Raw genomic sequence first — 72,089 nt, forward strand, 5'->3', positions numbered from 1 at the left:
TACCAGTTTTATATCACCTTTTCACTATAGAGTTTTTCAGGAACCTCAGCGCCACCACTCAGAGCTCAAACTCGTTCATTGCTCTAAGCTTTATGTTTTAGCTCCTCATCGGATCCTTTTTTATTTTAAACTCTTTTTTGCTTTTGTATTGTGTATTATATTTTTACCATTTAATCGGTTTAACCCTTAAGCTTAACATATTAAGTTTTACTTAGCTTTATTTCTTGTGGTCTTTGGCTAGGGGAAACATCTTGCCGACATGTTTCGCTTTGCAGCTTTATCAAGGCTTTTACCCCTTACTAGTTTACCGCCAATACTTGTGACCACTCTATCCACAAATATTTGTGGATATTTGTGGATAGAGTGGTCACAAGTATTGGCGGTAAACTAGTAAGGGGTAAAAGCCTTGATAAAGCTGCAAAGCGAAACATGTCGGCAAGATGTTTCCCCTAGCCAAAGACCACAAGAAATAAAGCTAAATAAAACTTAATATGTTAAGCTTAAGGGTTAAACCGATTAAATGGTAAAAATATAATACACAATACAAAAGCAAAAAAGAGTTTAAAATAAAAAAGGATCCAATGAGGAGCTAACACATAAAGCTTAGAGCAATGAACGAGTTTGAGCTCTGAGTGGTGGCGCTGAGGTTCCTGAAAAACTCTATAGTGAAAAGGTGATATAAAACTGGTAGTTAAGAACACATAAACCCATTATTATAACATAGCCAAAGAAAACTTTAAATCTAAACCTGCTTATCTGTTTCAAGAGAGCCTGCATTTCAGTGTTGAAAAGTTTATGTCCCTGTTAGCACAGAAAAGGAAGAGGAGGGGCTATCCCCCCTGCTCTGAAAAACTGGCAGTTTCAAGTTTCACTGACACACACACAGAAGACCCCAGTCCCCTTCCTATGCTGAAGACTGGTACAGCATTTCTGATTTTAACTATTTCCAGATGTTGCCTCAGGATTTCTCCTTAGAGTTTCGTCAGGTTTAAAATATATAAAATATTAGAAATTAAGTACACATCATTCTTTCACATATCTTTCATACATAATTCATTCGGGACCCCTTTCATCCATAGATCCACACCATATATTTCATTCATATTTAATGCAAGAAGCTTTCTCTATCATAACCCATTGGAATGTGAAATCAAGCTACCCAGATCAAGCTTATCTGGTATCAATTAAAACCACGAGGCTCAAGGCGGGAAATGAACAAAGACAGACAGAGAGAAAATCACTAACACGAAATGGAGTCACTACCTCAAGATGGAGTTCTTAATATCTTTCTATGTATCATTTATATCCTGATTTCCTCTATGGTCTGGCTTAATAGCGAAGTACATAAAAAGAATATTATTATGCTTTTCCTTAATATTAATCTATAGTGTGTTTTTCTGGCCTTGGCTACATCCATATTCAGATTTTTATTCACCAACTTTTAGTACACTTCTATTAGCATGGCCTTAACTAACACATATGCTTGTATCTAACTAGAGTTACCAAGAACCATGCGAAAAGCAGGCATTTGTGTAGAAAAACTCCACAAAATACTGCACAAACACATCTTATTCATTATTCATTCCATTAACGTACCATTAACTCCCTAGAGTGCCACCTCAAGCCCTTCTCACCTGGCCTAAACCAATTTGAGCCTGATTGAGAGTGGATGTATTCCAGCCCTGCTCTTTCCTTTCCCTGGCTCTATGCCTGCTGGGAGATGTAGTCTCTCCATCTGTTTTCCAATAACTGGCTTAGGGAAAGCTAATTCATTCAAATTGATTACCAGCTCCTTCAATTCATGCATGCAAAACTATGAATTTTACTTGTATATATAATCTCTTATTCTTTAAATCTGATATTAAATAAATAAATATTTAAATATGTGAATAAGTGCTCAGTGTCTTATCTCCTGCATAAGAGCCACAGCGAGATCATTCTGGGACCATCATCACACTTATGGGTCCCTTATTCCACATTGTGTCTGATTTCAAAACCCAAGATCATCCAGCATGTGCTTATACATTATCTCTTGCTTTAATCAACTGCAATATTGCACTTATCTTGTTCAGCTTTTATGGTCAAAACTCGTGGCTCTGCAGGCTTGCTCTTCCAATAAGATTTTGAATAAATATGAGCAATTTGTGTAAATGTGTAAACTGGTAGTTTTTCTCTACTCCCCAACTCAGTCCTGAGTTTCGCTGCGATGGCTTCTAGTGTTTACTAGAATAAATGAATAATTTGTGTAAAATCTAAAATCTAGAACACATAATCAACTTTAATCAAACCCTTATTCATTAAAAAAAACCCTCTGTATCTATAGATTTAACTCTTATTAGTTTATACTTCTGCTGTCTGTGTTATCTTTATTCTATAATGAATTCCTCCTATAGTTATCATATATTGTTTTAGCATACACTCAGATTACTTTGAGATAGTCCAGGGGAATCAGGAAGATTTTCTTATATACTCTAATACTACCTCATGTGCAGAAAGATCCTAACCTATTCAAGTAATCAACAAGACATAAATGCTTGCTGCGTTATGTTTCAGCTAATTTGTTCATCTATACTGTTTAACAAGTATTCCCAGGTCTAAGCTCAGAACCAGAATTCAAACACTCATACTTAAAGCTTTTCAGATTGTTATGAAATACCTCAAATGTATTATTCAATCCCAGACTGTTGAAAATCGCAAGCTTTTCTCTTCATTTAACCGGTAAAGATGGCGGATTATTAAACTGTGACGCGATTTATAGATTGCTCCGATTGTTTTCATTAGACCAACTTCAATGGCGGGAAATTTTGAAATCCCTAAGCTCATTGATTTGCTATGTATCGCTCTGGGTGCTTTCATTGGACCAAATCAATAGCGGGAAATTTTGAAATCCCTAAGCTCTTTGTTTAGCTATGTATCAAAAGAACAAATCATGTGTAGTAAGTTTTCTGTATACCCATTCAATATCTGTATTGAGGCCTCCTGGTTCCAGGGTGCCCCATTGGTATATAAATTGTTGTTCTTTGCGTAATAAACACCTGCTTATGTCACCCCCCTCCCCCCAGGGAGATTACTTTGTAAAATTACCACAACTTTCAAGTCATTTTCCTTGTGTCCCTTGGTGATCCAGTGTCCCGTAAGCGGTGCTTGTTGTTTACCAGTGCTGATGCAACTCAAATGTCTGCAATTCTAACTTTAATCTTACACTTGGTGTGCCCTATGTAGTATAGTTCACACGGACATGTGATGCAGTAAATAACTGCTTCTGTGTTGCAATTCGTGTGCCCTAAAAGAAATTGTTTTCCAGTTTGGGGTATCGTGAGATTTTGAGTTTGATATGCATGTTTGCAATATTTGCATTGGCCACATGTAAAATGGCTGCTTTCTGTCAGATCAGTATTCTGTCTTCTTCCTATAGTATTATTTCTACTTAACATTTCCCCTATATTCATACCCCTTGTGTATGCAAATTTCGGGTATTCATGAAATTGAGGGAATACTGTCAGAATTGGCCAATATTTTTGAATTATTTTGCTTATGTTTCTTGATTCATTAGAGTGTAGGATCACACATACTAGGGCATTTTCCTGAGTCTGTTTATTTCCTATTGTGATCCACTCTCGGTGATTATTGGCAGCTCTTTTGTATGCTGTTTTCACTACTGTATTGGGATATCCTCTTTGAAGGAATGTATTCTTCATTATCTGTGCTTGATTCTTAAATTCTTGTTGCATAGAACATAATCTCTTGATTCTCATGAATTGGCCCATCAGTATGCTATTACGTAGTGATTGTGGGTGATAACTAGAATAGTGTAGTAATGTATTTCTATCCGATGTTTTAAGGTATACTGTAGTTTCAATGGAGGTTTTGTGTTTTATTATATTAATATCTAAAAATAAAATTCTATAATTTTGTACTGTATATGTAAATTGAATATTTGCATCATAGGAGTCATTTCCAAGAGGAATATTTGTAGATCTTCCTGGGTCCAAAAAAAGATGGTAGTGGCTAGACATAAATATGATCCTCTTCAAATTGTGACATAAATAGACATGCTATAGTGGGCACCACCGTAGCGCCCATGGCTACTCCTTTTATTTGTAAGAATGTTTTGTTCTCATATGTGAAATAGTTGTTTTATATCCCTTGTTCTGCCATAAAGCTTAATAAACTTTTTTTCTCCTCCGATATAGTATTGTCCATTTGCATATGTTGATTTACTATTTCCAATGCTCTCACTTGGGGGATATTGGTATATAGTGATGCAACATCTGCTGGTACCATTATCAAATTTTCCATTTGTTCACACTTCATTTTTTATAGCTGTTGAATGAAGTGCATAGAATCCCATATGTAAGATTGAGTTTGGATTATCTTATGTTTCAAATGAAAGTCCACATATTGTGAAAGTGGTCCCATAAGGGATTGTCATTCCAATACAATAGGTCTTCCCAGTGGTTTCTCTTGGGATTTGTGTATCTTCTGAATGAAATATATGTGGGGCATAATCGGATGTTGTTGATATAATTGTTTATATTCACTATGTGTGATGGTGCCCTCATATTTCGCTTTAGAAAGCATTTCATTTATTTCAATTTGTAAGCTGTGTGTTGGATCGTATTGTATTTCTCTATAAAAGTCTACTGTAGCCAATTGACTCATCGCTTCTCGATGATAATCTTTTTGATTGAGAATCACTATCCCTCCTCCTTTATCAGCCCTTGTTATAACTATATTCTGATCATTTCGAAGCTGTTGCAAAATTTTATTTTGTTTATGAGTGATGTTATAATAGGTACACGATCTGTTTCCTTCCTGAATATCTAATTCTTTCCAAACTGCTCTTTCGAATGCCATTACCAAAGGATCTTGAGGGCCCGGTGGTGTCCATGTAGACTATGTTTATCATATCTAAATTTTGTCTGTTTATCATTTGTTCTTGAAAATATGTTTTCAACCTTAATTTTTGAAAAAAAAATCGATGTAGTTTCACCCTGGTGTCATATCCATCATATGCTATATTTGGAACAAAAGAAAATCCCAATTGTAATACTGCCTCCTCCTCACTAGTCAAATGCTTTTAGATAAGTTGAAAATACCAGTTATTTGCATGCTCTTTTTCTGGTCCGAGCATTCCTGGGCTCTTGTGGTTGTGTTTGCTCTACTTGCATTGTTGGTAAAGGTAGAGGTAGTCTTAAAAAGCTTAACCAGATCTGCCTGCAGGGCTTTCGGAGGTTTCATTGCTGGAAGGCTAGGCTTGTAAGTATTCCTAGGAGCTGCTTGGGGCTCTCTTTAGCAGGCTTAGGAATACTTTCAAGGGTGTTAACCCCATTTCCCTTTTCTGGCAAGGCTTCCTCCCTAGGAACAGGGGCAGCCCTGTGGCAATATATATATATAATATCGGATGTATCTGTGTGTATGTATGGAGAGATTTCAACCTAACTTGATATACATATCACTTGCTATCTGGGAAAAAATACTGTGGGGGTGGGAAGGGGTGACATGTAAATTCCTGTCTAATAGAAAATTGGGATAAATACATACCCGGGCAAAGCCAAAAGTCGACCACGAGTCGATGGTTTAGGAACTGGTATACCCAGAGGATACCATGCAGGAAGATAGTGGGGAAGACTTACCGGATCATAGGCAAGACAGAAATCCTGACGGATTGAAAGGGACACAAGAGGGAAAGAAATGCAAGAAAGTAACAGGCCGCAAACTCAAGAGTATATATACAAACGCAAGGAGCCTACAGAATAAGATGGGGGAATTGGAAGCTATGGCACAAAAAGATAACCTTGACATCATTGGCATCACGGAAATATGGTGGAATGAGGAAAATGTCTGGGACACTGTGCTATTGGGATACAAGCTATACCGCAGAGACAGAGTGGGTCAGAAAGGTGGAGGAATTGCCCTATACGACAAAGAGAGAATTGAGTCTACCGGAGAGAACACGCTGGAAATGAAAAATAAGTTAGAGTCTCTATGGGTCAATATTCCGGGAACAAATGGAACGGAAACGAAGATCGGCATCTACTACCGTCCCCCAGGGCAGTCCAAAGAAATTGATGGAGAAATGACATACAAGATTAAACGCAACTGCAAGAGAGGCAACACAGTTATCGTGGGTGACTTCAATTATACGGGGATAGACTGGAACCTAGGCACCTCCGGCTGTGGTAGGGAGACCAAGTTCCTGGATGCTTTAGGCGATTGCTTCCTGGAACAACTTGTCAAGGAAAATACGAGAGGAAATGTGATTCTGGACTTAATTGTTTTCTAAAAGGACTACGAGGACCGGCGCAAGGTGCAAAAGTAGAAGGGACGCTGGGAAGCACTGGTCACAATATGATCCACTTCAACCTGGACACGGGGGCAAAACATTGATCCAGAACGACGGCCACGGCACTGAACTTCCAAAAAGGAAATTACGAAGGGATGAGACTCATGGTGGGGAAGAAGGTTAAGAAGAGGATAAGCACTAGAGAATGACATGGGGATGGTTTACCGCAGTAAACTGTGGATCACCGCAGTAAATCTGCTGGAATGGAGACATTTGCAACTGGTTTACCGCAGGAATGGGGACAAGACCTTTCACCGCCCTGCGGGAGTGGTGAAAAGTCTTACTCCTGTGGTAAAAAAAATTGCGCCTGTGTCAGACTCGCCATCTTCTCCCCAGCTCCTCTTGCGTCTATTTTATCTTCAGGAGCCAGCCATGCCACGATGAAGACAGAAGGAACCTAAAACCAAAGCCTGAGACCAATGTGATTTGAAGAATAAAATTATCAGACAACAAAAAGAAAAGAAAAAAAATTTTATATTTTGTGATTAGAATATTTCAGATTTGAAATATGTATCCTGCTAGAGCTGGTGTTAGACATAACTGGGGACCACAAAATCCAGACTGTGCTTAGAGCTCTCTCTCTGACCAGGGGGCAGTTGCCCTAGTTGCACTGCCCTAACATTATTCTTGCCATGTGTGAGCTTGATTTTTCTATGTAGCATTCTGTAGTAATTTGGTTTGTTCAGTTTTCACAATAGTGAAGGGGATATTTGTGAAAGGGAGGGGAGATAGGTTTTGTTGAACCTTGCTCTGTTTTATTTGTGTTTATAAAATGACAACTGTCAAATGAGAAGCTTCCGCCCACACACACGCGACTGCAAGGTGGCACAGGCAGGCTTTGCCGGCATCAGTTTCTTTTCTAAAGCGCCGCAAAGGTAAGGGGGTAGGAGGGAAATAGATTTGGCCGGAGGGAGGGAGGGAAGGGGCCACACGCGTGATCGGTTTAACGTGGATAAGGTGATACATGTCAGTAACAAAAATCTTATAAATGAATACAGGATGTCCAGAGTGGTACTTGGAGAGATCACCCAGGAAAGAGACTTGGCAGTACTGATCAAGTCAATGAAGTCATCCGCGCAATGTGCGGAGGTGGCGAAAAGGGCAAACAGAATGCTAGGAATGATTAAGAAGGGGATCACGAACAGATCAGAGAGGTTTATCATGCTGCTGTAGTGGGCCATGGTACGCCCTCACCCGCAGTACTGCGTCCAGCACTGGTTGCCATACATGAAGAAGGACACAGTGCTACTCAAAACGGTCCAGAGAAGAGCTACCAAAATGGTTAAGGGGCTGGAGGAGTTGCTGTACAGTGAGAGGTTAGAGAAACTGGGCCTCTTCTCCCTTGAAAAGAGGAGACTGAGAGGGAATAGATTTAGTAGATAAAGACAGGTTGTTCACTCTCTCCAAGGTAGAGAGAATGAGAGGGCACTCTCTAAAGTTAAAAGGGGATAGATTCCGTACAAACATAAGGAAGTTCTTCTTCACTCAGAGGGTGGTAGAAAACTGGAACATTCTTCTGGAGGCTATTATAGGGGAAAACACCTTCCAGGGATTCATGACAAATTTAGACAAATTCCTGCTAAACCAGAACGTACGCAGATAAGGATAGTCTCAGTTAGAGCACTGGTCTTTGACCTAAGGGCCGCCGCGTGAGCAGATTGCTGGGCATGATGGACCACTGGTCTGACCCAGCAGCGGCAATTCTTATGTTCTTATGTAATCAGCTAGTGTGTGTGTATATGTGTGTGTGTGTATATATATACATATATACACACACACACATATATATACACATATATATATATATACAGTGTATGATAGCTTAGAGAGAAAGAGAGAGAGATACATTTCATTCATGTGTGGCTCTGAATTTAGTAGTTGTAACACATATTGATACTCTGATATGTGAATTTTTTGTTTTGATATTTGCAGTCTACTTTCCTGAGAGAGATAACCCAGTCTTATAACACTCGCTACACAATTTTGGGAAGACAGGGTAAATTCTGTAGCCCTCTGTTCTGAGTTATTCACTAATCTATCTATTGTCACATCCCACGAGCTCCTGATCACTTCAGCGAGCTGTGTTCCAAGTGACCTTGACTGTTCCAAGCGTGTACCCTTTAACCAGGGAATCCTTCAGGCCTTCTTAGGCAACCACCTAAGGTAAAACAGTAGGTTCAATGTTCTCAGGTAAATCAGGCAAAGCCACACACTTCCAAGAATGTCAGAAAAATAAAGTTGTATTTGATTTTTATACCTCTGGTTACTTTGTCCAATAGCAGTAGTTTCAATACAAGTTGTAGAAAACATAGAGCTCCCAGCCAATCTAGCCACTCTGGCTTTACACACACCAGCCTGGCTCTAATTCCAAAATAATAAATCAAACAAACATTTTTGACTGGACTCTAATCTTTATATCACAGTCCTCTTCACCAGCCTTCTATGGTTTAGGGTAGCCACAGCAAACTTCCCTCATCAGGAAAGTACAGAAGAGAGAAGCACACAACACTCCTGCAATGCCAAACAAACCTGATTGAATTTTTTTGATTAGGTGACCAGAGAGCTGGATCAAGGACATATGCTAGATGTAATTTTCTTAGATTTCTGCAAAGCTTTTGATACAGTTCCTCATAGGAGGCTCTTGAACAAACTTGAAGGATTGAAGTTAGGACCCAAAGTGGTGAACTGGGTTAGAAACTGGCTGTCGGACAGACGCCAGAGGGTGGTGGTTAATGAAAGTCGCTCAGAGGAAGAAAAGGTGAGTAGTGGAGTCCCTCAGGGATCAGTGCTGGGGCCGATCTTGTTCAATATGTTTGTGAGTGACATTGCTGAACGGTTAAAAGGAAAAGTTTGCCTTTTTGCGGATGATACCAAGATTTGTAACAGAGTAGACACCGAAGAGGGAGTGGAAAATATGAAAAAGGATCTGCAAAAGTTAGAGAAATGGTCTCATGCCAGGCAACTAAAATTCAATGCAAAGAAATGCAGAGTAATGCATTTGGGGATTAATAATCGGAAGGTACCGTATATGCTGGGAGGTGAGAAGCTGATATGCACGGACGGGGAGAGGGACCTTGGGGTGATAGTGTCCGAAGATCTAAAGGGAAAAAAACAGTGTGACAAGGCAGTGGCTGATGCTGGAAGGATGCTGGGCTCTATAAAGAGAGGCATAGCCAGTAGAAGGAAGAAGGTGTTGATGCCCCTGTACAAGTCATAGGTGAGGGCCCCACTTGGAGTATTATGTTCAGTTTTGGAAACTGTATCTGGCGAAGGATGTAAGAAGCTTGAAGCGGTCCAGAGGAGGGCAACAAAAATGTTAGGAACCTTGCACCAGAAGACGTATGAGGAGAACTGGAAGTCCTGAATATGTATACCCTAGAGGAAAGGAGGGACAAGGGAGATATGATTCAGACGTTCAAATACTTGAATGGTATTAACTTAGAACAAAATCTTTTCCAGAGAAAGGAAAATGGTAAAACCAGAGGACATAATTTGAGGTTGAGGGGTGGTAGATTCAAGAGCAATGTTAGGAAATTCTACTTTACGGAGAGGGTGGTGGATGCCTGGAATGCGCTCCCAAGAGAGGTGGTGGAGAGGAATATGGTGACGGAGTTCAAAGAAGCATGGGATGAACACAGAGGATCTAGAATCAGAAAATAATAGTAAATTTTAAACTAAGGCCAGTACTGGGCAGACTTGCATGGTCTGTGTCTGTATATGGCCGTTTGGAGGAGGATGGGCCGGGGAGGGCTTCAATGTCTGGGAAGGTGTAGATTGGCTGGAGTGAGTTTTGATGGAGATTTCAGCAGTTGGACCCAAGTACAGTACTGGGTAGAGCTTTGGATTCTTGGTTAGAAATAGCCAAGAAGAAAAAATTTAAAAAATTTAAATTGAATCAGGAAAGGCAGACTGGATGGACCATTTGGGTCTATATCTGCCATCATCTACTATGTTACTATGTAGCGTTGGCTGCTGCAGTAACAACTCCTATGCTCCTAAGAATTCTATGAGCATTGAAGATGTTACCGCCACGGCCGGCGCTAAAAGTCTCACTACGTTTTTGTAAAAAGGGGGGTGGAGAAGTTTTTCAATTACATAAAATGTGTTGTTTGTTGATTTTTTTTTTTTTTTTTTTTTGCAAAAGGGAATATTTTCTTCTTTATTTTGAGTCAGTTTTTAGCTCAAGTTACAGTGTTATAGGCTAGAATGAACTGTGTGCAACTATTCACTCACATCTTTCTATTTGAAGAAAAAAATCATTTATTCTTCCCATAGGATATAAAGGAAGATATTAGTTTGGGAGGGAAGGTGACTAGAGGCACTGCTGCCCTAGGCAGGAACAAATTTAATTGAAGAAGCAGTTTTAAAGAGGAAGGTGAAAGGTGTATATGTGGATGAATCAACATTTGTGAACAGCAACGAGAAAGTTCCTGAGCCCTGTAACGGAGAATATGTCAGCTCTGCCTCCTGTGCAGTGCAAATACCATTACTTGAGCCATTTTGAATATATTTTTTTATTACAGGATGTAGTTGGAAACCTTTCTTTATGACTATGTGATGACTGGAAATGAAAACTGCCCAGAGTGAATTGACACTATCATTGTATTGAAACGTTGAATTTGATGGACTGCAAATGACATTTTGATCACAGAATACTGCATTAGATCAGTCACACACAAGCAAAAAGAATAATCCAGATGATATGATGGCCCAGCATTTGACTCAAAATTCTGTCTCTTGACTTGGGAAATAAGATCCCACTAGTTAGTGGTATAGTTAGGGTATGTAACACCAGGGGTTGATCATTTTTTTTAGTACCCCTATAAAAAAATATTTCAAGTACCACCATCTCCTTCCCATTGGTACTCTACTGCCTGAGGAAGGGGATTTTGGTCTCCAAAAGTTAGTAAAAAAATGTATTAAAATTAGTCCAATAAAAAGATTAACTTATTTCTATTTTCTATTTATAAATGTTTATCAATACAGCTTATTCAAAAGTAAAGGTTCTAGACTTGAAAAAAAAACTAACTTTGTTTGGATGGAGGATTAAGTCAAGGAATTGTCTAGATGGGAACATCTGGAAGTAGTAGAAATGCAGTGGGCAAAACTGAAAGGAGTTATTATAAGGGCAACAAGCCTTTATGTGAGACAAGTAAGCAAAAATAAGAGGAAAAGAAGGCTGCTTTGGTTCTCAAAAGTAGTAGCTGAGAAGATAAGGAATAAGAGGTTAGTTTTCATAAACTACAAAAGATCACAGAAAGAGGAAGACAGGCAAAAATATCTGGAAAAGTTAAGACAGGCTGGTCATGTAGTCAGGAAAGCAAAGATGAAAATGGATGAAAAAATAGATGACATTTTTAGATATATCAGTGCAAGGAAGAAATGCATAAGTGGCATTGTGAGACTCAAAAGTGAAGGGGCTGATAAAGATAAGCCTGAATTGCTTAACAAATATTTCTGTTCTATGTTCATGGCTGAAGCACAGAACCACAGAAGACAAATGTGAATAGGGATGGAGGAGTGGTAGATCAATTTTCATAGGGGTTTCTGCATGAGGAGCTAGCTAAATTAAAGGTAGACAAAGCAATGGGGCTGGATGATGTACATATGAGGGTGCTGAAGGAACTTAGGGAAGTTCTGATGGCTCCGCTGACTAACCTCTTCAATGCTTCTCTAGAGTCAGGAGTGTTACCAGAGGACTGAAGAAGGGCAGATGTGGTCCCTCTACACAAAAGTGGAAGTAAGAAAGAAGTAGGGAATTGCAGGCCAGTAAGTGTGATTTCTGTGGTAAGCAAATTAATAGAAACACAAGATGATTAACAAGATGGTTAAAACAGAGAATGGTGAAGTTTCTGGAATCCTGTGGATTACAGGACCGGAGGCAACATGGATTCACTATAGGTAGGTCATGTCAGACAAATCTGACCAATTTCTTTGATTGGGTGTCCAGAGAATTTGGTAGAGGGAGTGCTTAGATGTGATGTATTTAGATCTTAGCAAAGCCATTGACAGTATTCCACACAGATGTCAAATAAACTGAGTGCTCTCAGGATGGGCACCAAAGTAAGGGGCTGGGTCAAGAACTCGTTGAGTGGAAGATGACAGAGGGTAGTGGTTAATGGAGATTGTTCTGAGGAAAGGGGTGTTACCAATGATGTGCCTCAAGGTTCTGTTTTGGGTCAGTTCTTTTTAACATTTTTAGATGCAATATTGCTGAAGGACTTTCAGGTAAGATTTGCCTCTTTGCGAATGATACAAAAATCTGCAATAGAGTAGATACCCCAGATGGTATGAATAACATGAAGAAAGACTTAGTGAAGCCTGAAGAATGGTCTCAAATTTGGCAGCTAAAATTTAATGCTAAGAAATGCAAGGTCATGTATTTGGGCTACAAAAACCTGAGAGTACGGTACAGTTTAAGGAGTGAAGAACTTATGTGCACAACAGAAGAGCTGGACTTGGGTGTAATTTTATGTGATAATCTTAAGGTGGCCAAACAGGTTAAAAAGGTGATGGTGAAAGCTAGAAAGATGCTAGGGTACATAGGGAGAGGTTTGGCCAATAGGAAAAAGGAGGTATTGATGCCCCTGTATAAGATTCTGGTAAGACTTAATTTAGAATATTGTGTACAATTCTAGAGACCGCACCTTCATAAAGATATAAAAAGGATGGAGTTGGTCCAGAGGAAGGCTACTAAAATGATGCACGGTTTTCATCATAAGGCAAATGGGGACAGCTTTAAAGATCTCAATATGTATACTTTAGAGGAAAGGTGGGAAAGGGGAGATATGGAAGAGACATTTAAATACCTATGTGTTGTAAATGTACATGAATCAAGTCTTTTATTTGAAAGGAAGTTCTAGAATGAGATGGCATAGGATGAAGTTAAGAGGTGATAGGTTCAGGAGTAATCTAATGAAATACTTTTTTAACTATACGGGTGGTAGACGCGTGGAACAGTCTCCTGGAAAAAGTGGTGGAGATGAAGACTGTGTCTAAATTCAAGAAGGCATGGGATAGGCATGTAGGATCTCTTAGAGAGAGAAAGAAATAACGGTTACTGTGGATGGGCAGACTAGATTGGCCTTTTCTCATCTCTGGTTTCTGCTTTCCTCATCTTCTCTTCACTCTCCATTCCAGCGCCTGGCCTCTTTTTCTTTCTCTACTCTCTCACCCATGCTCTGGCTTCTCTCTCTTCTCCTTTCCTTCCCTCCTTCCCACCCCAACTCATCCCATGGTCTGGCATCTACTTCCCTTCCCCATGCTCTGGGATCTATCTCTTCTCTTCTTCCATCTCTCCCTACATGCTCTGGCATCTCTTTTATTTTCTTTCCAAACCGATGGTCTGGCATCTCAGTCTCCTTCCCTTCCTTCCTCTCATGCCCTGGCATTTCTCTCCTCTCCTTCTCTTCCATCTTTCCCTCCCCCTCCAGGCTCTGGCATCTCCTTTCCTTCCATGTTCATCCCTCCACACATAACCTGGCATCTCTCTCCTTCCCTTCCATCTCCCCCTCCTCCTCCAAACTCTGGCATCTCCTTTCCTTCCCTGTCCATCCCTCCACACATAACCTGGCATCTCTCTCCTTCCGATGGTCTGGCATCTCTGTCTCCTTCCCTTCCCTCGTACACTGGAATCTCTCTCCCTCCCCCTCCATGCTATGTCATTTCCTCTCTTTCCTTTCCCTCCCTCACTTTCACATGGGCTGGCATCACTCTCTCCTCTTTTCTCCTTTCATCCCAATTGGATGGCTCTCTTCTTTAGCCCTTTTTCCCTCCAATCGGGTGCATGGTGCAGCATTTCTCTACTCCTACCCCCGAAGGATACCTCTTTTTCTCTCATTGTCAGCAGCCTTTACAACTTGCTGCTCTGTCAGGTACCGCCTACTTCCTGATTCCACAAAGGCAGGACCCAGCAGAAAGGAAGGCTCAACACCGGCAGAGCAGTGAGTTTTAAAGACTGACGCTGCCAAAATGGAATGTTCCCAGATCATGACATCAATACTGACCCTAGGAGCACCCCAATATGGTCTGCACCTGGGGTGGAAATCCCCCCCCATATGCCATTGCCACTAGTTCAAACAATAATTCATACTGGTCAGTTACTAGATCTGGAGTGAGAAGTTCAAGGGATGTTCAATAATTTATCTATCTCAGTAGGAAAGATAAGAGTTTTCAAAAATGTTTTTCTTATTTTTCAATATAGTCCACTGATAGCTCCATACACATCATCCATATTTCCTGAAATTACTTTAATCCCTTTGAAAATAATTCTTCTTTTTGACCTTCAAACCAGGACGTCACAGTTTCCTTGCTATCTTCATCACTTGAAAACTGCTGCCCACAGAGAGATTTCTTCAAAACTGTAAACAGGAAATAATCTGCAGGAGCTAGGTCAGGACTGTAGAAACATAGAATATGACGGCAGAAAAGGGCCACTGGCTCAAAAAGTCTGCCCACTCTAAGGACCCTCCCCCCTAAGCACTTCCTTGAAGTGAACCACATACTTATCCAATATTTTCTTAAAATCGAGCACGTTGCTTGCCTCAATTACCTGAAGTGGAAGATCATTCCAACGAACAACCACCCTTTCGGTGAAGAAATACTTCCTAGTGTTGCTATGAAATCTCTCACCCCTGAGTTTCAACAGATGCCCTCTTGTTGCCGTAGGTCCTGTAAGGAAAAAGATATCTTCTTCTACCTCAATAAGGCCAGTAACATATTTGAACGTCTCTATCATATCTCCCCTCTCTCTGCGTTCCTCGAGAGAGTATAGCTGCAACTTACCTAGACGTTCCTCATATGGGAGATCCTTGAGTCCTGAGACCATCCTGGTGGCTATTCGCTGAACCGACTCCGCTCTCAGCACATCCATCTGATAATGTGGCCTCCAAAATTTAACACAATATTACGTCTGACAAAACTTCTTTGAATGCATCCCAGCATTTGCCTAGCCTTGGATGAAGCTTTCTCTACTTGATTGGCAGTCTTCATATGTACACTAATGATTACTCCTAGGTCCCATTCTGCAGCAGTTCTTGTTAAGGTCTCACCATTCAGAGTGTAAGTACTGCATGGATTTCTGCTGCCAAGGTGCATAACTTTACATTTTTTGGCATTAAAACTCAGTTGCCAAGTTGCGGACCATTGTTCCAGTAAGAGTAGGTCCTGTGTCATACTGTCGGGCATTGCGCTTTTGCCCACTATGTTACACAGTTTAGCGTCGTAGGCAAATAATGCAATTTTACCTCGAAGTCCGTGAGGCAGGTCCTGTACAAAGATATTAAATAGGGAGGATGGTTCAGCTGATGAAACCCACATTTTTGGATGACAGCTTGTGATTGTCATGACATGTACACCAGCACAATGTCATGAAGAAGCAGCAGCACACCTGCTGTGAGTTTTCCTCATCTTTTCTCCTTGATTGATTCCTGTAAAGCGACTAGATGATTTGTGCTTCCACAACATTGATTCCATTTTGGACTCAGGATCTCTGTGATAGACCCAAGTTTCATCTCCAGTCACCAAACAATGAAAAAAAATTAACTTGGTCTTCTGACATATCAATAAGAACAAAATGTTTATGCCATAGACCCTCTTTTGTGTCAGCATTCTTGGAATCCATCTTACACTAACCTTGGATATGTCCAACTTTTCATAAATTATTTTCCAAACTGTACCTGCCGGGATGCCCATTTTTTTCAGCTATTTGGGAACCCTTAATTTGTGTGACAAAATTAAATCCTTGACTTTCTTGCACATTTCTGTGGAAGTTGCTTCCACAGGCTATCCAGTGTGAAGGTCATCTTCAGTGAATTCTCTATCCCACTTAAACTGCTTGCTTCAAAATTTTACTTTGTAGGATAGGATAGGATAGACTTGTCATAAACTGCAGTCATGTGTTCATGGATCTCTTTTAGCTTTTCCCCTTCCTTTGTGAGAAATGTTATCACTGAACGGTGCTCCAAATCTAGCAGTTTCTTACTTGATTCACATGAGGACTCTCCTGACATCCTGTCTCATGGAATGATAGACTCCCACTGAGCCACAACTGTGCATGAATACTCTTGAGACATGTCACAACATGCACAGACTTGTTTCAACATGCTTGCTATTGTCTTTCACACTCAGGTAAATAAATTATTGAACGCCCCTCAAAGCGTGATATGTTGTTGAACATATTGGTGCTTTGCTCAATATGTGAGCTTGTGCATCCAAAATCTGATAGAAAAACAGGCTGTGCAAAATGTTTATGCCATAGACCCTCTTTTGATTTTTATACAAATAGCTTTCTCATTTTAGGCTCTATTCCATCTACTGGATCTATATAAAAAGTAAGCGAGTTGATGACTGGATGAATGTATGGCACTGAATTCTAACTCTCCAATCTTATTTTATAGTCTTCTGGCATTCACATGTTGAAAATTTATGTTGTTTATTTGTATTTACAATGTGTCTAGCACTAAAGAGAGTAATTTGGAATCATCTTCTCTTTGTCTTGTCTTTGCATGAATGCACCTGAGCTGTTTCAACCTTTACTATAGGGTAATTTTAACTCAGCATTTTGCTAGTATCTTTTGAAAATACTTCTCTGTGAGCCGTATGCCTTGAGTCTGATATTGCTGAATCACATCCTGTATGCATGTAGTTGAAAGCAGTGATTTAGTTTACCAGCAAATGAGGTGTCATATGACGGGACATCCTTAAGGAGTGACCACTCAGGAAGCTGCCCCCACAGTAGGCACACCACCTGCAACCAGCCACAGAATTTATGAAAATATGCTATGACAAAAGAATAAACTGGACTGGTTTTGTGTGTGTGTGTGTGTGTTTAAATTTTTTATTGATTTTATAAAAGACATCTTACAAAAAGTGTAACAGATTAAATTCTAAAATTAAGATTGGGAATTCTAAAATTTTATGGAAGAATTGGTTAAAAGCTGGAATTAGAACATTAGATACTCCTTTAATTGTCCAGGAGGGTGTGATTCCATACTTCTTTCTTTATTCTGTTTCTTCAATTTAACCCTTCGCTGGGTGGAGCTGCATATCTCAGCCTGAGGTTTGGATGGTGTCTGAACGGCGTCTGTGTATTGGTGTGCTGGAGTGTGTGTGGCGTGTCTGTGGAGCGTATGGGAGAATGGATGGTTTGAGTCGTTTGGGGAGTTGGTTTAACATGATGGAGATGATGAGGGTACCCACATTTTATCGTTTCTTTTATTGGGCACTTTCTTTCTTTCTTTGCACCCTTATGCAGCACGGGATTGCTCAATTTTGCCAGCTCTCTGTTTGTATGAATAGTATGTTGTGCCTTCTTGGCGTTCTGTGCCGATGATAGTTTCTGTATCTTGCTGCGTAACTTACTTTTGTTTGTTTGCCCACCTTGCTATGATTGTTTGTTTGCATTGTACCTTGGTTATTCTCTGACTCAATAAACATGATATTACAAAAAAAAAAAAAAAAAAAAAAAGAAGAACATTAGAAGACGTATGTCCCAATAATAAATTTGCATCCTTCTTCCAGTTACAGCAGACATTTGGGGCTCCTTTTATCAAGCTGCGCTAGCGGTTTAATGCACGCAATAGCGTATGTTAAACCGCCGGCTGCGCTAGCCGCTACTGACTCCTCTTGAGCAGGCGGTAGTTTTTGACCAATGCACGCGTTAACCCCTCTAGCACGGCTTAGTAAAAGGAGCCCTTGGTTTATCGGGGAAACCAAACTTTAAATGAATACAATTAAAACGAGCAATCCAAAAAGGAATTCCTGAATGGCATTCTTTAAATGGCAGCATTGCCTGTTCTTATGTTTTCAAGCAGAATTCTTTGGACATCAGGCTTCCACATGGTACAAAGTCATAAGGACTGTTTTAAATATCTGCATATAAACTATGGCCAGGATTCTTATGTGGCTGGGTTTACAAAAACAGCACCAGCCACCAGGACAGGATTAATTCATCAAGGGCCCCTAGGCACACAAATACACTGGGCCCCCCTGCCCCGCCCCACCTCACCATGCGCCCAGGCGGAAACAGGAAGCTGCGTCAGAGGGAAGCTTTGGGCAAGCAGCACCGCTTGCACAATTACAGTTCCCGTTGCCTTTCTTAACCGCGTTGCTTGCTTGTCTTACTTTCCGTCGATGGGGGGGGGGGGGGGGCTCTGCATTGCCGATTGATGCTGGAAGGGCCCATCGCCATTTGGAAAAAAACAATGTTGATGTCCTCCTTCATCGGGCCCCCCTGACCATTTCAGGCCCTAGGCACGTGCCTACTTGGCCTATTGGTTAATCCTGCCCTGCCAGCCATGCTATCAGAATCACATCTCCTTGCACCTAAGAAAAAGAACTTAGGTGCTGTTAATGTAGGCCATGGGTTTAAAGGCCTACATATCTGGTGCCTAAGTTTTATGGAGAATTGCACATAGTGGCGCCTAAGCCCATCTCTGCTCTTAACCTTACATCTACTTTGATCTTAGGTGCCACTATGTGCCACGCGATAGGTGCAATTCTAGTACCTACTTTTTTAAAAAATGGGTTTTTCATTGGTCTTAAACGACGAGATTAATAACCGTGCCAATTGAAGTAATTAAGTTAGGCACCAGTAAGTACAATCACAGCACCTACCAGTGTCTAACTTATGGCACCATTTACAGAATCCGGACCTATATGCTCACAAAATGAGCTTCGATGACCATACAGCACACACATTTGGAAGGGCTGAGATACAATGTCCTAGCTGAAGCATACCTCTCCACATTCTCCCAAAGGCATGTGGGGACTGGCTGAAGATACTGCTTCTCCCATTAGGAGGTAGTCTCTATGAGAGTAATTTTAGAGCAGTGCCATGGCCGGGCACCTACAGACATGCAATTTGATTAAGACAAGTAGGATCCTCACAATGCCTCTGTAGTAATATCTGTATTTACCTGTTCTGTCATTGAAATTCAATAAAATTTTTTCATGAACTTAAAAAAAAAAAGACAAGTAGGATCCTGATTTGGTATGAGGGGGTGTTGAAAAGTTCTCAGTCCAACCAACCAACTTCCTAAATTTTGAGCGTTATTTTGCCACTGTAGCTGAAAAGAGCATTATCTTATTTTGTTAAGTGCCAGTTTGTAGAAATAAAATTCTATGATTTGACAAAACTTTCATTTACAAATCATTGATTCTTTATACCTCATCCAGATTACTAAGGTCCAATGATCAACATTTATTAGTCATCCCCTCACTTAAAATTATTAATACACGACGGCACTTCATCTTTTCTGTTACAGCTCCTCAAACTCAGAATTCCCTCCCTATTTACTTAAGAGAGGAAAAAAATTTGGATAAATTTAAGAGTAAACTTAAAAGCTTTCTTTTTAAAGATGCATTTAATGAGTAAAAGGACTGACTAGGAGTTTCATTTTATTCTCTTAACTTCTTTGAGATTCTTTGTTCTTTCTCTTCCTATTGTTTTCAACCATAAGTGTCTTTTCTTCTATTAACCAAATTGTATTTCTTTTCCCATTCTTTCCTCACGTTTGATTATGTTTGTAAAGTTAGTCTTCAATATGTTTTGTAAGGTTCAGTTTTTTTGTTAGTTTTGTTGTTCCCTCAATTTTGTAATTTTATTGATTTGTTCATCGCTTAGAATTTTGAATAAGCGATTAATCAAATTTTATAAAACTTGAAACTTGATCATTGACTGAACCATATCCATGTCATTCTCTTCTTGGCTGAGAACTCTTCAGCACCCTCTTGCATATGTATGCATGTTTTAATAATGATTTTGACTGCTTTTGTACCTGCATAGCCTCTCAACCAAGACAGCTTGTTCTAAAATTACCCTAACCAAGAGGAAAGAAGAAAGTTAAGGCCATTGTGAAAAAATAGATGAATTCATTGTTTCAGTCTTTACTGAGGAGGATACAAAGGAAATATATTATTTCATGGCGATTCTTTAGAATTAAGGAAAATCTTGGGAATTTAGAAAGAAGTAATAAAGCATATTGATAAATTAAAGAGCAGCAAATCACTTGGGACAGATGGTATAGCACACTCTAGGGTTCTGAGACATGAGAAATTAAATTGAAAAACAAACTATTAGCAGAAATTTGTACCCTATGATTAAGGCCTCCTTTTTACAAGCCATGTTTGGGTTTTTTATCGCCAGCTGCTGTGATATAAAACTCAAACATGGCTTGCTCAAAAAGGGGGAGAGGAGAAATAAAAATTCAAAATGCATTAAAGTAGGAATTTGTTTCACTGATTGACTCAAAATGCTCAACATTTGCAATGTGAAAGAACAAAAGTATTACCAAATCTAATTAAGAATAAGAGACCAAACAGTCTAGATTGTAAAGACACCCTTTGACTCATTCCTTGGTAGAAGCCTCTTTTGTCGCAATAGCATGCAAAAGTGTTTTAGAAAATGCCTTATCAATATTACATAGTAAAATGGTACTATTTTTTGCCCATTTTTTCTTGGCGGAATAGTTCAAGCTGACTGGGGAACTCTACATTAACTGATCCTTGATGTTACTGTTATGAATCCTTATTATTCTTATGAAAGCAGCAATGATTCCTTGCTGATAGTTGTGGGATATAAGAAGCAGTATGGTATTATATATGGACAATAGTCTTGGGTTTGGGTTTGGGTCTGGGCTTTGGCAAATTGATTAAATTCACTTCCTTCTTGCTGAGCCATGCCACTGCTACCTTTGCTTTGTGGTCAAGATGATTGTCCTATTGAAAGTTTAATTCAGTACAAAGCAATCATGTGTCATCAATGGACCTGATGGGCCGCTGCGGGAGCGGACTGCTGGGCGCGATGGACCTCTGGTCTGACCCAGCGGAGGCAAATTTTTATGTTCTTCAAGTTTTATTAGGATTTGATATACCGCTTATCAAGGTTATCTAAGCGGTTTTTACAATCAGGTACTCAAGCATTTTCCCTCTCTGTCCCGGTGGGCTCACAATTTATCTAACGTACCTGGGGCTATGGAGGATTAAGTGACTTGCCCAGGGTCACAAGGAGCAGCGCGGGGTTTGAACCCACAACCCCAGGGTGCTGAGGCTGTAGATCCAACCACTGCGCCACACACTCCTCCACACACTCCTCCACTCCTCTTCTTATGTTCTATTTGGTACGATGCCGGAAATTTTTAAGAACATGATGTCTCGTTACCAACCACAAAGATCCTTACATTCTGTAGGGGCGGTATTGTTGAAAACAAAGGCCAACCCTAAACATGTAGATACAAATGCCATGACTTTTACTTATGCAGGAGTCAAGTTATGGAATGGCCTTGTTGGCCAGATAGACAATGTGGAGAGAGGAACTCCTTAAGGAAAATGTTGAAGACCTAACTATTTGTTGAAGCATTTTTTTTTTTTAGCAAATAATTTTATCTTAGACTGAATACGTATGCATTGATGGTATTGATACATTTTCTAGGCAATTGATTTTATGTTAGACTGAATATGTCTGTTTTATTTTCTTATTTTGTAAGGATTCTTAACTTTTTAATGTATGTAACTCCTTGTAAACCATTTTGGATAAAAACAGTATAGAAATTTAAAAAATAAATAAATAAATAAAATAAAATATATTTTGAGTGTGTAATACATGTAAAATATCTGGCCCATTAAAAAAAATAATTGAAAAAAAGCCAGGAGAAGACCTGACAGCAGTGACAGGAGTGAGTTGGGAAGTTTGCATGCAAATGATTTGAACCTCCGTGCAAATCATTTGCATGCAAAAAAGATAGTGAATCAATCGCTGTTTCAAAATCAGCTAGTAATTGGCCAACAGCGATTGAATCGCTATCATTAGTGAATCTGGGCCTTTATTCCTCATGGGTGTAGTATCATTAAATTTATTTGTAAAGACTAACTGTCACATTATGGGGGTAATTCTATAACTGGGCATCCTATATTTAGTTGACATAGATTTTCTATAGGAGCATATTCTTTAAAGGAATGTAGATGCTTATTTTCTTTTATAAAATACTAGCTTAACTGAGTATACAAAGCTCAACTGAAAAGTTTCTGGCCTGCCCAAGAAAAAGCAAGATTATTATCACAATTTTATAGTTGTCCGGCAGATGGCCTTGACAAACATCTAGGCTAGATTTTCAAGTTAGTTTGACATCTAGTTTTGTTGTGTCAGCCTTTTAAAGTGAACAGCCGCTCCACTTTATAAAAAATTGAAAAAATTGGGTTGTTCCTGGCTGGCTAAATAGCACTGAATATCGGATCCTGCGGGTTTAGCAGCCACCTTCATTGGTTCATGTTCATACAATAGAGTTTTACGTTTCAGTTTCAGGTTCAGAAAAATAACAGGTGATGAGTTTTGGCTACAGTTTTGGTTCAGCAGAAAGCCTTTGGACTAGGGTTACCAGATTTTTAGTTACAAAAAAGAGGATGTGTGGCCCCGCCCCATTATACTCCGGTCCTGCCCTGTTCTACCCACAGCTCCACTCCATTCTACCCACAGCCCTGCCTCATTCCACTCACAAAAGCCTCATTTCTTCAGGACTGTATCTGGAGGGTCTCTGCGCATGCGCCGATGTGACACAGTGATGTCACACATTTGTCTGCATGAATTTGTCATCATCGCATCACATCCACATATGCGTAGAGGTCCTCTAGACACAGCCCCAAAGAGACAAGGTTTTTAAAACCCAGACAAACTGCTGGGTTTTGAAAACCCGTCCTGACACTCAGACAGCCCTCTAAAAAGAGAACATGTCTGGGTACATCCGGACGTCTGGTAACCCTACTTTGGACAGTTTGGGTTGAAACTGAAAAAATAAAAATCTATGTTAGTCAGCCTCTACCTAACACATGCTAAAAGCCAAAGTTAAGGGCATTTTAGGTGCTATATATATTTATTATATTACAACTAACCTCCTGAAGGTTTGATGCAATGGGAGCTTTATCTGGGAGTAGATGGAAGCCATCAAGATAGTTGCAGAAAGTTTGTTGCCTGCTGTGCAGATATGTTCAAATAGAACTAAGAGAAGAGAGAACTTCCTAAGTCAACTTTTCAGCTGTCAATGACAGATTCACAATTTGTATGGGTCAGTATATACTGTGGGCTTTTGCTACAAGGATTAGTAGAGTTGCACCCTGATTGACTCATAAGAAAGAGCACATGATATGCCATGCAACCCAAAAGTTCATTAAACCCAGCCTCTTGACTCCAAATGCATGTTAATGAGAAGTACCTGGCAGAAGACTAGTCCATTATTTGCAGTTTCCTCTCAGGGATGAACAGTAAAACCTCAAGATTTATTTGGCTAATAATTGTTTATGGGCTTCTCTGGGAATATGTCCAAACACCTTTCATAGCTAGCTATGAACATTTTTCATCTTAATAAAATTTGAGCTGTTTGTGTAATCTTTTGGCTCACTGAACTAATGGTATGTTCTGGAACACTTGGAGGGAAAGACCCCATGTAATTTGGGTAAGGTTGTGATTGATGAGTGAGGAAATTTCCTGGTTTGTTTGTTTTTTTCTGAGAGAGTTGGGGAGGGATCAACATTTCCTAAGATATCTCTAAGGTGGAAATATAGTTTAGCACTGCATATCTATTTTGAAGAAATACGTTCAGCCTGGGAAGGCTAAAAGCTGATTGTTGATAAGGACTTGTGGGGCGGTGAGAGTACCCACAGAAAAAAATGGATTAATTTGCTGTTCAATGTAATGTCTGCAAATCTGCTCATCAAGAGCTTGGACATCAAAGATCATTTGAATTTTTGTTACTACTATATTTCCAACATTGTCTACTTGGGGATACCTAAAAAAACCCTGAGAAAACTGAGAATAGTTCAAAATATGGCCATCCGTTTAATATTCGGACTAAAGAAAAGCGATCATGTTAGTCCATTCTACAAACTCCTTCATTGGTTACCAATTGAAGCACAAATTCTATTCAAATTCTCCTGCCTCTGCTACAAACTAATTTGGGGATTGGCCCCCAGCTACCTACTACCTCACTTTGAATTTCACTCCTCTACCAGGCCTACCAGAAACCGTAACCTCTTTACCTACCCAAATATCACAGGCTGTAGATATCGTACCTTCTTTGACAGAACATTCAAATTCCAAGCAGGTAGACTGCAAACCTGGCTAGGCTACTTCACCGATGCCGCCAGAGAATCATATAGTGTCTTTATGTAAAGGGATACAATATAAATGCAAGAAAGATCTGAGGGCCACAAAAGATTTCAAGCTTGTACTTACTACTAATTTTATAAACTGCCTTGACCTGCTTGTTCAGACTGAGTATTATGCATTAAACATTAATACTAATATTGATTCTACAATCCTTCAAGGATAATAAAGGTCACTCAATATAAAGACAATGTTAATGATCAGTTGCTATCTTTGATATATTTCCTCAGACTGTATACACAATTTGATAACTTTATGTAACACATATAATTCTTTGTAACATGTTTAACGCTATACAGAATTCGATGTAGCAATATGCTGCTTGTAACTCGCCTAGAACTTTAATTAATGAGGATTTGGTGGGATATAAGATTGAGAACAAACAAAAAATGTACACGATGCAGGCAAAAATTTATTATCCCAAAATAAAATGCAATAATATAAAAACCTTATTACCAACCAAGGGACCCAACACGGTCTGTGTTTCGGACAAACACCTTCATCAGGGGTCCATGGTAAATAAGGTAAAGTATACTGCAAAAAATGAAGATAACAATAATTGCCTGTATATTAAATCTGCCGAAAGTGATGCCAAAAATGAAGTCACTCAACAGAGGGATATAAGATTGCACATAACTCTATAAAGGAGACACATAAATAACATTTTCATTTCTAGACCGCAAAACCTTGCAGTTCTATGTGGTTTACAAAGAATAAAGAGACAGTACAACATCAGTTATCTGCAAAATTTCAAAAGTCATAAAACAATAATTAATTTTCCAAGAGTCTAGCAAATAAACTTGATTTCAGTAATTTTCTGAAGAGCATGTATGATGAGGAGAGGGAGAACAATTTATGAAGCTCAGCATCCCAGCTAACATCTTCATTTGTAGATAATCATAAAAATATTTTATAAACCCAGCTACGTACAGAAGGAAACACAAATAGTGATGTATGTCATGATGGATGATCTGTACCAAAGAGAGAAAATTGATCTACCAAATAACCAGGTGCCTGGCCATACACGACCTTACAACAAATAGTCCTGAATTTGAACAATACTCTGGCCTCGACAGGAAGCCAATGGAGCTCTCTAAAGTGTGGTGTAACGTGATCTGATTTCTTTAAGTTGAAAATCAGCCGCACTCTGGATTATATGCAATCTATGTAAATTATTAAGAGGACCTGCAAGATGGACAGAGTTGCAATAATCCAGAGTGCTGAGCACTAATGATTGAACCGGCAACCTAAATGAAATTGGACAAAAGTAAGATCTGATTGCACATAATTTCCACAAAATGAAAAAGCGTTGATTGGCCAGCACATTAATAAAAGCTTTCATAGAAAGATTCTTATCCAGGTAAACACCTAGGATTCTAATTTCAGAATTAATGGGGTAAGATACCCCATTTAAGAATAAATTTTCATCAACATAGAAGGGGATGCAAAAAAGGAACTTAGGGCTCCTTTTACAAAGGTGCGTTAGGGCCCTAACGTGCGGAATAGTGCGTGCTAAAATGCGCACGCTAGCCGCTACCGCCTCCTTTTAAGCAGGCGGTAATTTTTCAGCTAGCGCACACTATAGCGCGTGCTAATCTTGTGCGTGCGCTAAAACCGCTAGCGTACTTCAGTAAAAGGAGCCCTTAGTCTTATCTGTGTTTAGTTTAAATTCTCTCATCCAGTTGTCTACAGTGCATAAAGTTTCTTGAATTTTATCAAGAGATGCTGAGAGGCTGGAGCAGATAGGGATTACAATGGTAATGTCATCTGCATACCTATTGATTTTTAAATTAAGAGATGACAATCTCTGGCCCAAAGATGCAAGATAAATGTTAAAAAGTACCAGGGAACGAGACGAACCGTGTGGGACACCACATGGGTTACTCCATGTATTTGAGTAAAGTCCATTGAAGTAAACTTGGTAGGCATACATTTTCAAAAAATCTTGAAACCATAGCAATACTTTACCAGAGATGCCCATGGCATCCGAACAATTAAGCAAGATGTTATGGTCGCCCAAGTTGAAAGCACTGCTTAAATCAAGCTGCAAGAGCAATGCTTCCATTCCCTTACTAAACAAGGCATATAAATGATTCAGAAGCGAAATAATCGGTTTCAGTACTATGGGAAGCCCAAAAACCTGATTGTGATTCGTGTATAAGTGGAAATTGATCAGATAATCCAAAAGTGGTTGATAGATGAGCCCTTCAATTAATTTCATGAATAAAGGAATTGAAGCAATGGGTCTATAATTGGTAACCTGAGCAATAGCATCTTTAGAGTTTTTAATAACTGGAGTGATTAATATCTGCCCATTATTTTTAGGGAATTCTCCCTTACTTAACATATGTGTTAACCAATTAAAGAACTCTTTCTGGAAGGTTAAGCATGATGTCATCATGACAGATGAAGGACAAATGTCTAACCAACAGTAAGATTTATCATATTTTGAATATAAAGTTTGGAATTGATCCCAATTGGGTGTATTAAAGGAGTGCCAATTCATGCCAACTAAACATGCATTTGGGGGCATTTCCAAAGCAGTAGAGATGGAATTAAAGGTCGTTGGGGGGGATCTTTCTAAGAATTTTGATTTTATTAATAGTGTTGCGCAATCTCTGTTGAAGATGGAGGATTATCTTGAGGTACATATGTTAATTTAGAAACATTAAAGATTGATGATACTGTTCTAAAGATTTCTTTTGTGTTAATTTTAGTGGACCCAATTTTTGCTGAATTTGCTGAGTAACACACTTAAGAGATTGTTTGCAGTTACTATATCAAGTGGTCAAGACTGAAATTAATGCATTTACAGGATTTGAAGAACATTTCAGCCAACTTTGAGCAATGGAGAAAAGAAAGAGAGAAAAATATATTTACATACTGTTTATAGCCTAAGTAGTTTACATTCAGGTACTCAAGTATTTCTCCCTATCTGTCCTCATAGCCTCATAATCTAACTAATGTACCGGTGTCGGGACAAAAGCGTGCAAGACTTTTAAAGAGCTCCGACAGGGCTGTGTGGGGGAAAACCCCCCACTTTACTTCATACTCTTCGCGCTGCCGTTGGGGGGGTGTGCCACCCCTCATATTATAGATAAAATTGAACTTTTTCCTAAAAAATCAGGAAAAAGTTAAGTTTACTCTATAATGGAGGGTTCCAACCTCCCCCCCCATGGCAGCACGAAGAGTATGAAGTGAACTGGGGGGTTTCCCCCCATACCCGGCATTGGATCTCTTTAAAAGTAACTTTTTAGGTGGCATGCTGGGGTCTTGTGCCGAATTGTCTGCGCTGCAATGTTGGCGCACCAAAGTCCCACGCGCGAATGACTATGAACCAATGTACTTGGAGCAATGGAGTGGTAAATGGCTTGCCCAGGGTCACAGGGAGTAGTGTTGGGCTTTGTGAACCTGCCGGTGCCGGGTTTTCCGGATGTCCACCGACCAGGGTTCAGTAACGACCGACTTAGACGTGTCCTTAAAAGAAATTGAAGATCCTGCTGGTTCTTATCAATATAAAACAAAATAAATGTCAGGTCCAATAAAGGTTTGCAAAAGTATTTTAGTTCAACTTTATTGCTGTGATAGCGAACAGCTATAGTGCAGGCTTTGCACTCAAATATAAACAAAAATCTGGGCTTACAAAAATTCCAGCCCACACCTTTCTTGCAGGTAAGTTCAACAATGACTCTATGGTAGCCTTGCCCTGTTAGATTCACAGTCCCCAAAGGGCAAGCTAAAGCCACCAAAATTATATAGTCTTTATACGGGAGCTTCACAATGGGTTTTTAAACACAGTTAGCTTGTACTGCCTAGGCCTGGGTTTTAGCCGGCCTTTCCTAGCCAACTTAACAAATCGTTGGTGGGGGAGGGGAGTAGCTGAATCCACTAATTTATAGCTTGCCAAAAACTGGCCCCACAATCCCGCCCTGAGGATCTTGTGTGGATTCTTCCCCACTACCACCCCTTTCTCCCGGGCAGCCACAAAGTCACCTCCAAACAGGAAGAAAAACAAAAGTCCAAATGTTCAAACCAGAAAAACACTTTCTTCACTGTCCTCAGCAATAAGGCACACCTGCAGCTGTGAACCTAGCACTGCTCACACTGCCTGCCCTTGCCTTGTGCTTCCAGACAGCTTAAACAAAAAACCACAAAGAACTCAAACTTAGCTTTGGTCCATGAAGATTGCTTCTGGTTCCAGGGAAGTGTCCATGAGTTCTAGGGCATCCTGGCTGGCTGGCTGGTTGGTCTCAGGGACAGAGGTAACATCTGCCATCTCAACATCCTGAATCTGAGAGGGTTCAGGAGCCCAGTCCCTTGAGCCTCCTTCCTGGGCTGACCCAGGATAGACTGACTTGTTTCTCCTGAGTTCAGCCTCTAAAGCCCTGAGCTGGATACGCCCTAACCTGCAAGGGGGAGGGACAATCTGTTGCTTCTGCTGGGCTTTCTGATTAGCCCTAATTGGGTCCAGCAGTTGTGCCTTAGCTATGCTGTGAGTCTGCCTCCTAGGCTGTTCTTTTTTTACAGGCACCTCCTGCTGCCCCTGGTTATTCCTACTCTCATCTTCCCCTCCCCAGGGTCCTGTAAACTGGTGGTTCAAGGGGAACTCAGGTCTTATCTGCTTGTTTGATCTCAGAATGTCACTCTGGTTAGCCCTTATTAGTTTAGAGTTAGGCGCAGCCTTCCCTAGCACAAGCCGGGCTTTAGGGCTAGGGTTGTGACAGCTTGAACCTGCAACCTTAGGGTGCTGAGATTGCAACCTAACCACTAGGCCAGTCCTCTACTTTGGGGGACTTCATGTGGCCCTAGGCCTTGTGTTGGAGACAATAGGGGTGGTTAAAGGCTAATCAACACGCACTAATGGGAAAATTAGAGTAACAATGGGCATTATTGCAAACATGCTACAAGTGGCCTCAGCATGTGGGAAACCCAAATACTAGTCATAGTTCAGATAGCTTTTTAGAGCAGCTTAGTAAAAGGACCTTTTAGAGATTCAGACAGGTTAAAAAAATATATTCTTGCCTAGTTTTATGAAGATTTTATGACATATTGGATATATAATTTTTCTGGGAAAAAAAAATGTTGGAACTACAACATTTGGAACCTGTTTTGAAATAGTGTAAAAACAGTCAATAATTTACTGCTACTACTACCATTTATTATTTCTAAAGCACTACCAGATGCACACAGCACTGTACAACAAACATGCAAGAGATGGGCCTTGCTCAAAGAGCTTACAATCTAAATATGACAACCATATTTGACAAAAGTGATTTATACATGCAGCTCAGGTGGGAAAACACAAAGAACTTAGAGGTAGGGGAGTAAAAAGGGAATGACAATAGATATTAGGGAGTGGTTAGGGAGTGTGTGGCGCAGTGGTTAGGGAGTGTGTGGCGCAGTGGTTGGATCTACAGCCTCAGCACCCTGGGGTTGTGGGTTCAAACCCCGCGCTGCTCCTTGTGACCCTGGGCAAGTCACTTAATCCTCCATAGCCCCAGGTACATTAGATAGATTGTGAGCCCACCGGGACAGAGAGGGAAAAATGCTTGAGTACCTGATTGTATAAACCGCTTAGAGAACCTTGATAGGCGGTATGTAAAATTCTAATAAACTTGAATATGGGTGCTTTTACAAGTTGGTAGGGTCATAAGAACATAAGAATAGCCTTACTGAGTCAGACCAATAGTCCATCTAACCCAGTGGTCTCAAAATGGTGGCCCGGGGGCCACATGCGGCCCACCAGGTACTATTTTGAGGCCCTCGGTATGCTTATCATAATCACAAAAGTAAAATAAAACAGTTTCTTGATCATATGTCTCTTTAGCTAAATATGACAATATTATTATTAAGACTTAGCCAAAAGGAAAGATTTATAAACTATAAAGAGTTTTACCTCAGGCAAAATTGTCATTTCTTTAATAAGATATTAACAATTTTTTTCTGAGGCCCTTCAAGTACCTACAAATCCAAAATGTGGCCCTGCAAAGGGTTTGAGTTTGAGACACTGATCTAGCCCAATATCACGTCTCCACAGAGGCCAATCCAAGTCACAAGTACCTGGTCAGAAACAAAATAGTAGCATATTTCCAGGCTACCAATCCAGGGCAAAAAGTGGTTTCCCCCATGTCTGTCTCAACAGCAGACTAAGGACTTTTCCTCTAGGAACTTGTCCAAACCTTTTTAAAAACTAGCTACATTAACTGCTATTACCGCATCCTCTGGCTACACGTTCCAGAGCTTAAATATTCTCTGAGTGAAAAAAATATATTTCCTCCTATTGGTTTTAAAAGTATTACTGTGTAATTTCATCAGATATAAACACGGTTTAAAAAAAATGAGTTTTATGTCTGGATTTGAACACTACCAGAGATGGGGTACAATGCACAGTTAGGTAGGATATTCTAGGCTTATGGCATAGTGAGGCAGAAGGGAGAGAGTCTGGAGTTGGCAGAGGAGAAGGGCATCGACAAGAGAGACTTATCCAATGAATGGAGCTTACGGGGTGGAATATAGGGAGAGACATGAGAGGAGAGATACCAATGAGCTGCAGAATGAATACACTTGTAGGTCAGTAAAAGGAGTTTGGACTGTTTGCGGAAATGGACAGGGAGCCAGTGAAGTGATTTGAGGAGAGGGATAATGTGAGCATAGTGACACTGGCTGAATAAGAACAGATTGAAGGGGAGAGAGATAGCATAGCAGAAGACCTGCAAGAAGCATGTTGCAGTAATTCAGGTAAGAGGTGACAAGAGTGTTGATAAGGGTCTTGGTAGCATACTCAGAAAGGAGAGGTTGAATTTTAGCAATATTGTAGCGAAAGAAATAGCAAGTTTTGGCGGTCTGTTGGATATGTGAAGGGAAGGAAAGAGTTGAGTCAAAGATGACTCCAAGGTTACACGCTGTTGAGACAGGGTGGATTAGAGCAGTGTTTTTCAACCTTTTTTGGGCAAAGGCACACTTGTTTCATGAAAAAAATCACGAGGCACACCACCATTAGAAAATGTTAAAAAATTTAACTCTCTGCCTATATTGACTATATATAAAGTAATTCTCTTGAATAGGAATCAAATAAACACAAAGAAAGTATTTTATAATTACTTTATTACGAAATAAAAATTATAAAATACTTTATTCAGTGCGAAACCTGGGCCTGTTTGGCTGAACACAAAGCTGATATTCTGGCTGGAATCGAAGAAAGACACACACGTAGCTCTTCGTCAACAGCTCTCAGTCTCTCTCTGTATTTGGTTTTTATAGCATACAAAAATAGACAAATATACCCTCCATCCTTTTTATTAAACCACAATAGCAGTTTTTAGCGCAGGGAGCTGCGCTGAATGCCCAGCGCTGCTCTTGACGCTCATAGGCTCCCTGCGCTAAAAACCACTATTGCGGTTTAGTAAAAGGTGACCATATTGTAAAATATAGACAGCAGATATAAATTCAGAACTGTGCATAGTAAGTGAAGGGAAGTTTTCATCTCTGGGAATTTACCCAGTTAACTATTAAGTTATTTGGGCAAATTCCTTTGAAAACTGTGGTAATACTGCCTCCACTTTGCTAAATTTAAAATAAAATCATTTTTCCTACCTTGTCTGGTGATTTCTGGTTGCACTTTCTTCTTCTGACTGTGCATCCAATCTTTCTTCCCTTCTATCAGCCTGTATGCTTTCTCTCCTCCACACCTCATTCCCTCCCCCAACTTTTTCTTCCTCTCTCCCTGACCTTTCTTTCTTTCTTTCTTTTTTTCTGTTTCTCTTCTTTCCTTCTGTTTCCCTGCCTGCCCCCTTTCTTTCTTTCTCCCTGCCATTCCCCAAGCCACTGCCACTGCCGCTGCCATCGGGGAACAGGACCCACCAATGGATAACAGGCCCCAAAGCCGACGCCGACGCATGCTCTCTCTGACGTCAATTCTGCAATCGGAGAGGAAGTTCCGCCCAGCCAGGCAGCGATTGGCTGGCCCGAACTTCCTCTCCGACTGCAGAACTGACGTCGGGGAGAAGAAGACTTATCGGCTCGATAGATTAGATCGCCAAGACAAAGTGAGTCCTGGGTGATCGACTCACTTTGCCTTGGCGAGCTACTGGCGCCCCTGCCTCAGGCCCCCTGTCAGCTCCGGGCCCGGCGGCCCTGCGGCACACCAGGCAACATCTCGCGGCACACTAGTGTGCCGCGGAACAGCGGTTGAAAAACACTGGATTAGAGTGTTATCCACTGAGATAAAGAACAAGGCAAGGGGAGAGGCAGGTTTAGGAGGAATGATAAGGAATCCTTTATAAAACCCCAGCATTTATTTATAAACGATTAATCCCCTATACTTCAAATAGAACATTGAGATCCAATGAACAGAATTTATTGACGATCCCTTAAGGCTATTAATACTAGACGGCAATTTATTTTTTCTGTTACAGCACCTCAAATTTGGAATTCTTTTCCTATTTATTTAAGGGAAGAGCACAATCTGGAGAAATTTAAGAGTAATTTAAAAACTTTTCTTTTTAAAGATGCCTTTGATAATTAATTAACCAGTTCTCTGATTAATTTTACTTCTACTGTATAATATTATGGCAACTTTCTGTTTTCCCTGCCTTTTGTTTTTTTTCCTGATTGTTTTGCTTTCTTTTAATAATTTTGTATTTCACTTTCCTTTTTTTTCCTTGTGTTTATGGGTTTGTTAAGTTTGTCAAAAGTCCTCTCGGACTTAATTTATTATTAAGTATTGTATTGTTCCCTAAATATTGTAATTTTATTATGTTCATTGCTTAGAAATACGATTAAGCGATTAATCAAAAACCTTATTAAACTTGAAACTTGAAACCACATTTAATTTTAGATGACAGCGAGACATCTAAGTGGCAATATTAGACAGGCAGGTAGATACCCGGGCCTGTTTTTCTGTAAAAATTTCAGGCAAAGAGGCAGATTTGTGAGTTGTCAGCACAGAGGTGGTATTGGAAGAATGTAACATAAGAATAGCTATACCAGGTCATATTATCTAGCCCAATATCCTGTTTCCACAGTGGCTAATACAGTTCACAATTACTGTACCTGGCAGTATAGCCCTAGCAAAACTTAGGGCTCCTTTTACTAAGCCGCGTTAGGGCTTTAACGCGTGGAATAGCACGTGCTAAATTGCTGCCCGTGCTAGACCTTAATGCCAGCATTGAGCTGGCATTAGTTCTAGCCGCTTAGCATGGGTTTAGCGCACGCTAAAATGCTGCGTGCGCTAAAAACACTAACACGACTTAGTAAAAGGAGCCCTTAGTAACAGTGTAGCTTGTAAATTTTCAAAAGTAATAAAAAAAGAGGAGTTATTATTTCCCTGAACATAGTCTATTTTTCTGCTCCCTATGTTCACCTTCAATAATTATTAGAACAACTTCTTTCTCTAATAAGAGAAAGAAGGCTACAGTAGCTTTAATTACCAACTAAATTTAACCAAGAAACTAACAATGAATTCAAACAAGAAATCAACAACAGAAAATAAACCAGTTAAGTTAATATTAGCAAGGACACAGGAATAAAATCAACTAAGACGGCAATACTTTAAGAATCTAATTTAGTGGTCCCAAAATATCCAATGGAGTCCACAGCCAGTTGGGTTGTCAGAATAGCGCCCAAAAAATTGGCACCAACTAGAATGTCACTTAGCGTGATTCTTCAAAGTGTGCATACTTTTTATGGAATTGTGCTAAGTGCCTGCGCATCACATAACTTTTAGACCTAAGTTATAGGTGCATCAGAGATATTCTATAATAATGCACATAACTTTTAGGGCCACCTGTAATCTGCCTATGCCGCTCCCCTGATCATACCACCTTTTCAAATTCACGTACATTAAAAAAAAAATAAAATTGTGCTTTCCAAGTTGAGCATGTAACTTTTAATTAATGCCAATTAGCATTAACTATGAGATGTTACTTACTAATTATTGGTGCCAATTAAGCTAATTAATCAAGTTGCTTGCACAAATCAGCTGTGTGCACTGATTTATATAGAAACAAGACAGCAGTATCCACTATCTCCTCTCCCTAAGAGATCCCATGTGCCTGTCCCTTGCTTTCTTGAATTAAGACACAATATTTTTCTCCACCACCTCCACTGGAAGACTATTCCAAGCATGTACCACTTTTTTTGTAAAAATGTACTTCCTTAGGTTACTCCTGAGCCTCACAGAAGTTTCTCACTAAAGGTGTCTTGAATAAGCTGAGTGGGCTGAAATTAGGACTCAAGGTGACCTAGATAAGAAACTGAATGACTAAAAGATAGCAGAGGGTGGTGGTGAATAGAGTTTACGCCTAGAGAATGACACGGTGAAAAAATTGGTCCCCGTCACCGCCCCGTCCCCGTCTCACCATCCCCGTCACCGCCCCGTCCCCGTCTCACCAACCCCGTCACCGCCCCGTCCCCGTCTCACCATCCTCTTCACCGCCCCGTCACCGCCACTGCCACCCCATTCACCGCCCCGTCACCGCCACTGCAATCCCATTCACTTTTCTTTATTTACGTATAAAGGAAACATTCTTTAAAACTTTAAAACTTTAAAACTTAGTTAAATATTAGTTAATAACTATACAAAAACAAAACACGCAGAGAAAAAATTAATTAATAAAAATTCTCAAAACTGACACATTTTGATCACTAAATTTAAAATAGTTATTTTTCATACAGTTTTTCAATCACTAATCTTCCACCACCAGCAATGCAAAAACAAACACGACATGTACTTTAAATGCTGCCGTGATTAGCATAGTGACCGCGGCTACGGCTGCAAGTCTCCCCTCCCCCCAGCGATCACGGCAGGAGGGCACCCAACCCCTCCTGTAGACCCCCCCAACGGCCCTCCCGACAATCGCAGCAGAAGGGTACCCAACCCCTCCTGCCGGTCCTCCCAATGGCCTCCCCTAAGATCGCCGGCAGGAGGGTACCCAACCCCTCCTGCTGGACCCCCCCCCAACGAACCCTCCCACCCCGGAACCCCCTTAGTCTTACTTTTCAAGTTGGACCGGACAGCTCCTCGCTCGTCTGGCCAGCAGGCCTGCCTCCGTCCAAATGAGGCGGGCCCGCCCCTCCCCTCCCCTCCCCTGCCTCCCAATGGCCTCCCCTAAGATCGCCGGCAGGAGGGTACCCAACCCCTCCTGCTGGACCCCCCCCCAACGAACCCTCCCACCCCGGAACCCCCTTAGTCTTACTTTTCAAGTTGGACCGGACAGCTCCTCGCTCGTCTGGCCAGCAGGCCTGCCTCCGTCCAAATGAGGCGGGCCCGCCCCTCCCCTCCCCTCCCCTGCCTCCCAATGGCCTCCCCTAAGATCGCCGGCAGGAGGGTACCCAACCCCTCCTGCTGGACCCCCCCCCAACGAACCCTCCCACCCCGGAACCCCCTTAGTCTTACTTTTCAAGTTGGACCGGACAGCTCCTCGCTCGTCTGGCCAGCAGGCCTGCCTCCGTCCAAATGAGGCGGGCCCGCCCCTACCCTGCCCAACCCACAGGATCCTAGGGCCTGATTGGTCTAGGCACCTAAAGCCACTCCCGCTATAGGAGGGGCCTTAGGTGCTTGGGCCAATCAGGCCCTAGGATCCTGTGGGTTAGGCAGGGGAGGGGAGGGGCGGGCCCGCCTCATTTGGACGGAGGCAGGCCTGCTGGCCAGACGAGCGAGGAGCTGTCCGGTCCAACTTGAAAAGTAAGACTAAGGGGGTTCCGGGGTGGGAGGGTTCGTTGGGGGGGGGTCCAGCAGGAGGGGTTGGGTACCCTCCTGCCGGCGATCTTAGGGGAGGCCATTGGGAGGCAGGGGAGGGGAGGGGAGGGGAGGGGCGGGCCCGCCTCATTTGGACGGAGGCAGGCCTGCTGGCCAGACGAGCGAGGAGCTGTCCGGTCCAACTTGAAAAGTAAGACTAAGGGGGTTCCGGGGTGGGAGGGTTCGTTGGGGGGGGGGGTCCAGCAGGAGGGGTTGGGTACCCTCCTGCCGGCGATCTTAGGGGAGGCCATTGGGAGGACCGGCAGGAGGGGTTGGGTACCCTTCTGCTGCGATTGGCAGGAAGGGTTGAAATGACAAATGAGGAGCACGGTGAAATAGCGGTTCCTAGAAGGGGGTACATTGGCCCGCGGGGACAAACCTGTTCACCGTTTCCGCGGTCGGTGAATGGCCTTGTCCCCGTCACCGCAGCGACTGCTAGTTTTCTTCCCCGTTTTCGGCGGTGACCCGCGGCTTAAATGCGGTGGCCGCGGGTAAACCGTCACCGTGTCATTCTCTATTTACGCCAAGGAAAGATAGGTGGAGTATCTCAGGGATCATTATTGAGACCAGTTCTGTTTAATACATCTAACAATGTTGCTAGTTTGATAGGTTTGCCTTTTTACAGATGATACTAAAATATCCAATAGGGTGGACACTACAGAGGGAGTAGAAAACATGAAAAGAAATCTAAAAATGATCTAAGGTCTGGTATTAAAATTTACCTCCACTCCCACCCTTTTCCAAAACTGCAATAGCAGTTTTTAGCGCAGGCCAGTACACTGAATGCTCTGCGCTGCTCCCGATGCTCATAGGAACTCTATGAGTATCGGGAGAAGCAGAGCATTAAGCGTGCTGGCCTGCGCAAAAATCCGCTATTGAAGTTTTATAAAGGGGGTGGGGGGGTTTAATGCAGAAATGTGTTGAATAATACACTTGGGATGTTGAAATCCAAAGGATACAAATGAGATAGGGGTGAGAGACTGATAAGCATGGTTCAGGAGAGAGACCTTGAGGTGATAGGGTATGATTAGAACATAAGAATTGCCACTGCTGGGTCAGACCAGTGGTCCATCCTGCCCAGCAGTCCACTCACACGGCGGCCCCCAGGTCAAAGACCAGTGCTCTAAATGAGTCCAGCCTCACCTGCATACGTCCCAGTTTAGCAGGAACTTGTCCAGCTTAGTCTTGAAACCCTGGAGGGTGTTTTCTCCTACAACAGACTCCGGAAGAGTGTACATCCAAGGGTGCTGAAGGAATTTAGGGATGTTCTGGTAGCTCCGCTGACTGACCTTTTCAATGAGTCTATAGAGTCGGGAGTGGTACCTGAGAACTGGAGAAGGGCAGATGTGGTCCCATTCCACAAAAGTGGAAGTAAGGAAGAAGTTTGGAATTACAGGCTAGTAAGTCTGACTTCTGTGGTAAGCAAATTAATGGAAACACTTAAAACAGAGAATGGTCAAGTTTCTGGAATCCTGAGGATTACAGGACCAGAGGAAACATGGATTCGCTAGAGGTAGGTCTTGTCAGACAAATCTGATCAATTTCTTTGAGTGGGTATCTCAAAGCGGTGAAACAATGTGAGAAGGCAGTAGCCATAGCCAGTGGTCTGCTTAGAGAGAAATGTAACCAGTAGAAACAAAGAGGTATCAATTCCCTTATACAAGTATAAAACAGAGGAAAAAACAATGCAGAGAAACCAAAATACAAGAAATAGCAGGGTCAATAAAAAGTAGGTCAAACAGTGTTCATAAAGGTCTTTATTGAGAAAGCTTTAACAAACAAGACTCAACATGAATTGTTTTTCTGCTTGAAGAAGCCTGTCTTTGGAGTCTAGACGACTAACATAAATACAAATCAATAAAATACTGCATAAATAAGAAATGATAATTAAAAAATGACATTCAAAACATGTAACTTGATTTTTGTTCCTGGGCAGTAGCGTACTTGCCTAATTGCTCATGCCTAAAAAGTATAGAAAATGTCTTTTATTTTCATAAAACTTTGCTTTTGTGACCAGGTCAGTCAAATTTTGAATGCACCTGTTTAACCCTCCCTTTTATAAAGCTACGTTAGGCTTTTTTATTGCCAGCCATGGCGGTAAAAGCTCCAATGCTAATAGACTTCCTATGAGTATTGAAGCTAATAACGCCAGAGCAGGTGATAAAAGAAAAACAACAACAACCTAAAAGAGGACCTAAAATGTGAAAACACCAAATTTTCATTCTTATAAAGTCATATAAAGGAACATATAAACCACAATTAACATGTACAGTGGTACCTCGGTTTACGAGTGCACCGGTTTGCGAGTGTTTTGCAAGACGAGCAAAACATTCGCAAAATCGGCGCCTCAGAAACCGAGCGCGCTTCGATTTGCGAGCGCCCCCCCCTGTGAACCGGCACCCTCCCCCCCGTGATCCGGCACCCCCCGCCGCCATCGGGCCCCCCTGCCACCATCGGGCACCCCCCCCGCCATGACCTGAGGTTCCCCCAACCCACCCGAACCCTCTTCTTACTTTTCTGTAGCCTCCGCTGCGGCACCGGCACCAGCATGTCCTGTGCGTGGTGCCAGTGCCTGAAGATCTGCTTCCTGTGCTGGGCCTGAGAGTTCACGTCGAACTCTCACGTCGAACGTGAACTCTCAGGCCCAGCACAGGAAGCAGATCTTCAGGCACTGGCATGCACAGGACATGCTGATGTCGGTGCCGCTGCGGAGGCTACAGAAAAGTAAGAAGAGGGTTCGGATGGGTTGTGGGCACCTCAGGTCGCAGTGGGGGGGGGGTACCCGATGGCAGCGGGGGGGGGGGGGGGTGCCTGATGGTGGGGGGGAGGGTGCCGGTTCACGGGGGGGCCTTCGGGGGGAGCAATGCCGGTTCTCGTGGGGGGGGTGCAGCGCTGCTGGCCTCGGGGAGGGGGGTGGGAACATATCAAAGCAAGTTTCCCTTACTTCCTATGGGGAAACTTGCTTTGATATACGAGCATTTTGGATTACGAGCATGCTCATGGAACGGATTATGCTCGTAATCCAAGGTACCACTTTATTTATATTGAAGTTATACAAAGATGACCACAGAAGATTTAGAAGTGAGTAGTTTTTTGAGATTTGCAATTACGGTATATTGTAAATCACTTTCACAAATCAGCCCCCAGATGTAGCCTCCAATTATGTTCTCATTATATTGTCCTTGGTAGCGGTGTTCAAAGTCCAGTATATCCTGGTGGAAGCGCTCACTTTGATTCTCTGAGTACGCTCCCATTTTTTCCTTGAATGTCTCAAGATAAGCATCAATGACATGAACTTTGAGAGACGTCCTACAGCCCATTTTACAGTAATTCTTTCCAGATTCTAAACCAACTCCACATAGTTTTTTTGACCTTGAGATTGAACCACTGTGAAAAAGCTGTTTCAAGATGCTTTCTCCTTCCTAGTTAGTTTCATGGGAAATTTCTTGCACTCCACAATCTTCTTTATTTGTGGTCCTCCAAAGACACCAACTTTGACCTTTGCCTCAGACAGATTAGAGAAGATTTCTTGAAGGTGCTTGAAGGCTGCCAACTCCTTATCTAGAGCTCTAACAAATTATTTCATTAGGTTCAATTTGATGTGCAGTGGTGGCATCAGCTCCTTCTGGGGGTCCACAGTGGTTCCCATTTGACATTGTTTATCCCCACAGAGAACCTGGCCCGCTGTGACCAGTCCTGCCTTTGCTAGTGTGTCTTTGTATCCCTGCTATCCCAAAGGCAGAGATAACAGGGAAACTTGGTAAAACTGCCTTGGAGACCCATTAGGAATGCTATCCTTTTGAAGTTTCCAATGACTTTCCAGTTAATATTTTAAGGCACCTAGTAAGGTCTTGATGCTGTTGTAATTCTCTTTGAGGGGCACTGAGTGAGCCAGTGGAAAAGACGGGTACTTGTTCCCATTATAGAGCAGCACAATTTGATGCTACTGGATGAGCTGTCAATGAAGAGATGCCACTCTTTCAGGTTACAGGCGATTCCAATTGCCTCAAACAGACTGGTCATATTGTGGCAGAAGCAGAGCCCATCTTGATGGCTGAAGAAGGTGGAAAAGCTTTGTGATGCTTCCTCTGATCTGTGACTTGCACACTTTCATCCAACAAGTTTCACTGCTTGAGCCTAGATGTCAAAAGGGTACCTAAGTTTATTCAGTTTGGAATCAATCTGGAATGTTCTGTAAGAAAGGTAAATGCCAAAATATCAATGTCTTGGTTACAAAAGCAAAGTTTGAGGGGAATAATAGCCATTTTCTATATTTTTGTGGCATAAGCAATTAAGAAAGAACACGTGGAGGGGCATAATCAAAAGGAACGTCTAAGTCCATTTTCGTCCAAGTCGTAAGTCGTCCAAATTAAAAAATAGCTTAGGACACATTTTAGAAAAATGCATTCAAATTTGTTTTTCGTTTTGAAAATTGTCTAACTATGCATCATGCTGATCTGATCATCCAAGCCACTAAATCATCCATCTTTATACCACATTTTCGTCCAACTTTTTGTCCAAGTCAAAAAAGCCCTGTTGGATGTGGGAGGGGTCTGCAAAGTGATGGACTAAACACCCAAACATGGCACCTAAATAGTGGGGTACCTCACAGGGCACTGCTATGAACTTCACAAAAAGGGTTCCATGTCATCATCTCACTACAGCTCCCTTATAAGTCATGGTGAGCCCCCAAAACCACCTCCAGAATCTCGTAGACCCACTTATCTACTACTGCAATAACCCTTATGGCTGCAGGAGCTACTTATATGCCAGTAAAAAAGGGTTTTCGGGGTGTATAGGGGAGTGCACATGTTTCAATATCAATGCAGTGATTACAGGGGCTTATGGGCATGGGTCCTCCTCTCCATGGGTCCCTAACCCACCCCCAAGATGACTTAAGATGCATCTGTGCAGCACGACTAGGCTTTCCTATGCCAGGCTGCCAGGTGTGTTCTGGAGGCACAATTTTCAAGTTGTGATTAATATTTTTAGGGGGGGGGGGTGATCATTGGGATAGTGTGTGGGGGTCTGTATTTTGTGTTTGCAGTGCTTATCTGGTCACTTTAGGTGGGTTTTTGTGACTTAGACCATGTTTTAAATGGTCTAAGTCACAATGTCCAAGTTCTGTCGATCCTGTGTGGTATAACTTTCGGTTATACATGCAGTACAACTAAGTCTAAGCCTTCCCACGTCCCACCCAAATTCCACCCTCGACACTCCTCCTGAAATGCCCCGTTTAATTGTGTTCATTCAGCGGCACTATGAAGGCCTAGGTTGTTTAGAAATACATCCAAAACCCAGTTTTATTATTGGCACTTGAACGTATTTTAACAATGTTCGTCCAAGTGCCGACTTAGGCCGGTATTTGGATGCTTTTCTCTTTCGATTATGAGCCCCTTATTACCTAGAAACAACAACAACTAAAAAATTACATAGTGTAATTAGAAGCTCATAATTTTTTTTCTATTTTCTTAAAGCAACGTAATGGAAATGTTGCAATACTGACTGATAATTGGTGTAGTTCAATAATTTGATTGACTTGTATGCGCTTTGGCTAACAACTTCTGTAAGTTGAAATAGAGCTTTCTCACTTTCAATAAAGGAAAATGAAATTTGTTTAATTAAGGACTTGCTTAGGCTACCACTTCACTAAAGCTGATTAGATTGTAGAGCTATAAAAAAAAGTTCAACAGTTGCTTTAGCTGGAGAAAACTGTAAAAGCTTCTTTTCTCCTCTTTGTAACACTTGAACATATAGGCAGTCTCATTACTTTTCAATCAGCCCTCATAGCTGCCCTGTTACCTAGCCGTCTGGACTGTGATTGGCTGATGAAAGCAGCCTTCTTGTTGAGAAATAACACATGCTGATTGGACAGTCTCGATCCAGTTTTGAAGCATGATCTGTAAAAGTTATAGTAGCTATGTTCCAGTATCAACAAAATTGTAAAATTAGAAACAAGTGATCTTAAAAAGTTGATTCAAATAGCCAATGTATCCCTTATAATGTGGTACACAGACAAATCTATAGGGTCAAGAACGAAATTAAAATAAAAGGTCAGAAAGTTGAAAGAATGCAAAATTCACAAGTGGTTCCAGACTTTTACACACCGCTATAGGTGCCATCCTAGGGCTGAAAAAGAGGGACTTATCAATCTGTGTCATAAGAAAATGTTAGTGCCTTTTAATTGGATTCCATTCAGTATCGTTGAACCACAATTTTCCAGTGCCAGCCCCTTTTCCTGGCACCAAGCCCCCTTTCTCCCAGCCACAACATCAGTCCCCTGTCTCCCAGTATCGGCCCTTTCTCTAGTTTCCATCATCAGCATCAGCCTCTCCCCCCATCCTCTCAAACCCAGGATCATCCCTCCCCCCTCTCTGCCCTAGAAGCAGCTGCCCCGTCTCCTAACCCTGCATCAATGACTCCCCTACATCCTACAGCAGTGGGAGCTTGTGCTGCTTTCCCAGCCCTGTAACTGACATCATGGAAGGCTCTGAAATACAATAATAGGAAAGGACTGTTCTTGGATTTGAATCTCTTGGCAATATCAACAGCAGAACTGACAAAGCAACTGCGAACAATGGCAGTCAACTGAGCACTGAGGAAGGAGCAATCTTTTAGGGCTCCTTTTACGAAGGTGCGCTACCGGTTTTAGTGCATGCAGACGATTAGTGCGCGCTAGCTGAAAATCTACCGCCTGCTTACAAGGAGGCGGTAGCGGCTAGTGCACGGGGCAATTTAGCGCGCGCTATTCCGCATGTTAAGGCCCTAACGCACTTCGTAAAAGGAGCCCTTAATGTCTCTCAGTTATAACCTAAAACTCACATTCCCCTTCAGGAGTGTTTTATTGGATTTTCAGTCATAACCAAAATCTGAAGACCTTCTTATACCATATATGGGGCTAATATTGTAAATTGTAAATGATCCAAATAGAGAATGACACAGGGATAGAATTTGTCCCGTCCCCACGTGTGAAACCATCCCGTGTCATTCTTTAGTGTCTATCTCAACCTCAGTCCTTCTACACTAGCATTCTTCAATGCAAGGCTTGAGGGTCAGTGGCTGTGCCCATTCATACTCTGATTCTTATCTCTTTCATTAAAGAATGACATGGGGATGGTTTCCTGGGATACTCTTAAGCAAATATGGTTCTGGAATATCTAAAGAAGACAAAGTACTGCTCTGTGGAATGCACAAGTTTACCATGGGCTATCAACCGTCACCAACCGTGAAGAAGCCTGGTGTGTAGATCAAAATAGGTCACATCGGTGTGGTATTTGAATATGAAAAAGAGAAAGATAAGTGTCATTAATGAAATGTTTCTGGTACCTGAAATTTGGATCTGAATTTTGGATTTACAGAATTTGATGAAAAGTTTTTTGCACAAATTTTGCACAGCATCAAATCACTTTTAATAGAACAAAAAGAGGTTTTTAGGATCAATGAAAGAAACTAGAACCCACAAGAAACCAATAGACAATCACTGTAGTTTATAGTGTGCTAGAGGAGGTGGTAAGAGCGAATAGCGTAGCTGGTTTTAAGAAAGGTTTGGACAAGTTCCTGGAGGAAAAGTCCATAGTTTGTTATTGGGAAAGACATGAGGGAAGCCACTGCTTGCCCTGTATTGGTAGCATGGAATATTGCTATACCTTGGGTTTTGGCCAGGTACTAGTGACCTGGATTGGCCACCGTGAGAATGTGCTACTGGGCTTGATGGACCAGTAAGGCTATTCTTATGTTCTTAATTTAGTTTGGCTGTTGTATGACTTACTGCACCCTTACAGGAGATCCAACCTTGCCATGGTAGAAACACAAAAAACAGAGAAGGCGACCTGTGGTGCTCAATATCTTTATTGCAGTCTCGACACATACGTATTTTGGCCCAATGGCCTGTCTCAGGAGTCTGAACTTTAATGTGTTGCTGTAGTTCTTACTTGTTGAAATGGTGTTTGATTCAATCATACAAGCACAATGGCAAAAATGAACGATAAAAACTGGTAGTCCTGCTCTAAAGATAGGGGAAAAAACCCAGAGTATCTGCTGTATTATTTTTTTCGGCCTAGCATGTTAGTGGACTGCTGAGTGCTTGCTAGGATTCCGCTTGGCCGAAAAAAATAATGCAGCAGATACTCTGGTTTTTTCCCCCACCTTTAGAGCAGGACTACAAGTTTTTATCATTCATTTTTGCCATTTTGCTTGTATGATTGAATCAAACACCATTTCAACAAGTGAGAACTACAGCCAAGTTCAGACTCTTGAGGCAGGCCGTACGTACGTGTCGAGTCTTGGCTGCAATAAAGATATTGAGCACCATGGGTCGTTTCTCTGTTTTTTTTGTGTTGCATGACTTACCCCCTCCCCCCACTTTTTATTTTTTTAGTAAGCCGATTAGTGTGGCATCTTGCAGTAATCACACTGAAGCCCATAGGGAATTAATGGGATTCAGTGCTGTTGCTATGCGACAGAAGCTAGTGCAACTTTGTAAATGTGTGTGTGTGTGTTGGGGGGGTGTTAGTTTTTATAAATTGTTTTTATTTGTATAGTCCTATTTGTATTTTATAAATTTTTATTATAACTCACTTAAATTAAATGCACAAGTGGGATATACTGTAAATTTGGTAAATGAATAAATTTGAACATACCAGGCTAAGAACTTAGATCTAGTCAGGGAAGAGTTTTAAATGTTCCCACAATAGGTATGTATATCAGGCTCGTTGGAGAGCTAGGTTGCACTCAGTAGCTGCACCAATATTATGGAATATTCTTCCCCTAGATATTAAACATGAAACAAAATATGCGACTTGAAAAGAGAAGAACTGGATTCCTCCCCACTCCTGTACTATAAAGAGATTTTACTTAGATGCTGTTTGCCTGTATATTTAGGTGCGTTATAAGTATCTTGGGAAGTAATTGCCTAGATCAGCGGTCTCAAACTAAAACCCTTTGCCACATTGTGGATTTGTAGGTACTTGGAGTGCCACAGAAAATAATAATGAATGTCTTATTAAAGAAATGACAACTTTGTATGAGGTAAAACTCGTTATAGTTTATAAATCTTTCCTTAAATGCTTCTGATAATTTTAGCTATACACAGCTGAAAGTAGTGCAACATGCAGAAAGTGAAGTCTTGTTACTTTTTCACTTTCTGCATGTTGCACTACTTTTAGTTGTGCATAGCTGAAATTATCAGAAGAAATTAAGGAAAGATTTATACACTATAAAGAGTTTCACCTCATGCAGAATTGTGATTTAGATTCTAAAGTATCAACTGCAAGCGACAAGATTTTGGTGTAGTTTTCTAGGCTTTTTGTAGAGGGGAGAGTCAAAGCCGACTTGTGCCTGGAAAACTTGTGCCTTAAGTGTCCGGTGGTCACATCCGCATCCGCCTTCAGCTCTCACCTTCTCCAGCACCGGACACAACCACCATCTTATATCAAGCAGTCACCGCTAGGAAAGGTGACAAATTTTGTGAGAGTCCACAAGATTGCATACACATGCACAAGCTGCACTGGAACGTTGCGCTCTGGAACATTGCCTGCCTCACTGCTGTAACCTCACGCAAATGCTTTCCTGCGTCTGTAGGCGATTGTCCTCTCCACTCCACCTCACAATCACATACAGATGCAGGAAAGCACTTGCGTGAGGTTACAGCAGTGAGGTGGGTAACATTCCAGAACAATGGTAATATACCGAGGGCCTCAAAATAGTACCTGACAGGCCACATGCGGCCCATAGGCTGTGTGTTTGAGACCACTAGCCTAGATGGTCTGCTGTCGTTAATATGTGACTGAGGACTGTTTTTCTGGTAACAATGATAAATTATTTAGTGACACTGATGGTTAGATAGTGGTTTACTGTATTTTCTCGCATATAACGCGCGCGTTATACGTGGTTTTTACAAACCGCGCATACCCTTGCGCGTTATACGCGTGAGCGCGTTGTACACAAATTTTTTTACATAGTTTCCCCCCCCCCGACGCCCGATTCATCACCCGGAAGGAGCGCTCGCACTCCCACCCCGAAGGACCGCTCGCACCCCCACCTGAAGGACCGCTCGCACCCCCACAGCCTCCCCCCTCCCCCATGGAGAAGCTGTCTACCTTGTTTCCGGATGCCAGCCCAGCTGCTTCCTCTGCCGGCGGTCCTGCCCCTTCTCAGAGCCCTGTGCTGCGCTGCTTCCTCTTCAGGCAGTCCCGCCCTTTCTCTGATGTCAGAGAAAGGGCGGGACCGCCGGAAGAAAAAGCAGTACAGCAGGGCTCAGAGAAGGGGCGGGACTGCCGGCAGAGGAAACAGCTGGGCTTCCTGGCATCCGGAAACAAGGTAGACAGCTTCTCCATGGGGGAGGGGGGGAGGCTGTGGGGGTGCGAGCGGTCCTTCGTTGTGGGAGTGCGAGCGCTCCTTCGGGGTGGGGGTGCGAGCGGTCCTTCAGGGTGGGGGTGCGGGTGCGTGCGAACGGTCCTTCGGGGTGGGGGTGTGAGCGGTCTTGCGGGGGGGTGAATCGGACGTCGGGGAGGGCATCAGGCTTTCAGGGTAGGGACAGGACTTCAAGGAGGAAAGGAGAGTCGGGGCGGGCGAAAACAGAGTCAGGGTCTCCAGAGGAGAGTCGGGGCGGGCGAAAGGAGAGTCGGGCAGCATGTGCGGTATACGGGTGTGCGCGGTATATAAAAATTTATGTACATAAATATGTGTTTTTTGCGCGCTATACCCGTGTGCACGTTTTACACGGGTGCGTGTTATCTATGTGAAAATACGGTACTACTAGCTTGAGTGTATATTACTTGGTGTTGTTTTTTAATTGGTTGTCACATTGAGCCTGGTATTGTTCTGTGTGTTTTACTGTTCTATGTATAAAGACTTGATCATTTGACCTTTTCTGTATATCACTTTGATATTTTATGACAGGGAAAGCAATTTATAAAAACCAATAAACAGCCTACTTGCTACTGAATCTCCTGTGTGTTGAGTCTTTGCTGCCAAGCTTCTCTGCTTCAGGCTTTCTGTTTTCTGTCTCCTTGTCTGTTTTTCCTGTGGTTTGCTAAGTTGTCTGTTACCTATCTGCCTTCCAGATTATGTTTTCAGCCTGCTGCCCCTGCACTTTGTAAGTACAGTCTATTCTTTATGTATTCCTGATGCACAATTTCACCCATCTGTGGTTGATTTCATTGTAATCAATATCCCCCATTCACACTGCTGTCTTTGCATATTTGTGGACCTGCTCTTAAAAAACAGCTTTCTTTGCTTTTAATTTCACTTCATGGTCTGGCGTTTGCTTCCAGATATGGCCCCCAAGTGGCCAGAGAGTGAATTACAAGCATCTACAGGTATTGCAAGTGCTGCCCCAAGCAGGAACCTAACTCTATTTCCCCAATAGGATCCATTGTTCACTTTCTGCAGTTTTGAGGTACAACGTGTACTGCTGGAATCTAACCTCTATTTTCCCATAAACTCAGCATTTCGTTATTCACCATTTCACAGTTTAGTAACATTTTTGGAAACCATACTACCATGAATAACGAGAATGGACTGTACTGGATCCAAGATTTTTTTTCACCCACTTTGCAATGTTATCTCCTGTTTGTTATTTATGGACAGAGATTGGAGTTTCTTGTTTTTGATTTTAGGGTGTGCACTAATGATTTACACTTTTTTGTGTCAATTGCTACATCATAAGAGCATAACATAAGAATTGCCATACTGGGACAGATCAAAGGTCCATCAAGCCCAGTATCCTATTTCCAATAATGGCCAACCCAGGTCTCAAGTACCTGGCAAGATCCCAAGTAACAAAACAGATTTTATGCTGCTTATCTCAGGAACAAGGTCACAACCAGCAAAGAAGATCCAAATTTCCATAGGAGAAAAAGGATAACCCAAACAAACAAAACTGTAGAAATCCAATGTTCTTGATGCTTCTTTTTATTCAGTAAATCCTTTAAAATACAATGTCCACATTTGTCACTGAAGGACCCAATACGGGCCATGTTTCGGCAAAATATTCCTTCCTCAGGGATCTGAGATAATGATTACGCAACCTTAAGCAAATGAGGAGTAACATGAACTTCACACTCTACAGAACTATCATTATTAGGCCTCATTTCTACAATACAATATTTTCATGACCATTCAAAATCGGTTATATTAATATCACTAGACTTATCTTCAGCTTTTGATACCATTGACCATTCTCTACTTTTAGCTAGACTATCAGACTGTAATATCACAGGTTCTGCTCTTAACTGGTTTGTTTCTTATTTTCATCAACGCAACTTCAAAGTTCATATAAACAACCAAACCTCTTCATCAGTAACACAAACTTTCGGAGTTCCGCAAGGCTCTATTTTATCCCCACTTCTATTCAACATTTTCCTCTCCCCTCTTCTCTCTCTAGCACAAACACTTGGTTTCTCAATTTTCGCCTATGCTGACGATATCCAGTTACTTTACCCTATTAATACCTCTAACTCTTCAGATATCAATAATCTTAACTCTAAATTAGATACTTTAAGTGAATGGCTATTCTCTAATAAACTTTCACTTAACATTACTAAATCTTGTGGCTTACTTATTCCTATCAAAAAAACTGAAATTTTACCCGGAACTATCCATATCAAATCTACACCCTTACATATGGATACCAAAATAAAATTACTAGGTGTAATTATAGACCAAGACCTGTCCTTTCATGATCACATTAGCGCAGTCGTAAGAACTTGTTTCTTTAAACTTCGGATTATTCGTTCTCTTACTTCCATCTTAAATACCGATTCAATCAAGATCCTTATCCATTCACTTGTCATATCTCATTTAGATTACTGCAATTCACTACTAAATGGTCTACCCCAAAAAGAACTACGCCGCTTGCAGATTATACAAAATACTGCCATTAAACTCATCTACAAAATAGGGAAATTCGAACATGTAACTCCGCTTCTTAAGGAGGCTCATTGGCTCCCAGTTACACACCGTATAATCTATAAAATCTTACTACTCTCCTTCAAAATTAAACTCTCTCATCTGCCTCTATTCTTAGACAAACTGTTAATTCCTCAAAGTTCCCCCCGTACCCTACGATCCACAGACCAAAAACTTCTTTTCATCCCCTCCCTCAAAGAATCATATTATACAAGAAAGACCAACTTTGCCATAACAGCACCTACGTTATGGAACTCCCTCCCTCAATTCTTACGGGATGAAATCCATTTAGCTAAATTCAAAACGAATCTCAAAACTTATTTATTCCAAGATGCTTTTAATAAATCTTAATCTTCTCTAACCACCTATTTTTACATCCCAGTTATTCTTCAGCATATTTCTTATACCAAGCTCCCCGTCCTTATGTTTTACCCTTCCTCCCTACCTCACTTTCTTTTATTTTATGTAACTTTTCCCTCCCTTTCTTTTTTTTTACCTCACAGTCACGTTTGTCTGTACATGTCTAATATGTTCCGTTAATCTATTTCTAACACATCTATAACTAGTTCTTATTCCCTTATTTTAAAATTACGATTTTTTTTATTCTAATTGTTAACCGGTCAGATATTTGTTTTATGATCGGGATATCAAAAACCAATAAACTTGAAACTTGAAACTTGACAAACAATGATGAAAGCTGCCAAAGAGGCACAAAATTTGAGCATTGGTGAAGCAGTATAGCAGGAATAAGCAACGGATTTCTTCAAGCCATCTCAATAATACATTGTGAGCTGCTTTGCGAAAAGCGGGTTATAAATAAAATAAAACAACTGGCCTATGGACTTCTCTTTTAGGAAATTATCCAAGCCTTTTTTAAACCCTGCTAAGCTAACTGATTTCACTACCACAGTCAGTGATAAAAAAAAGCCTACGTGGTTCTTAGGTAGGAAGATAAAATCCTAAATCTTAAGTATAGCATTTTCAGAACTGCTCCCCATTCTACGCATAGGACTCAAGAGACAGGCAGAACTCCAGAATCACAATTGATGAATGAGACAATGGTGCAAGGAGAAGAGTTTTAGATTTGGTAGAAACTGGGTGACATTTTGGGAAAGGGGGAGCCTATTCAGCAAAGATGAGCTCTACCTTAGACATGGTGGAACCAGGCTGCTGGCATCAACATTTAAGAAGGAGATGGAGAAACTATAAACTGGTGGAAGGCCGAAGTATGTCCAAAAGATCATCAGGTCTAATCGGAAGATACTAGAAGGTCACAAATGTTTTAATAAAAGATCTGTAAATATAGGTAGAATATAAGAACATAAGAGCTGCCATACTGGGAGAGAATGATAATCCATTCACTGTTCAACTTGACTCGCTCAGTCCCATGTAGTCAATGAAATAGTTTCATTGACTACATGGGACTGAGCGAGTCAAGTTGAACAGTGAATGGATTATCATTCCTGACTCTTCATTGAGCGAGTCGATGTGAGTGGGACTGAACAGCGAGCGGAACTGATCAGTGATGATTGATGAACTTTGAACTCCGTTTCGCTTTGGATTTATTGCAGCCGCTTGAGCTAAGTATTTTTCACTGTTTTTCACTGTTTTGTGAGTGGGACTGTACAGCGAGCGGAACTGAACAGTGATGATTGGTGAACTTTGAACTCCGTTTCGCTTTGGATTTATTGCAGCCGCTTGAGCTAAGTATTTTTCACTGTTTTTCATTACTTTCACGAACTATTTGTGACAGGTGCACAGGGTTTACTGCGTTGTGGATTAATGAATGAGACTGAGCATTTTTGATTTTTCTTTTTTCTTTAGTGATTTTTGTTGGGTGTTTTCACATATTGTTTTTTTGATTCAGGGTTCAGGGAGAGCTTTTTTAGGGGTGATTTTCTCTCCTTTTGCTCTAATTTGGGGATGATTGGGCTCCCGATTATTTATTATATATATATATATATATTCTTTGGTTATAATTATACACACACAAGGATAAGATGATGTATGGGGCAGGGTTTATTTAGATTTATTTCTAAGTGCTTGTCACTTCATAAACACCTGCCCGGGGCCAACGGTTGTTACGAGGGCATTGGGCCCGTACTGATTGGTCCTTTCATTTATTTCGTCTTTTTTAATTAAAAGATTTTGTTCTTACCTCGGGAAGCATATTTTCCTATATCATCTCCAGGGTTATTTAAGGACAGATCATCACTATTTATACCAATAAAGCATGATATATACCAATAAATATTTATACCAATAAATATGATTTATACCAATAAATATGATTTATACCAATAAATATTGAAGCATGATAATAATTTGAAGCATGATAATATTGTGACCAGCCAGGCTCTGTGCCTGTCTTGGTCCATGTGATTTCCTTAACAGCCACCGGGGGAGCCGGAGAGAAGCCCAGGTGAGAGCAGGCTCAGTTAGAGCAGGGCATGGCTCCTCCTCATGAAAGGCCAGTAGTTTGCTCTTGGGAAGGAAGGTGAGAGAGAAGTCATGGGCCTTTTCCCAGGTAGAGCAGAGCGGGCTCAAGCTAGGGTAATGCCTTAGACCCGAGTGTGGGAGTGCCTCCTGAGCCGATGGAAGTAGGCTTGGCAACCCTTTTCAAAGCCTGAGCAAACTGTGAGTTTTGTTTTTGGTTTGCTATTATGGGCTAAGTGCTTGTTTTTTTCAGCCTGGGACATTGACTTTGAACTGTGGGGTTTTTGTTACTGCACTGTTTTGATTCTCTGCTCATTTTGTGAAAGAAGCTGAGAGTGCCTTTTTTGTGGGGAGAAGTTTGCCAACAACCGGGTGGGATTTTTGAAAGCTGTTGTGTGCTTGTGGAAGGCAAACTTGAGGCACTCCCCTATTCACAGCAGTGTTAAAAGATATGCTAGAGGCTTTGCTATTTAAAAACTGTTTGAGTGTTTGGTGCAGCAAAGCAGAGAACTGAACTTTTTGGTAATCTGCTAAGGAGCATGCTTTGGAAGCCTTGTTTTTAGAAGCTCTGTGGAGAGTAAAGCCACAAGGAGCATTATTGACTTTGGTGAGGAGAAAATCCTGAACTTTACTCAGAGTTTTCCTTTTGAGTTTTTTTCTTTGTATTTTGCAAGATGCATTGTTTTGGATTTTGCCATTCTGCCGATTAAATTTTCTTTTGGGAGAACCAACCTGAAGCTGTGTACATTGGTTCTGATTTTTGGTTTGTTTTACTTATTAATATAGTGTCTGCAGGGTGACTCCCTACTGGGTCACACGCTGGTGCAAGTTTTGGCTATAACCACTAGGGGCAGTGAGGAATCCCGTGGCTAGGCTCTAGTGCCGGTTACAATATGTTCAGTTGGAGAAATCTATTTCCTAGCACTGTAACTGACCCTCTCTTCTCCGAAACTGCACTAGCAGTTTCTAGCGCAAGGAGCCACGCTGCTCCCAATGTTCATAGGAACTCAATGAGCATTGGGAGCAGCGTGGGCCATTCAGTGTGGCTCTCTCTGCACTAAAAACCGCTAGCGCAGTTTCGTAGAAGAGGGGGTAAATGTCATTAGCCTGTATTGCAGTAAGAGGTGACTGGACTCCAAATTTTGATATAGGAACTCATGGACTTGTGTTTTTCTGCTAGGATGCTTTCATATTTTACTGTAAGGCATAATGTATTCCACCAGGTGATGTAATTCATCTTAGATACATCTTTCCAGCAATTTAAGATGTTTTTGAGGGCCGGGAATAGAAAGATGTTTAGCAGCTGCGCATTATGATCAGGCAGCGTATGTTGTAGACTATATTGACCTAATATGATAATTCACAAGCTTAAAGGTTCTTGTATGTTTAAAGATAGTAGAAATGGTATCCCATATTTTACTCCAATAACCTGATAAATGTGCACAGTCATAAATCATATGTGTTAATGTGTCTTCCTGTGAATTACAAGACCAACAGATGGAAGAGAGTCCCTTTGAAAGCTTTGCTACCTTAATTGGGGTCCAGTGTGTTCTATGCAGAAGGAAGAATATAGATTGAAGAATGCTGGCAGATCAAGAGAATTGAAAGACATTTTTCCAGACTTCCTGCCAAATCTTTTCCTCCAGCGAAAGTCCCAAATCTCCATGCCAAGCGTTCATCATGTTCGACAAAGGGGAAGTCAAAGACCTTCTCGTAAGGACATACCATCTTGAGGCGACTCCTTTTTTTATTATTATTGATTAACAATGTTTGAGAAAACAGATCAGGGGTATTTCTCAATTGTCCCACATCTGGAAAAAGAACATTCAAGCGGTGTCTCAGTTGTATCTAGCGATACTACTGGTGAAGAGGTAGGTTGTAACAAGTGTGTAATTCATCAAAGGTCATCCATTGGGAATGCTTTATTAAATTTTGAAGAGTCCAGATACCACAATTCTGCCACAATATCCAATTAAGTGATCTATCCTGTATCTTAATATGATCATTATGCCACAACAATATTTGATGAGATTCGTGCCATTAATTTCCATCAAGTTTTCATAAGCCTTGAGTATTATATGAGGAATTTTTTTAACAAAATAGGTAAAATGAGCAGTTGTGAAGGTCAGAAGTTTAAATCAGGCATGGATGATATTTAAAAATGCCATCTTAGAAGCCCAGACCAGATGTAGTCCATTTATCAAAAAAGACAGAAGCCAAATGGCATGTTTTAAAGATGAGGCTAGTAGAGCCAAAAGATCATCTTTCAAAAAAATGGACAAAAAAAAAAAAGATCCAAATGAAGAAAATAGGAAGCAGTATAAGCACTGGCAAGTTAGTTGCAAAGCATTGATTTAAAAAAAAAAAAAAATAACCATAACTAAAAGATAATTTGAAAAAAAAGCTTGTCATAGAGGCAATAGCTCATAATAATATTTTTCAGGTACCTTAGAAGCAGAGGGCCTGATTCTCAAAACTGCACTGTAAGGTGATGGTAGGAGCTCTACCACTGCCTAACAATTGGTTTAATTGGTGTGATAATTGACCATGTTGATAATTGACCATGTTGTGCAAAACCAATTAAAATGTAATTTAAAAAATTATATGCAGCTGCAGGTGCCAATAAAGAATGCTGTCCAAATCCCGTCTATAGTGGCGTGTACCAGAGCCTACATCAAAAGTATGCCTGGTTTGCACCGAAAGTAGACTTTGGCATTGATAGGTGCCTCTGTAGATGTGATTCTTACCATAGGTAGATGCCATAAATGTAGGCCTGTAAAACCCTGGCCTACATTTCCTGTACCTACTTTTGATATGGATGCAATTCTACAAATGGCGCTGCAGTGTGATTGACACGCGAATGGTGCTGCTTTTGTAGATGGCTGCCAATAATGCAAAATCCAGCCCAGAATGTCTGTGAGCCTCTTCGAAGAGTACTAGAAGCACTGAAAGAGGACAAGGCCATAATGCTCCTTTGGAAGAGCAGGCACTATTGACAGCATACAAAATAAACCATAAACATATACATTTTATCTTTCTTTATATGCTTGTTTTCATTTTCCAATGATATGAAATGACATGGGTAATGTAGTTTCAAATGAATGTCCAAAAATATGAATAGCCTACTCTAATAGAGAGGGGTCAATAATTGCTGAATGAAAAAAGACCTGCTCTCAATTCTCAATGAAGTTGTTGGAACTAAGGGTACTTAAACACAATAATTCCAATCAGAAGTCATGCACTTTTTCTGTAGTCCAGGTATGCAGTCAGTTCATGGGAACTTCTTACCATTCAATAAAGAGTTCACCAGGGTATATTCTAGCATACAGCACAAAAGTGCTAGGCAGGACTAACCCACAAACATCATTGTGCTCACCTTGGAACTACACATATGTTTAAATTATTTTTTGTTTGTTTTTATATAAATTTTAAAGCTTATTGAGTAATACCCAAAGTGCCAAGTGCAAAATAAACACTGAAAACTCAAAAACATTAAATAATGTAACATTACTTTCAAGAAAAAGTCCTCATTGTAGTCAAAATGGAAGTCAGTGATAATCATTAAACATTCAAGTATCGACCATGGGCCACTGGAACTTATCTTGGTAAAAATCACCAATGTCCATCCGGTAAAGGAGGTCTGTATAAGAGATTGCTTCAGCTGATTGCCCTACAGAGCCCCGTTTCGTTTCCTTCGTCAGGGGCAAAGTCAGGGGCACCTCCTGCTGTGTCCTGAGTTAAATGCTGCTCCTCTACAAATGAATACACATCCCCATTAGTGATTCAAGCCCTATGTGGTATGATATTGTGAGAAAACAAAAGTTAAGATGGAAGACAACTAGTTGCTTACCTTTGTATTCACCCAATAAGAGCACTTTAAACTGGGTGGACCATGTAGAAATAGCAGTGACTTAAAACACCTGAGGACATTTTACTTGTGGCCAGTCTCAAACCAAACACCAGAAGATATAATGATCAGCTATTTACACCAACTTTTAATTTTTTCCCTCAAAGTGTCTTAACATTTTTAAATAGTCTGCAGGTGATCCAAATAATTACCATTTGCTCCAAGTCACTTCTATTGCTTAACTCAACAGGAAGCAGTGGTGAAAGTATTGCATTCTCAGTTCAGATGTATAAAACACAACAAATGATTCTGTAGGAAAATTGAGTCTATTTTATTTGCAAATCTAAAAAGAAATAAAAATCTAATTAGAGGAAAAATAAAACTCTCCTGCTCAGCATTACCCATTGTAAGATTATCTTCTATATTTTCCTGGCATCCCCACTAGCTCCCTATTACTAGAATCAATTACCTCCAGGTATCTCGATGTTCTTACATTCTCTTCAAATGCAGCTCTACACTTTTTTTCTGACTAGCTTATTCTGATGCCTCCAGTGCACAATTTCCCTCAGCGTCTTTTAATTTGTTATGTATTACTGTTTTGTGAAGAATGCTGAACAGTAGGATATTTTATTATCAGGATTTATTTACTGCCCTTTTACAGAAATTCACCTAAGTTGATGTACTGGATAGAGGTATAACTGGTTCCCCTGATACTTTGGAGCTGAAGGTGAACCCAGGGCGGGCATGTACTTATGTTATTTTTAATATCTATAGCTCCAATATAAAAATCTCTTCCAAAATCCTTCCCCCTGTCCAAAAAGAGGTATAAAGTGTCCTGTTATGGCTGGCTGTATAATCTGTGAACTGTCTCAGGATGGGTATACAAAACCCATACTGGGGAAAAAAACCCCAAAACTACTGAAGTACATAAGAACATAAGAAGTGCCTCTGCTGGGTCAGACCAGAGCTCCAAAGTGCCCAGCAGTCCGCTCGTGCGGCGGCACAACAGGTCAAGGACCTGTGAAGTAGTCCTCTATCTATACCCCTCTATCCCCTTTTCCTCTAGAAAATTGTCCAGTCCCTTCTTGAACCCTAATACCATGCTCTGTCCTATCATGCCCTCTGGAAGCGCATTCCAGATGTCCACCACCCGTTGGGTGAAGAAAAACTTCCTAGCATTGATTTTGAATCTGTCCCTTTTCAACTTTTCCGAATGCCCTCTCGTTCTTGTAGTTTTCAAAAGTTTGAAGAATCTGTCCCTCTCCGCTTTCTCTATGCCCTTCATGATCTTGTAAGTCTCTATCATATCCCCTCTAATTCTCCTCTTCTCCAGGGAAAAGAGCCCCAGTTTTTCCAATCTCTCAGTGTATGAAAAGTTTCCATACCTGTTATCAAACGCGTCGCGCTCTTCTCTAAACCCTCTCGAGTATCACCATATCCTTCTTAAGGTATGGCGACCAATATTGGACGCAGTACTCCAGATGTGGGTGCACCATCGTCCGATACAACGGTAGGATAACTTCTTTCATTCTGGTTGTAATACCTTTCTTGATTATACCTAGCATTCTATTCGACTTCTTAGTGGCCGCTGCACACTGTGCCGACGGCTTCATTTCAAGTGCACAAAAACAGAGCTATGAAAACAACGAATCATTTATTTCTATAACCTAGGTGCTAACTTAAATATGTATGCACACATGTAAATGCCAAAATTCTACTTAAGTGCTATTTTGTGGATACCTACTTAACTTACCGCATTTTTGCAAGGAGGTTATATATTCAGGTGGAGCTTGAACAGGGCTTATATGTAACTTACAGTATTTTGAATCTGCTGAATCTAGATGCCAACATTTACACCAGCTCTATGCTTGGCATAAGTACTTGAGCCAATATGTTAAGGGCCAGATTCTGTAAACGGCACCAACCTCAAAAACAGCACAAGCTGTGTGTCAAACATGCTTAGGCGCCTATCACAAAACTTAGGCGTCTGCAATGTAGGCCAGGGTCAAAGTAGGCAAGGTGGAGATGATCTAGGTTAGGGGTAGAGTTGATCTAGGTCAGGGATCTCAAAGTCCCTTCTTGAGGGCCGCAATCCAGTTGGGTTTTCAGGATTTCCCCGATGAATATGCATTGAAAGCAGTGCATGCACATAGATCTCATGCATATTCATTGGGGAAATCCTGAAAACCTGACTGGATTGCGGCCCTCAAGGAGGGACTTTGAGATCCCTGATCTAGGTGCTGTTAGACACGATTCTCAAAAGTTCCACCATTAAGCTAGATCATCTCCACCCCTAACCTTGCCTACTTTGCCCTTAGATGCCAGTTGGCACCTCTTTAGATATGATTATGATGCCTACCTTTGTAGGCGTCTACTAGTACTTCTTTTTATTAATGAGTTTTTCATTGATTTTTAAAGACATGGTCAATTACTGTGCCGATTAAAACTAATTAAAACCTACCACTGACTTACTTATGGCACCATTTCTAGAATCAAATCCTAAGGGCCTGATCCTCTATAGTACATGTTAAGTTAGGCAGCAGTAGGCACACTACCACCAACTAACTAGCCAATGGAAGAGCAGGTTATTTTAAATTAGGCGTGCTGTACTATCACACCTACCTTGGGCTTACAAAGGCACAGCAATGCCTAAGCATGCGTAAGGCAGGCAGAGGCGTTATGGCAACTTATACGTGCTTAGGCATTGCTGTGCGCCTCTGGACGTATGTGGTAGGTGTCTGCAAAATGAGGTGAGGTAGGCTTGCAAAATGCTGGCCTACATCAGTGGCGTACCTAGGGTATGTGGCAACCGGGGCCCATCATTTTTTGACACCCCCCCTATGTAAAAAAATATTTTTTGTAATGACCATGAAACAGAATAAATGGTCAGAATAGAAACAGGCAGTGAAAATTTTCTTATATTCCAAACATAACATAACATAAATTATGTCTGAATTGTCATGACATCAGAAGTACATATGGAGTAGTTGCAGGTGATGCTTGGGACAGTTCTGATTGTGTTAGTTCGGTTTTATGTGTTTTTTGAATAGAAGGGTTTTTATTTCTTTTTGAAGGTTTTGCAGTCTGTGGTCGATGTTAATTGGTTGTAGGGTTGGGGGTCGAGTGTTGCAGCTCGAATGGCTAGGAGGTTGTCGAACAGTTTTTTTCTTTTGACGTTTTTGGTTGGAGGGTGTGTGAATGGTGCGTGAGTTCTCCTATGTCTGTTTGAAGTGGATTTAATTATTTAGCTGAAGAAATTAGTTACCCCCTCATCCCACACACATTAATTCTCTTCCATTTTTGTTCCCATTATAAAAAACACTGATAAGTTCCCAGAAAAAAAATACATTAAAATAAGAAGTGAAAACAAAGGCCCCTACAGATGAGAACATAACATAAGAATAGCCTAACTGGGTCAGACCAATGGTCCATCATGCCCAGTAGCCCATTCTCATGGTAGCCAATCCAGGACACTAATACCTGGTCAAAACCCAAAGAGTAGCAACATTCCATGCTACCGATCCAGGGCAAGCAGACACTTCCCCCATGTCTTAATAACAGATTATGGACTTTTCCTCCAGGAATTTGTCCAAATCTTTCTTAAAACCAGCTACACTATCTGCTTTTACCATAACTTCTGGCCACTTCATTTTTAAGTTTAGATCTTTCCTTTCAAACAGAGACCTTGCTAGATGTCAAATACAGCACAAGGTAACTTCAAATGGACTTAGCTGTGCAGGAAATGTGAATCTCCTCATACACCCACCATATAGTGCAAAAATGTGCATAGGTCTGTTTTTTTCTTTCGATCACTACATAGCCTAATGCCACACAAGCAGCGCTGTTACAAACATATTCTGTAGGTCAATGCTAAGGATAACAAAGTTTCCTTCCTTGGACCAGAAGGAGATAAACCACTGGAAGAGATCCCAAAACAACACCCAAAGACCCACTCAGTGTGTGAACCAGTTGAGTGGAGTGGACTAACTGGGGGGTGGAAATGGGCCCGGAGTTTGCTCAGCAGAATTTCCCAGACCACTTCTTCCTCTCAACACATTGACACGCTGCCACCATCACCACTAGGAACACCTCACTGGGTAGGCAAGCTATGCTATAAACTTTATAAAACACATTATTATATTTTCTTATAAAGCACATATTTTAACTGAACTCTCTGACATCCTCAGCCTTTCCATTCACAAAAATAGAAGGAAGAAAAGTTCCCATTTCCTGCTGTCTCATGTCCCCGGCCTATACAATATTTTTTTTCTGCAGACCCTTCAAAAGTCTGACCAAATCCTCGTTTCACTTGCATTATAAAGTACTGAGGATGCCATCTCTCCCCAATCCCAGGTCCTAAAGTCTAAGACAGTAGCGCAAACTAATGCTGCCAGATACAGGAAAAAATTTTTTGATTCGATTCAGCCTATTGAATTGGTTTTTCAATTCGATTTTCCTGCCCAGTTGGGTGATTTTTTTCAAAACTCCTGGTGGGTTTTATAGCTTTTTCACCCCCTTTGGCTTCTCCTAACCACACTGGCGCTGTGGTGTAAATAAAATAAAGAAACAAAAAGGACTTTTCCTCTCTCTGTTAAATCCTAGCTCACGTTTGCAGTCCAACACCAGCTCTGTCAGGATACACATTTCAAATCTGACATATTATAATCACAAAACAGAAAATAAAATTAATTTTTCTACCTTTTGTTGTCTGGTTATATTTCAAATCTTGTTGGTCCAAGGCTCTGGTTTTCTTCTGATAACTTGCTTCCAGGGTCTCCTTCTTTCTGCATGCTAACCATCCATCTGCCAACTCTGTCCTCCCTTTCCATTTCCCTTCCCTTCCCAGGAAGTCTGGTATCTTTCCTTTTTTTCATCTCCCTCCACAGATCCATCTTTTCTTAAATACCCTTTCATCCGGCATCTCTCCCTCCTTCCCCACCACCCCAGAGTCCACCATCTCTCCCTTTCTTTTCCTAATTACCCTCCTATCCAGTATCTCTATCCCTCCTCCACACCATCCCTTGTGTCCAATTTATCTCCCTTTCTGTTCCTTCCCTCCCTAAATCCCATGGTCCATCATCTCTCTCCCTCTCCTCTATTTTCAGACCCATTATTTCTTCCCCCCCCCAAAGTTTGGCATATGCATGTCTCTTTAAACACCCCCTTCCCTCCGTGTACTTCTAAATCATGGTCCCCCCCAAAGGCCTGTCCCCCCTTAAAGATCTGCCTGTCCCCCCTTGAAGGCATGCACCCCCCTTGAAGGCCTGTCCCATCCCCTTGTAGGCCTGTCCCCCCCTTGAAGGCCTGCCTGCCTGTCCCCCCTTGAAGGTCTGCACCCCCCGAAGGCCTGCACCCCCCCGAAGGCCTGTCCCCCACTTGAAGGCCTGTCCCACCCCCTTGTAGCTTCTCCCCCCCTTGTAGGCCTGTCCCCCCTTGAAGGCCTGCCTGCCTGCCTTTCCCCCCCTTGAAGGCCTGTCCCCCCTTGAAGGCCTGCACCCCCCCGAAGGCCTGCACTCCCTTGAAGGTCTGCACCCCCCCGAAGGCCTGTCCCCCCCTTGAAGGCCTGTCCCACCCCCTTCTAGGCCTGTCCCCCCCTTGAAGGCCTGTCTCCCCCTTGAAGGCCTGCACCCCCCTTGAAGGCCTGCACTCCCTTGAAGGTCTACACCCCCCCGAAGGCCTGTCCCCCCTTGAAGGCCTGTCCCCCCCCCCTTGTAGGCCTGTCCCCCCCTTGTAGGCCTGTCCCCCCCTTGAAGGCCTGCCTGCCTTTCCCCCCTTGAAGGCCTGTCCCTCCCCCTTGAAGGCCTGCACCCCCTTGAAGGCCTGCACCCCCCCGAAGGCCTGCACCCCCCCTGAAGGCCTGCCTGCACCCCCTTGAAGGCCTGCACCTCTTGAAGGTCTGCACCCCCCCAAAGGCCTACACCCCCCCGAAGGCCTGCACCCCCCTGAAGGCCTGCCTGCCCCCCCCTTGAAGGCCTGCACCCCTTGAAGGTCTGCACCCCCCCCGAAGGCCTGTCCCCCCTTGAAGGCCTGTCTGCCTGCCTGTCACCCCCTCCCCCTTGAAAGCCTGCCTGCCTGCCTGCCCGCCCGCCCCACCCTGAAGGCCTGATGCCCCGACCCACCCCAAAGGACCGCTCGCCCCCCTGGCCTCCCCGCACCACCTATGAAGCAGCCACAGCAGGATCGCGAAGTCAGCGTCAGCGATCCCTGCGCTGCTTCCTGCGCCACGGTCCCGCCCCTCCTCTGACGTCAGAGGAGGGGCGGGATCGCGGCGCCGGAAGCAGCGCCTAAGCAGCGCAGGGATCGCTGATGCTGACTTCGCGATCCTGCTGCGGGCTGCTTCACAGGTGGTGCAGGAAGGTCAGTGGGGCGAGCGGTCCTTCGGGGGTGGGGGGGACTGAACGGCAAGGCCGGGAGCACCCCCTTAGGGCTGGTACCCGGGGCGCACCGCCCCCCCCGCCTCCCCTTGGTACGCCACTGGCCTACATTTCATGCACATACAAAACTGTAGGTGCGATTCTACAACGCTTGCCTAGCAGTTAATTGACAACTGTGCGCCTGCACGCCTACAATACAAGAGCACTAAGGCACACTATATACAGTGTATTCAAAATATGGAAACCACATTAATCATATAGTTGCAGGTTACTTTACTACTTCAATCATATATTCCTGAAACTTGTTCTTTTAAGTGATCCTCATAATAACATTTAATTGAAATGCAAATTTGATTCAAAAGAATATATCCAAAGGCAAAACATAGAAAACCAACAGAGCCTGCAGTAAAAAAATTCAAAACAAAACAAAACTGCAGGACAATAGGCAGGGAGCAGGATTTATTATACAAAAATTCTTAAAAACATATATAGTGTAGCCGGTCCAGAGCCTCCAAACAGGACTCTTCAGTGCCCCTAGTGGCTACAGCTAAAATTACACTGGTGTGTGACCCAGTAAGGAGTCACCCTGCAGGCACTGCAAATTATATCCAAAGAAAAAACCCATCCACAAAGTTCCTGGGTTTAGTTTTCACAGGTAAGTTTAATGTCAGAATCTTCAAACAAAAAGAAAACAGAATGGCCGAATCCAAATTCGATGCAGCTTGCAAAACAAAACTTCCATGGAAAACTCTGGGTAAGTTCAGGATTTCCTCCCACAATGCAAACAATCTTCTCTGTGGTTTTACTCTCCATAGAGCTTTTTTTTTACAATAAAGCTTTTCAAAGCCTGCTCCTAGCAGGTTTCAGGAAAGTTCAGTTCACTGCTATCACACTATAATATTCAAACATAGCAAAGCTTCCAGCTTATCATATAGCACAGCTGGGCAAAGGGGAGTGCCTAAAGTTTGCTTTCAAAAAGCGCAAAAACAGCTTTCAAAAATCCCTCCCGGTTGGTTGCAAACTTCTCCTCACAAAAAGGCACTCTCAAAACAGTAGAGTAACAAAAACTCCACAGTTCAAGTTGTCAATGTCCCAGGCTGACAAAAAAAAAACCCCAACCTCAGCCAAAATAACAAACACAAAAAAACCTCACAGTTCTCCAGCTCAGTCTTTGCAAATGGATGCCAAGCCTACTTCCATCTGTTCAGGGGCCGCACACAAATCCTCAGGAGCCAGCTCTCCTTGTAGTTCCATTGGCACCTCCAGGTCTGCTGCTACGAACTCTGAAGTGGCTCTAGCTTCTTCCACTTCCATCAGGTCACAGGCATAACCCGTGCTTGAACCAGAAAGCTCTTCTTTAGGGAGAACCCTGAGCTTTCTCCCTAATCTGCCTACCAGCTTACTAACATCCAGTGACATTTCAAGAGAGAAGACATGCCCTGCTCTGACTGAGCCTGCTCTCACCTGGGCTTCTCTCTGGCTCCCCCTGTGGGCACTAGGGTAATAGCCTTCCTCACTATTCCTGGAAGAAGGTTTAAAACCTATATCCTTAGTCCTGCCTTTTGATTGGTAGTGATTGTAAAGGTTTTCCTCATTCCTCATCTTCAGAAGGGCCAGCTTGGTGCTGGGAGCTGTTCTTGGCAGCCCCCTTTTTGGGCCTCTTGCCACCCTTTCTGCCCGCTCTCACAGGGACCATGTTAGTCCCAGTGCCTGACTGGTCAAAATAGCACAATATAAATAAACATACCCAAAAAACTGGTCCTAATTTACAAATGGACTGGACCCAACACGGTCCGTGTTTCAAAGAAACACTCCTTCCTCAGCGGTCCCTACTGATGGCACGTGATGTATCAGAGAACCAGATTAGATAAGAATCAAATTGGATAAAAAATGAGAAAAAACAGGCTTAGGATCTCCTGTCTAAATCGCTGCACTGTGAGCTGGGCCACAAATACGAGCATGTCACTCTCCTCTTCAAGTTGGAGCACAGGCTCCCTATAGAGGTAAGTTTAGTTTATGAGATTTGAACTCTAGTTAAGATCTACATGTCGGGCCAATTCAGGATTCTTTTTGTTGTTTGATCTCATATATCAGTGGACAAGTGCTTTGCTTCTCACAACAAAAACTCGCAGATGGTTACTTCATTTTGTCAGATCTTTATGAATAACTTTTGGTCTTCTATGTTTAATGTCATATTGTGGAACACCTTCACTGTCAGCCTATGTATGATATAATTGAACCAAGAATTTAAGGCAGCATTGAAGACCCATTTGCATAGACAAATGTACGAGTAAGCAGTCCAATTGATAATTCTCTGTGTTTTGCCTTGCTAGAAGTCCATGTTGGGGCACCGAGCCTACACTCTAAGCCCTCAGCACACTCTGTACTTTCTATTGTAGTTCTCTATTGCTCTTGCCTTCTTACATGACAACTTTATTTCTCCATTTAATGCGCCACAAAAAATACATTTAGAACATAGGAATAGCCTTACTCGGTTAGACCAATGGTCCATCAAGCCCTGCAGCCTGTTCTCACGGTGGCCAATCCAGGTCACTAGTACCTGGCCAAAACCCAAGGAGTAGCAATATTCCATGATACCGATACAGGGCAAGCAGTGGCTTCCCCCGTGTCTTTCACAATAACAGACTATGGACTTTTCCTCCAGGAACTTGTCCAAACCTTTCTTAAAACCAGCTACGGTATCCACTCTTACCACATCCTCTGGCAATGTGTTCCAGAGCTTAACTATTCTGTGAGTAAAATTTTTTTTTTCCCCACCTATTGGTTTTAAAAGTATTTCCCTGTAATTTCATCGAGTGTCCCCTAGTCTTTGAAATTTTTGAAGGAGTGAAAAATCGAACCACTTGTACCCGTTCTACTCCACTCAGGATTTTGTAGACTTCAATCATATCTCCCCTCAGCCGTCTCTTTTCCAAGCTGAAGAGCCCTAACCATTTTAGTCTTTCCTCATACGAGAGGAGTTCCATCCCCTATATCATTTTGGACGCTCTTCTTTGAACCTTTTCTAGTGCCTCTATAACTTTCTTGAGATTAGGAGACCAGAATTGAATGCAATACTCCAGATGAGGTTGCACCATAGAGCGATACAGGGGCATTATAACATTGCTCTATTTAGTGTGCTGGAGCAGTGGCGTAGTAAGGAGGTTGCAAGAAGGAGGCGGTCCGCCCCGAGCGTGGTCTTGGTAGGTGACCCAGCACCCATCCTCCTCTCTTTTCTAACACCCCCTGCCGCCCACATGCACCCCTTCCCTTCTCTCATACCTCTTTAATTTTCCCTGCACAAGCAGCATTACAAATTTGCTGCCTGCATCAGTGTTGTCTCTCTCTGAAGTCACTTCTGGGCCCTGGGCCTAGGAAGTGACTTCACAGGGATAGCTGACACGATGCAGGCAGCAAATTTGTAATGCTGCTCGTGTCTGGGAAATTAAAAAGGTATGGGGGAAGGGAAAGGGGTATCTGCACGGCAGGGGGGTCGGGAAGGAGCGGAGGCAGAGAAGAGGACAGGGAGGGGCGCCACTGCCCTGGCTGCCATTCACCCTCATTACGCTGCTGTGCTGGAGCTAAAACATTTGAGAGACACTGCATTAGCCCATTCATTAATGTGCTTAAAGTTGTTTTGCATATATTAAAAAGCTCTAATGCAGGTTAAAACTTTTCATTAACACAAATGGGTTCATAGTCATTCGCGCGCGAGACACCAGCGTGCCGACAATCGAGCACTGACAATTCGGCACAAGACACCAGCGCGCCGCAGGAAAACTTACTTTTAAAGAGCTCCGAAGTGGAGTGTGAGTGGGGAACCCCCCCTTTGTTCACGCTGCCACGGGGGGGGGGGGGTGTTGCGGGTTGAAACCCTCCATTGTAGAGAAAACTGAACTTTTTCTGATTTTTTTAGGGAAAAGTACAGTTTTCTCTATAATGTGGCGGGTTGCACCCCTTCCCCATCCCCCTAACGGCAGCACGAACAGTATGAAGTAAAGTGGGGGGGTTCCCTCCACACCCTCCGTCAGAACTCTTTAAAAGTAAGTTTTCCCATGACGCGTTGGTGTCTTGCACCGAATTGTCTGTGCTCGATTGTCAGCGCACTGGTGTCTTGCGCGCTTTTGTCCCATCACCCACAAATGTGTGAAACAAAATGATAAAACACTGGTGAATTGTCAAAAAAGGATCAATAATCAGACAATGAGCAAAAATTCTATTGGAAAAGACATTCCAGGCAACACAAGCAAAGCTACTAGTGCTCTCAGATCCTTCTGAAATATAAATTGGCAAGACAAGATTTCCAACAGAGAAATTCTTTAAAAGTACCACATTTCTAGTGTGGAAGGATTGGTAATGAAAGTTGAGCTTCAGTGAACTGGTCAAATTTTAATAGATGTCACCAAAATTCCCAAAATTATGTGCTCCAGCTAACTGAAATATAGACAGATATGATAGGGAAGACAACACTTCATATTTCAAAACGCCCTCAAGTCTAAGCTTAAAACCTTCAAGGCAGACTTGAACAGTTGGGACTTGGGAGGACATGAATTTGAGAATAGTTATTGGAGGCAGGATTTTTTTACATGGCTGCACAGAGCCTTGGATAAAAAAAAAGCAAATACACAAACAAAATGAAAAGACAAACAGAAAAGTCAACTCCTAAATTTCATCAACTGCAAGTTTTTTTCACATCACTTCAATAAACACAATCAGAGGAGATTGCTGAAAACTATATCTCACCATCGACAAGCGAGTGGGACATCATCATCATTTTTCTAATAAAAAATAAATTAAATTTCATATATATCCCTATTGCTAATGTCTTACTGCATTTGTTCTCACTATTACACTGCAATCTCTTTTACTCAAAGGCCCTGATTCTGCAAAACGCATCTAAAGTTAGGTGTCCTTTGTAGATTCGCACTCAGCACTGTTTAGGCGTGAGTTTTAAACATGGACGCCATAAAATTGTGGCTATGTCTACAAAGTAGCATCTATGTCCTTTGGACGCCTAAGTACCAATTATCGCTTGTTAAGACCCTTAATTGGCTCATTGACTATTAAGATTGGACACCTAAAGTATGCCTAACTTTAGGCATGACTTAGGCGTCCTTTAATTGGGGCCAAAATGTACAAGCAGTTATCAGCTGCACAATACTGAGTCATACTGCTCCATGCAGCGGTATCCAAATCCTTTATTCTGGCTCTCTGACAGCAGAAGAGCAATTGTCCACTCAAAATTCAACAGGAATCAGAGAAATAGGAAACAGGTCTGGATAAAGTGAACTGCAATAACTTTATTAAGGTGGGACTCGACCCAGGCTGTGTTTCTGCAATAGAGCCTGTGTAAGGGGGTCAGTGTCTCAGATCCATTATAAACAAGGCAATGCATATCATGTATCGCAAGGTTTTAAAACATCCATCATCCATCAGTTTCTGTAGTCTCTCACTCATTATAGTATGTTGCCGTTTTCTCTGCTTCTTGTAGCTCCATGACCAGTAGAGATAAACTCCAGTAATTTACTCCTGGTTCTAATGGCCAACTAAATACAAGAGTCACTAAGAAGATTATATGAATAAAGGAACTAATGACCGATTGATGGAAGCTTCATTCTTTTGGTTCAATCTTCAGAACTGATATCTTTCAGTAATGAACTGTACTGGATTAGGAGTAGAGTCTGGTAAAATGTCCAGAGATGCCCAATATAGTAACATAGTAAATGATAGCATATAAAGACCTGAAAGATCCATCCAGTCTGCCCTTTAGTTATACCCATTTAAAATACATGAATAAACTAACTTGTCTCTTTGATATTTCTGGGCCATAGAGTGTAAAGTCCACCAGGTATTGTCTTAGGTTCCAAATGCTGAAGTAGCTGTCCAAGCTCACTCCAGCCTTGCATAGAGTGTAAAGGTTCAGCTCGAGGCATAGACAGAGGCTCGACCTCGTTTGAGACTGCTGATTGCCCAGGCTGGATTAGAGAAGACAGCGTCGGCCCAAATTTGCTCAGTAATTGAACAAACTGCTTCTCTAACATGGTCTGGAGAGAAGCCGGCAAAGATGGATCTGCATCTGAAACCGGACCACTTGCTGAGGCTATAGGCTCCAAGGTGGCAGTGGAGATGTGCTTCGACTTAGAAGTCTTGGAAAGCTTGAGGACCACTGCTGGAACCTTATGCTTAGGTATCTGACCTGAGTGAAGCTCAGGGGAAGAGACAGCAGGTTTACTTGAGGTCAGAGATATACCAAATGAGGAAGGTCTGATGAAGCTCGAGGTCAGAATCGTAGAAGCAGGAGGACCCTCAGTGGAAGATGGAACCGAGGCAGCACTCAAGGTCGAGGGTGTGACTGAAGAGTCCATACCGAAAAGTTTCTCCACTAAAATTCGATGATGTTTAAGGGCTCGAGGTTGAAGAGTAGCACAGCACTCACACGACTTAGCCCGAGGCACTTGAGGCACCAACGGTGTGGGTCCATGAGGGAAATTGCTCGCTGTCCGTTGCTGGCCAGGACATAGGAGGGAAAATAGCTGCAGCGAAGTCGAAGCCCGCAGGCTGCAGCCGAGCGGCCTGCCCCACCAGTCGAACGAAGAAAAAACAATAAAGTAACAGCGATTAGCAACAAAAAGAACACAAACCGCGGTGAGAGAAGGTACGAAGTAACGAAGTTTAGAGCAGAGTGTCAAAGACAGACTTCTCGACTCCACAGAAAACTGAGAACTGAGGAGAATCGCCCTGTGCTGGGCGGGAAGGCACTCGCGCATTTGCGGTGCGGCTGACTCGAAACTTCTATGTTTCTACAAGCAAGTCTGCATGCGAGGCTGTCCACATCCGGGCTCCGTGGATGACATCACCCATATGTGAGAATAGGCTTCCTTCTTGACCTGGGATAATAGCCCTTATGACTGCAGGTAGCACCTATATGGCAGTAGAGTATGGTTTGGGGAGCTCACATTTTCAACCATGAATGTAGTGGTTAGAGTGGCTTATCTCTATGGTTCACTAGCCCACCCACCAAACTATTTAAGACACCTGTGTGTAGCTCTACTAGGCTTTCCTATACCAGGTGCTGATGTTCTGGAGGCAGGTATGTGCATTTGTATTCTGAACTTTGTGTTTGTGTGTGGAAGTTTGTATACACTGGGGGAATGTGGGGGTGTCTTACCCTGATGCATGCAGTGATCATCTGGTCAGTTTGAGCACCTTTATGGCACTTAGACCCATCTAAAATTGGTCTAGTTCCAAACGTATAAGTTCTGTCCAAGATGTCTTGCAAGATGTCCATGTCTAACCTGCCCTTGAGACTGCCCAAAGCCCGCCATAACACGTGTCCACCACGCCAACCTTGTGCTCTGAACATAAAGAGGCTGGAACACCTCGCTAAATGCAAAGAAAGACTGTTTTGATTATCAGTACTTGGATGTCCTGGTGATTAGGATGTCCAAGTGCTGATTTAGGATGCTTTTTGAACATCTATGGTTTTTTTGTTATGGGCCCCATAGTCTCTGTAAATAGCAAGGAACCTGTTTTCATGCTTTTTATTGAAAATGTTTCAAATGCTTTCTTCTGTAAAACAGCAATATACTCACATTTTATTTGCTGGAGAGTTGCAGCAGAGTCATCCTGTCTTTGTATTTGCTGCAGCTCAATAGATCTAAACAAAGGTCAGTCATTCTCATTAGACCCGACCCGACAATTTCTCTTTTCTAATATTAATAGCAGATTTCAGGTTAGATCATAGCAGGACTCTATGGTCCTCATGTCCTTATAAAAGAAAACGAACTGAAAGACTGAGTAGATGATGAATAGGATGTCACTCTAGCTTTTCAGGCATCATTAAGCATCCATCAACACGTTAGACTTTTGCTTATTTTGTAAGTTTTCTTCCTCTTTTCATCAGCCTGGCAAATCAACAAGTAATCTTCTCAAATTTGACTTAAATAGAAATAGAACATTAAAGGCAGCCTCATTCCTACTCTTCGGCTTTTTTATTCAGGTGAAATGGCTCAGGCTTAAGAAGGTACATATAAATGCGGTTCTTTTCCTTGTTGAAAAATTTGGGCAGCAATAAACATCGGGATTAACACTGGATGTCATTTGACCTCACTGCATACATAAACCCCAGGCCAGGCAAGGTCGACCAATGGCTGAGAACGCTGTCCGGTGGCGTCACACAGGGGGCAGGATAGAGCCAGATCGGGAGGGTGTTCCTTATAGGATGCTTTCGCCACTCCTGCCAGTTTCTTAGCATTTTTCTTGGCTGTGGGGGTGGACCGGCAGCTGCGTTGAAATGCAGGTCCCAGGAGGTTCATATACCTGGCCGGCTGTGTACCCCCCTAGGGTGTGCACCCTGGGCGGTCTGCCCCCCTCCTCCCACCCCCTCCCTCGGTATGACACTGACTTGTGATTAAAACATTTTAATTGAAATGCAGTGCTAATTTAGTTTAATTTAATTTAAAATATGTATATTCTGTTAAATCATAAGTTCTAAGTGGACTATGAAAATTGAATAAAAACTGAAGGAGCAACCTCCTGATAAAGGATTCCTTTTAAGAAGCCATGGTAGTGATTTTCCTGCAGCAAATACACCAAATCCCATAGGAATTGAATGGGCTTCAGTGCATTTGCCACAGGAGAATCGCTACCATGGCTTTGTAAAAGGGGTCCAAAGTATTTAACAATTTTTCTGAAAAAGTGATCACTTTGAGGTGATGCCTGATTGAACCTGGGAACACGCATAAATGAGTATGTATGAATATGCATATTTTGTCAATAATGTGCATAAATTGTGACTCCGCCCACATTCCAGCCAAACTCTGTCCTTCTGCCCACCTACACTTTCTGACATCACCTGGACTTTTACATGTGTATCCTCTGAGGTAACTTATGAAATCCTTTTTACATGAGTAAAATGGCCTTTCATTGTGAAAACATGTTTACAAAATTATCCCTTCCACGATGGCACTTAAATGGCCTTGAATGATGCTGGTATTTTATTTATTTGTTACATATTTATTATTGAAATACTTTTTTCCCACTCAATGTGCTGGCATTTGTGAAGGGCCTTCTCCCTCTCCCTCTCCCTCTCCCCTATCTAAGCAAACTGAGATTTAAGGGGTGGGAGCAATATATATGTAAATGGTGCACAAATTCAAAATGAGACCTCCTGATGGCCAGCTCTCCTCTGCTCCTTATATTTTTTCCCAGTATTAGAGAATAACTTGGAATTTTCCCTAAATATCTATCATTTTTTTCTTAAAGTATGATATAGAGTGCCAAATAGCAAAATTAAATACTAACACATTTCTTACTCTGAGCTTTACTAATAACAGCTAATGGATTCAAAAGTTACTCCCTTGGGTTACAACAATCTTTTCCTGTAGTTCTCTTAATGATCCTTAATGGGTACCTCCCTCTCTGACAGACTTACACTTAACTGAGTCGATTGTCCATAAACATCTTTCATGCCAGAGCACGGGTATCTTAATCTTTAGAAGTATTCTACTGTAAGGCTTTTTCTTAGTAGGTTGAGATAAAAATATTTAAATTGAAGCAATATATTTTTGTCTACTGGCTTTTTATGTACTCATCTTTCCTAACCATTTCTCTTCTTAAATATCATGTTACAAAAAAAAAATATATATATATGTATGTATATATATCTATATATATAAAATCGGAGGTATGTATGTGTGTATGTGTGTGTGTATGTGCCGCGATCACGCAAAAACGGCTTGACCGATTTGAACGAAACTTGGTATGCAGATCCCTCACTACCTGGGGTGATATGTTCTGGGGGTCTCGCGGCCCACCTGCACACGTGGGCGGAGCTACAAACAGAAAATCAGATTTCACCCATTCATGTCAATGGAAAAAATGTAAAAAGCTGCCAACGCAAAAACGGCTTGCCTGATTTGAACGAAACTTGGTATGCAGATCCATCACTACCTGGGGTGATATGTTCTGGGGGTCTCGCGGCCCACCTGCACACGTGGGCGGAGCTACAAACAGAAAATCAGATTTCATCCATTCATGTCAATGGAAAAAATGTAAAAAGCTGCCAACGCAAAAACGGCTTGCCCGATTTTAACGAAACTTGCTATGCTGATCCCTCACTACCTGGGGTGATATGTTCTGTGGGTCTCGCGGCCCACCTGCACACGTGGGCGGAGCTACAAACAGAAAATCAGATTTCACCCATTCAAGTCAATGGAAAAAATGTAAAAATCTATGGGACCGATTTGAACGAAACTTGGTATGCAGATCCCTCACTACCTGGGGTG

The sequence above is a fragment of the Geotrypetes seraphini genome, chromosome 1 (genome assembly GCF_902459505.1).
Source record: "Geotrypetes seraphini chromosome 1, aGeoSer1.1, whole genome shotgun sequence".
In the NCBI taxonomy this organism is placed as follows: domain Eukaryota; kingdom Metazoa; phylum Chordata; class Amphibia; order Gymnophiona; family Dermophiidae; genus Geotrypetes; species Geotrypetes seraphini.